The 72,089-nt window shown below is 37.5% G+C and overlaps 3 protein-coding genes, 1 long non-coding RNA gene and 1 other non-coding gene across 11 annotated transcripts; 2 read left to right on the forward strand and 3 right to left on the reverse strand.

The window, feature by feature from the left end:
- The first annotated feature begins 19,728 nt into the window (after positions 1–19,728).
- LOC104246702 (protein WVD2-like 5) lies at positions 19,729–25,688 on the forward strand. 4 transcript variants are annotated; one of them, XM_009802577.2, is made up of 9 exons: positions 19,729–20,138; positions 20,824–21,112; positions 21,194–21,466; positions 21,608–21,672; positions 21,820–21,891; positions 22,007–22,109; positions 22,210–22,281; positions 22,388–22,498; positions 24,732–25,688. In XM_009802577.2, the coding sequence occupies exons 2-9, from the start codon at positions 20,858–20,860 to the stop codon at positions 25,209–25,211; spliced, it is 1,431 nt and encodes a 476-aa protein (XP_009800879.1). In that variant the 5' UTR covers positions 19,729–20,138; positions 20,824–20,857; the 3' UTR covers positions 25,212–25,688. The 4 variants fall into 4 exon arrangements, with proteins under 4 accessions (XP_009800879.1, XP_009800881.1, XP_009800880.1 ...); XM_009802579.2 differs by having other exon boundaries at positions 21,611–21,672; XM_009802578.2 differs by having other exon boundaries at positions 19,922–20,138; positions 20,855–21,112.
- A 1,237-nt stretch (positions 25,689–26,925) lies between these two features.
- Positions 26,926–27,808, reverse strand: LOC104246703 (uncharacterized). Its single transcript, XR_716028.2, has 2 exons — positions 27,566–27,808; positions 26,926–27,258 (listed from the first exon to the last, which is right to left on the reverse strand). It is a non-coding gene; the product is annotated as an uncharacterized lncRNA (long non-coding RNA).
- Positions 27,809–30,178: 2,370 nt separating this feature from the next.
- Positions 30,179–34,453, reverse strand: LOC104246705 (uncharacterized). Of its 4 annotated transcripts, none has more exons than XM_009802581.2 (6): positions 34,222–34,453; positions 33,791–33,943; positions 32,093–32,354; positions 31,088–31,175; positions 30,717–30,783; positions 30,179–30,633 (listed from the first exon to the last, which is right to left on the reverse strand). In XM_009802581.2, exons 3-6 carry the CDS (start codon positions 32,328–32,330, stop codon positions 30,580–30,582), a joined length of 447 nt encoding a protein of 148 aa, XP_009800883.1. In that variant the 5' UTR covers positions 32,331–32,354; positions 33,791–33,943; positions 34,222–34,453; the 3' UTR covers positions 30,179–30,579. The 4 variants fall into 4 exon arrangements, with proteins under 4 accessions (XP_009800883.1, XP_009800882.1, XP_070003731.1 ...); XM_009802580.2 differs by having other exon boundaries at positions 32,093–32,349; positions 34,222–34,403; XM_070147630.1 differs by lacking the exon at positions 33,791–33,943 and having other exon boundaries at positions 32,093–32,349; positions 34,222–34,362.
- A 107-nt stretch (positions 34,454–34,560) lies between these two features.
- On the forward strand, positions 34,561–34,633 carry TRNAR-CCU (transfer RNA arginine (anticodon CCU)). Its single transcript has one exon. It is a non-coding gene; the product is annotated as a tRNA-Arg (tRNA).
- Positions 34,634–67,402: 32,769 nt separating this feature from the next.
- Positions 67,403–67,929, reverse strand: LOC138871669 (uncharacterized). The gene is made up of 2 exons (XM_070149564.1): positions 67,923–67,929; positions 67,403–67,818 (listed from the first exon to the last, which is right to left on the reverse strand). Exons 1-2 carry the CDS (start codon positions 67,927–67,929, stop codon positions 67,403–67,405), a joined length of 423 nt encoding a protein of 140 aa, XP_070005665.1.
- Between the last annotated feature and the right edge of the window lie 4,160 nt (positions 67,930–72,089).

A 72,089-nucleotide genomic window follows, 5' to 3' on the forward strand; every position in this document is an offset into this window, starting at 1 on the left:
TGTGTGATCCTTATGTTGTTTGTTGGAAGATCTCTTTTACCAGTGAAATGTATACGTGTTGCAATTTTAGTTTGGGTCGCTTAAGAGACTGGGCTTGTGGACCGCGTATATCGGTCTTGTATGGTAACTATTGGAGGTTTCGAGACCCGAGTGGATCCTTTATTGCTTGGTATATTAAATTTTTGATGTGATATTGAGTATAGACTGGTTGTCTCAGTGTTGTGTTATTCTAGGTTGTTGCGCTAGGACGTCGACGTTGGCTATGCCGGGAATGCCACGGAGTGATGGCAAGGTTCGACGGATTATGTTCCCAGTAGGGTGGTTTTATTTTTGAAGACCCATCGGATGGCTGGGAAGGGTTGTCTTTCTTATTTGGCTTCGTGATGGATGTCAATGCAGAGACTCCTACCATTGATTCAGTTCCGGTGGTGAGGGATTTTTCGGATGTGTTTCCTGCTGCCGGGTATGTCACCGGACAGGGTTATTGATTACGATATTAATTTGGTGTCGGGCATCGTATTGTATGGCACCGGCAGAGTTAAAGGAGTTGAAGGAGCATCTTCAGGAACTCCTTGGTAAGGGGTTCATTGGTAGGCCAATATGGATGTATGTTCTAACTCGAGTCGGCTTGGTTGACTCCAAGTTGTATTGTTGAGGGATATGTTGATTCGATTGTTATTGAGCTTATTAGTGATCGAGGAAGATCTATGAGTAACCTTTCCGTGTTGTGAGGGGTTAGGATTTGTTACTTATAGGCACATATGGTGCAGTTTTTATTGGGGTCTCTCAGTGGAATTCGAGCGGGAAGAGTATTGGGTATTGCTCGGCGGATGGCGTATCGGTTGTGTCCTTTTGGATTTTTGTAATGTTATATCAATTGCTTCGTCGTGGTTATGATGATTTTCTTTGGTTCTAAACATCAAATTGTGCGTGGTTGTCGATTTTGAGCATAGTGACTAGAGGTGCTTCATGTGGACCAGTATTTGGATAGGGTCGCGCATTGCACTGAAATTATGTGGAGGTATGACCCTTCAGGTTGGATTCGTGTGTAGTATTTCTACGATGTGTGATGGGTTCTCAGCATTGTGTTATGGTGATACTGGTGATCTTGTGCTACAGCTCTTTCATTTGAGTCATTTTTCGGGAATTGAGTACGTTCAGATTGTTGCTTATTGGTGTGCGGATTGCACGAGTTGTGGGTTTATATGGTATGGATGTGTCATGTCACCAGAGCAGTTATGTTAGATTAGATGAGATCGTTGGGATCTAAAATGAATACAAACGGATTCGATTTCAGCATGTTGGAAGGATAATATCGATGTTTGACTCAAAAATTTGCAAGGGACCTTACCAAAGGAGGAGTGACTTCATGAATGGTTGATATGAGGAATGGTTATGACTTACTGCATGTTTCATTTAACATTGGCAGTATACAAAAGTGTTGGAATGCGGCTTTATTTTATAGGAGATTTATTATTGGTATTCGGTTGTTTTGAGCAACTACTGTGATTAGAAGTTATCACTACGAGTGTTTGAGTTATGTGATATATTACGTAATTGCATCTGAGGTTGCAGGGATGGTTTGTTATAGCTTGTTCGGGCTTATTCAGAGTATAGATGTGAGATTCTAATCTTATTGATGATTTCAGAAGTGGAAATGTGGTTCTAAGGTTTATGGGCTAGGTTGGATTATGAAATTAAAGCTACATGGTGTTGTCGGACCTATATGAGATAGGGTGATGTGGGATCACCCTCGGGTAAGTTCATGGTAAAGTTACACAACGATTTGATGGTTTTCGGAACAACTCTAAGCATGTTCGAGGAAAAACCTATGTTTAAGTGGGGGAGGGTGTAACGACCCGACCGGTCGTTTTGAGCTTTTGCACTTCGCTCGCTAGTTCTCGGGCATGGCTAGCCCGTATGATGTATTATAACTTATGTAAATTGTCGGTTTTGATTTTCAGGGTAATCGGAGTGGATTTGGAAGAACAGTTCTCAGTTTGAAGCTTAAAATTTGAAAGTTTTGACTTGTTAGTATATGATCTCGGATTTGAATTTTTATAATTTGGTTAGCTCCGTTAGGTGATTTGGGACTTAGGAGCGTGATCAGAATGTATTTTGGAGGTCCGGAATATATTTAGGCTTGAATTGGCAAAACTGGAATTTTGGCGTTTTCTGGTTGATAGGTGAGATTTTGATATAGGGGTCGGAATGGAATTCTAACTATTGGAGTAGGTCCTTTGTGTCATTTGTAACGTGTGTGCAAAATTTCAGGTCATTCGAACGAGGTTTGATAGACTTTTTGATCGAAAGCGGAATTTGGAAGTTTTTGGAATTCTTAGGCTTGAATCCGATATAATTTTTGTATTTGGATGTTGTCTTGAGCGTTCCGAAGGTTGGAAAAAGTTTGAATGATGTTATGGAATATGTTGGCATGTTTGGTTGAGGTCCTGAGGGCCTCGGGTGAGTTTTGGGTGGTTGAACGGATCAATTTATGTTGGAAAAAGTTGCAGAAAAATCATTGTTGGTGTTGTAGGTTTTTGACCTTCGCGTTCGCGAAGGGTTAGGATGTAAGGCAGTGGAGTTGTCCTTCGCGCTCGCGAAGGGCTGAGGTCAGTGGTCATCGCATTCGCGAGGGTTTTGCTACGTTCGCGTAGAGGAGGTTGGAATAGCTGGGACCCCAAGGCATTTATTCTACGCGTTCGCGTAGTAGAGGTCGCGTTCGCGAAGAGGTGAGTCAGTTGAGCATCGTATTCGTGAGAGGGTCCTCGTGTTCGCGTAGAAGGAACTTTGGTCAGGAAGCTTTGTGCTTCGCGAACGCGAGGGTGTTGCCGCGTTCGCGATGAAGAAAATATCTAGGCAGACAGATTATATTTGGAAATCGAGGGTTTAAATCCAATATCACAAAAACCATTAGAGAGCTCGGGAGAAGGTAAAATTGGAGGAGCTTTTCAGTGGAGCAATTGGGGCAAGTATTCTTCACTCATATTTGGTTTAATTCCATGATTTAGTCTTGAATTTCATCATTTAATTTGAGAAATTAGAGTGGTATTTGGAGGGAAATAGAAGAAAAGTTTGAGAATTCTTTTGGTAATTTGAATGGGCATTTGATGTCGGATTTTGATGATTTTGGTATGTATAGACTCGTGAGAGGATAATGATTCTATTGATATGATTTTATCGGATTCTAAGACGTGGGCCCAGGGGTCGGGTTTGGCTAATTTTGGGATTTTTGATCAAAATTGGTTATTTTCGAGTAGGCTTTGTTCCCTTAGCATATTTTGATGGTATAAATTTGTATTTGGTTAGATTTGGAGCATTTGGAGACCGAGTCAAGAGGCAAGGGCATCGCGGGCTAGAGTTTGGAACGGATTGAGGTAAGTAATGATTGTAAATGTTTGTCCTGAGGGTATGAAACCCCGGATTTCACATCGTTGTGCTACTTTGAGGTGATGCACGCGCTAGATGACGAGCATGTGGTTGTGCACCGTTAGGGATTGTGACTTAGTCCGTCCCGTATGACTGTTAAGTCGCGTATTTGATTGAAAACTATTTGATATCATTATGTTTTGGAAATTATTACCATGTTTTGGGATGAATGCCATATTTGGGCTTCGTGCCAAATGTTCTGGACCCTTAGGGGATTTTTACTACTATTCCTCACTGTTTTGACTTCATATTTGTACTTAATCATACTGTATTCTAATGTTTTCATAACTCAGCCATATTTACTCCGTTTTTGATATTTTAAATGATATTTTGGGTTGAGCATCATGTTTTACTGTTGCCCGAGTGGCTTGTGAGATTTCCGACTAAGTGAGGCCGAGGGCCTGTGTTGTAAGGATACTGTGGGATCGGGCTGCGCGTGCGCAGCAGTGTTATACTGATTCATGATTATGAGGTTGAGGGCCTAATTTATTATGCCACGAGGTGGATTGATATGAGGCTGAGAGCCCATTTGATTATGCCATGAGATGGCTTGTTATTGCGCTTGGGCTGTAAGGAGCCTCTCCTAGAGTCTGTACACCTTCCAGTAAGCGCGAGTACCTAGTGTGAGTGAATGATGTAGCCCGATAGGCTGTTGTTGTTTCATATTGTTGCCCGAGGGGCTGTTCTTGATTCATGTTATGCCCGAGGGGCTGATTACGAGTAATTGTGAGGTAGCCCGATGGGCTGGTTCTATAGATATTATGCCCGAGGGGCGATTTATGGTACATGTTTTGCCCGAGGGGTTGTTTACGTTTCTATCATTTTTACTCACTGTTTCATCACTCGTTTGAAACTATTGAAAGTTGTTTTAAAAAAGGTTTTACTGAAACTGAGCTTGATTTACGAATTAAATGATTTCTGTATTATTTTGGAAATGTACTGCATTTGTTGTAGCATTATGGCGTGGCTTACGTGTTTTCTTACTGCTTAACTTTTATTTACTTTTATTACTTACTGAGTTGGCGCACTCACATTATTCCTTGCACCTTGTGTGCAGATTCAAGTATTTTTAAACTCGGTAGTGGGTGTTAATTGCTTAGTGGAAGAGACATTGGGTTAGCAAGGTAGCTGCCCGATGTTCGCAGCCCTGCTCTTCTCCCTCTTATATCCGTTAGATTGTTTTTAGTATATTTTCAGACCTTAGTAGATGCTCGTGACTTGTGACACTCCGATATCATTTAGACTTACATTATGAGATATCTGATTAATAAAGGCCTAAAATGATTGTTATTAATTAAATGGTTAACTCGGGAGTTATGTCAGCTGGTCTAGTTTCACGATAGGTGCTATCCCGACCGGGTCAGTTTTAGGGTCGTGACAAGTTGGTATCAGAGCCTAGGTGACATAGGTCTCACGAGTCATGAGCAGGTTTAGTAGAGTCTCGCAGATCGGTATGGAGACGTTTGTACTTATCCTTGGGAGGCTGCAGAACCTTTAGGAAATCCCACATTCTTGAATTCTTATTGTGCGTCCTTGATTCAGCTTGAAATGTAACTCTTTGAATTCCTTCCACGTGTTCGTATGCGCGCATGAGTGCTCGGTATCGGCTAATCATAGACGGCTTGTGATCCCCTAATCGAGGGGCGAGATGTGATTTCTCTGTGTTGATGTTGGGCCAGTTTGGAGGACTTGAGGCCGGGTTTTGCCTATAGCTTGAACATTGAGGTGTTGATTATGTGAGCACGTGTTTTTTGAATTTATATGTTTGGTAGTGTTCCTATCAGTGGAAGTGATGGCGGGATGACTATGTGATGAGTATGATGTGACTGTGAGATGTATTCATATGATTTGGATGTGACGAGAAGGGCCTGCTTGAGGATACAAGGAACTATTTGGTGCTTGATTTCCATCTTGATTTGATGTATAGCCCTGAGTTGTGGGTGTGTGAAGAATCTTTTCATGTTTTATAGTTGGGGAGTGAAGTAAATTTCATGTTGCGATATGAGTTCAGACTCAGGAAGATTAAGTGATTGCGTAATGTTTATGACAGCGGAAGGGTATGAAGAGCTATTAGTTTGGGCGAAGGAGGTGGGTTAACTCCTGCAGAGTGTTCTGAAGTTGTGTGATCCTTATGTTATTTGTTGGAAGATCTCTTTTACAAAGTGAAATATATACGTGTTGCAATTTGAATTTGGGTCGCTTAAGAGAGTGGGCTTGACTATTACGAGGGTAAACGCGAGATTTGCAGAAGATTTAAAGTACTATATGGTCTGTGTTGCACGAGCTTATGAAAGATTGAGTTTAATTTCACTATGTTATTATGGCAGTAATAAAGTATATACATTATGAGTTATTGTGTGTTTTGATATATGGCTTTGAGCCAAGTGGGGGAGTTTATTATTGATTAGTTGATTGCACAGTTATGTGCTATGTCGGTTCAAGTTTGAGGTATACTGGTGAATCAGTTATAGCTTACGGAGGTTGAGACCGAGGATGGCTCGAGTAAAGGAAATTTCAATAAAGGTTATGTTATTCTTTATGGGTGTATAAGAATCACGGAATAACTTGAGTTGTTATTGGTAAAGGATGTAAGGTGCATAGAACAGGAAGTTTCTTAGTTGCATTAAGGTGAGGTTACGTTCTGCGGTGTTGGAGTGCTGTTGGAGCACAGGTCATCCGGTCCGTTTGATCGGTCTAATTGCGGTTTGAGTAGAGTGGATGACTCTCGAGAATGGTTCTAATGGGTTCAAGATTTCATATGTAATAATTGGAGATTTTCAAGTTGTATATTTGGCTAGAAACTGAGGTTTGCATTGGAGGGTGTCAAGACTCGTGGTATTTCTATATTATTATGGGATTCTATATATCAGTATTAGGAAGGTGAAGGTAACGACTTCGGATTCGCAGGAAGTCCCTTCAGGGTAGGTATTTTGAATGTGGTGCTCTTGGGAATATTTAAGAGAGTATTCAGCAACTTATGAGCCTTAGACGGTATGGTTTTATGCTTGGGTCTCATGTGGTGTGTCTGGGTTGACGAATTATGGTGTTATAGCGAGAAGAAGTATCAAGTTGAAGGTAAATTAGAAGGAACTTGGATAGATGGGATAACTTGGTAGTAGGCCGGATCGGCAAGGTAAGGATATGATTAGTTCTTTAGGTGCTTACTTGGTAATGAGTTTCTACAGGTGTTTCGCGGCAGTGCTCTTGGGTTTTAGTGGCCTGCGTAGCTTGGTTGAGTTAGAAAGATTCAGTCCTGACGGTTTAGTTTTGTGCAAATGGAATCCGAAGAGTTCTTGACAGTTTCTACCACTGTTAGATATGTATATCCTCTATGAGCGTGTGGAGCATGGGATATGTAGTGATTTTCTTCTAGATGGGATCAATGGAAAGTTCTTGGCTATTTGAGTACGTAGTTGCGTGTGGCTCGAAAGGGATATGAAGTTCTCATATTTATCCTATGATGGTGTGGTATATGCGGTATGTTGTGTAGGATTGAGATTTGCATGTGTAAGGTCACGGTTCAGTTCTGAAAGGAAGGTCATAAAATTCTTAGGCAGTACGGGCAACATCAGATGATTAGGGAAATGATATTACTAATTGGTGTGACTTGATAAGGGTATATGTTTCAGAAAAGGACAATGTGAATGAGTTGATGATACTTCATTAGTATTGTGGCACTCTCTTGTTGGATCGACTGTTGATATTCGAGTTTGCTTGGTGGCACAGAAGAATTATCGGAGTACCTCTCGTGGGATGATTGGGTATTAGAGGTGTGTTGTATATTCGGACGGTGGAGATGGGATCAGATATGGTGATTCACATGCTGTATGGATTTGGAGACTGGGAGTTCTCATAAATTGGTTAGGTCGTGGTTGTGGACCGCGTATATCGGTCTTGTGTGGTAACTATTGGAAGTTTGGAGACCCAAGTGGATCCTTTGTTGCTTGGTATGTTAGATTTTGGATGTGATATTGGGTATAGACTGGTTGTCTCAATTTTGTGTTACTCTGGGTTGTTGCGCTAGGACGGCGACGTTGGCTATGCCAGGAATGCCACGGAGTGAGTGGCGAGGTTCGATAGATTATGTTCCCGGTAGGGTGGTTTTATTTTTGAAGACCCAGCGGATGGCTGGGAAGGGTTGTCCTTCTTATTTAGCCTTCGTGATGGATGTCAGTGCAAAGACTCCTACCATTGATTCAGTTCTGGTGGTGAGGGATTTTCTGGATGTGTTTCTTGTTGCCGGGTATATCGCCGGACAGGGTTGTTGATTTCAGTATTGATTTTGTGCTGGGCACCGTATCTTATGGCACCGGTAGAGTTAAAGGAGTTGAAGGAGCATCTTCAGGAACTCCTTGGTAAGGGGTTCATTGGTAGGCCAATATGGATGTGTGTTCTAACTCGAGTCAGCTTGGTTGACTCTGAGTTGTATTGTTGAGGGATGTATTGATTCGATTGTTATTGAGCTTATTAGTGATCTGCGGAGATCTATGAGTTACCTTTCCGTGTTGCGATGAGTTAGGATTTGTTGGTTATAGGCACATGTGATGCGGTTTTTATTAGGGTCTCTCAGTGGAATTCGAGCGGGAAGAGTATTGGGTATTGCTCGGCGGATGGCGTATCGGTTGTGTCCTTTTGGGTTTATCTAATGTTATGTCAATTGCTTCGCCGTGGTTATGATGATTTGCTTTGGTTCTAAACATCAAATTGTGTGTGGTTGTAGATTTTGAGCATAGTGACTAGAGGTGCTTCATGTGGACCAATATTTGGATAGGGTTGTGCATTGCAGCGAAGTTATGTGGAGGTATGACCCTTCGGGTTGGATTTGTGTGTTTTGTTTCTACGACGTATGATGAGTTCTCAGCATTGTGTTGTGGTGGTACTGGTGAGCTTGCGGTACAGCTCTTCCATTTGAGTCATTTTTCATGAATTGAGAACATTCGGATTGTTGCTTATTGGTGTGCGGATTGCACGAGTTGTGGCTTTAGATGGTATGGATGTGTCATGTCACTAGAGCAGCTGTGTTGGATTAGATGAGATCGTCGGGATCTCTAATGAATACAAATAGATTCAGTTTCAGCATGTTGAAAGGATAATATCGATGTTCGGCTTAGAAATTTGCTAGGGTCATTGCCAAATGAAGAGTGGCTTCATGAATGGTTGATCTGAGGAATGGTTATGACTTACTGCGTGTTTCATTTATCATTGGCAGTATATGAAAGTGTTGGAATGAGGCTTTGTTTGATAAGAGATTTATTATTGGTATTCGGTTGTTTTGAGCAACTGCTGTGATAAGAAGTTATCACTACAAGTGTTTGAGTTATGTGATATATCACGTAATTGCTTCTGAGGTTGCAGGTATGGTTTGTTACAGCTTGTTCGGGCTTATTCAGAGTATAGATGTGATATTCTGATCTTATAGCTGATTTCAGAAGTGGAAATGTGGGTCTAAGGTTTATGGGCTAGGTTGGATTATGAAATTTAAATTACATGGTGTTGTCGGACCTATATGAGATAGGGTAATGTGGGATCACCCCCAAGTAAGTGCATGGTAAGGTTACACAACGATTTGATGGTTTTCGGAACAACTCTGGGCACGTTCGAGGACTAACGTATCTTTAAGTGGGGGAGGATGTAACGACCCGACCGGTCATTTTGAGCTTTTGCACTTCGCTTTCCAGTTATCGAGCATGGCTAGCCTCGTATGATGTATTATGACTTATGTAAATCGTCTGTTTTGGTTTTCAGGGTAATCAGAGTGGATTTGGAAGAACAATTCTCAGTTTGAAGCTTAAAATTTGAAAGGATTGACCAAGTTTTGACTTGTTAGTATACAATCTTCGATTTGAATTTTTATGATTTGGTTAGCTCAGTTAGGTTTGGGACTTAGGAGCATGATCGAAATATGTTTTGGAGGTCCAGAGTAGATTTAGGCTTGAATTGGCGAAATTGGAATTTTGGCGTTTTACAGTTGATAGGTGAGATTTTGATATAGGGGTCGGAATGGAATTCTGACAGTTGGAGTAGGTCCGTTGTGTCATTTGTGATGTGTGTGCAAAATTTCAGGTCATTCGGACGAGGTTTGATAGACTTTTTGATCGAAAGCGGAATTTGGAAGTTTTTGGAATTCTTAGGCTTGAATTTGATGTAATTTTGGTATTTTGATGTTGTCTTGAGCATTCCGAAGGTTGGAACAAGTTTGAATGGTATTATGGGATATGTTGGCATGTTTGGTTGAGGTCCCTAGGGCCTTGGGTGAGTTTCGGGTGGTTGAACGGATTATTTCATGTTGGAAAAAGTTGCAGAAAAATTGTTGTTGGTGTTGCAGGTTTTTGACCTTCGCGTTCGTGATGGATGTCCCGCGTTCGCGAAGGGTTAGGATGTGAGGTAGTGGAGTTGGCCTTCATGTTCGCGAAGGTGGTCCCGCATTCACGAAGGGCTGAGGTCAGTGGTCATCGCGTTCGCGAGGGTTTTGCCACGTTCGCGTAGAGGAAGTGGAATAGCTGGGACCCCAAGGCATTTATTTTATGCGTTCACGTAGTAGAGGTCGCGTTCGCGAAGAGGTGAGTCAGTTGTGCATCGCGTTTGCGAGAGTGTCCTCACGTTCACGTAGAAGGAATTTTGGTCAGTGAAGCTTTGTGTTTCGTGAACGCGAGGGTGCTGTCGCGTTTGCGATGAAGAAAATATCTTGGCAGACAGATTATATTTGGAAATCGAGGGTTTAAGTCCAATATCAAAAAAACCATTGGAGAGTTCGGGAGAAGGTGAAATTGGAGGAGATTTTCAGTGGAGCAATTGGGGTAAGTATTCTCTCCATGATTTAGTCTTGAATTTCATCATTTAATTTGAGAAATTAGAGTGGAAATTGGGGGAAAATGGAAAAAAAGTTTGAGAATTCTTTTGGGAATTTGAATGGTCATTTGATGTTGGATTTTAATGATTTTGGTATGTATAGACTCGTGAGAGGATAAGGATTCTATTAATGTGATTTTTATCGAATTTTGAGACGTGGGCCCGAGGGTCAGGTTTGGCCAATTTCGAGAATTTTTATGTAAATTGGTTATTTTCGAGTGGACTTTGTTCCCTTAGCATATTTTGATGGTATAAATCTATATTTGGTTAGATTTGGAGCATTTGGAGACCGAGTCGAGAGGCAAGGGCATCGCGGGCTAGAGTTTGGACTGGATTGAGGTAAGTAATGATTGTAAATGTTTGTCCTGAGGGTATGAAACCCCGGATTTCACATTGTTGTGCTACTTTGAGGTGACGCACATGCTAGATGATGAGTGTGGGGTCATGCACCATTGGGGATTATGACTTAGTTTGTCCTGTATGACTGTTAAGTCGCGTATTTGATTAAAAACTGTTTGATATCATTGTGTTTTGGGAATTATTACCATGTTTTGGGTTGAATACCATATTTGGGCTTCGTGCCAACTGTTCTGGACCTTTAGGGGATTTTTACTACTATTCCTCACTGTTTTGACTTCATATTTGTACTCAGTCATATTGTATTCTACTGTTTTCGTAACTCAGCCATATTTACTCCGTTTTTTATATTTTAAATGATATTTTGGGCTGAGCATCATGTTTTACTGTTGCTCGAGTGGCTTGAGTGATTTTCAACTGAGTGAGACCGAGGACCTGTGTTGTGAGGATATTGTGGGATCGAGTTGTGCACCGTAATAGTGTTGTACTGATTCATGATTATGAGGCCGAGAGCCTGATTTGTTACGCCATGAGGTGGCTTGATATGAGGACGAGAGCTTGTTTGATTATTCCACGAGATGACCTTTTATTGCTCTTCGGTTGTAAGGAGCCCCTCCCGAAGTCTCTACACCCCCAGTGAGCGCGGGTACCCAGTGTGAGTGATATGATGTAGCTCAACGGGTTGTTGTTGTTTCATATTGTTGCCCGAGGGGCTGTTCTTGATTCATGTTATGCCCGAGGGGCTGATTACGAGCGATTGTGAGGTAGCCCGAATGGCTGGTTCTGTTGATATTATGCCCGAGGGGCGATTTATGGTACATGTTTTGCCCGAGGGATTGTTTACGTTTCTATCCTTTTTACTCACTGTTTCATCACTCGTTTGAAACTATTGAAAGTCGTTTTAAAAAGGTTTTACTGAAACTGAGCTTGATTTACAAAGTAAATGATTTTTGTACTATTTTGGAAATGTATTGCATTTGATGTAGCGTTATGACGTGGCTTATGTGTTTTCTTACTGCTCAGCTTTCATTTATTTTTATTACTTACTGAGTTGGCGTACTCACATTACTCCCTACACCTTGTGTGAAGATTCAGGTATTTCTGAACCTGGTAGCGGGTGTTGATTGCTTAGTGGCACAGATATTAGAGTTAGCAAGGTAGCTGCCCGACGTTCGGAACCCTGCTCTTCTCCCTCTTGTATCCCTTAGATTGTTTTTAGTATATTTTCATACCTTAGTAGATGCTCGTGACTTGTGACACCCCAATATCGTGCTTGTGTATTTATTCCACACTGTTTATTTAGACTTACATTATGAGATATCGGATTACTTAAAGGCCTAAAAATGATTGTTATTGATTAAATGGTTAATTCGGGAGTTGTGTCGGCTGGCCTAGTTTTACGATAGACATCATCACGACCAGGTCGATTTTAGGGTTAGGTCAACTTCGAACTTTTTCGAAGTGTCAGTCCCCAAGTGGGGTGGTCGTGGCTTGTAAATCCGAGGATTTCCTTTTCAAGGTCTTATGATCGAGTTTAATAATTCAAACATGTCGATTTTTTGGGCAGCAGTCCCCGAGTATGGGGTCGTTAGCTCAAGCTTCAGTTGCGATCAACACTTGAGCCGGCTCCCGCAATAGATCACAAGTAAAATAGAAATTGCAAACTACAAATTTTACTAAGGCATGGAACAACTGGTAAGGAAGTGCTAAGGAAAAAATACTTCTTTTTCATAAATCATTCTTGGGTACGTGTTTTGCCATCGGAGCTCGAATAATCTATAAGGACACGGTTCATTTGGCCGTTTGGCCCTTTATAAAAAATTTACCTATCGAGACTTGCCGATATGGAGATCTTCATTGAGAGCATAATATCCGAGAGTGACTACATCCGAGGGTGATGCCCTCCAGTATTCGAGGTTGATTATAAAGAAGCCTCGGATACTATTAAATTGTCTCTAGGTAGCAAAAATAATTGTTGACTCATTAAAAACCTCGTTGGAAAAATCCATTTGGGACAAAAACTGATCTAAGGGAAAAAAAGTGCAACATGTGCTTTAAAATCTGAGGTCTTTGTGTTGAAAAATTTCTTGAAGTCTTCGATCGAACACTTGCAGTAAGTTAGTATCAAATACAAATGAAAAAGGAGAAAACCATACCTTAGCAATAGTATCATTTAAGGAGTGATATGTTCCAATTATTTGGCAATTGTTCGTCGTCCATCGTGCCAAGTTTGTAAGACCCTTTTCCAATGATGTTGAGGACCTGATACGGTCCTTCCCAATTTGGACTGAGCTTTCCCTCGTTTGGGTCTCGAGTGTTTATGGTGACTTTTCTTAGAATTAAGTCCCCTATTTTGAAGTGCCGAAGATTGGCTCTTCGATTGTAATATCTTTAGATTCTCTATTTCTGGGTGTCCATTCGAACTAGGGCGGCTTCCTATTTCTCGTCTAGCAATCCGAGGCTTGTGTTCATAGCCTCGTGATTTGATTTTTCAGTTGTGTATCGAAACCTGACGCTTGGTTCCCCAACTTCGACCGGGATAAGATCTTCGACGCCATATACAAAGGAGAACGGTGTTTCCCTCGTACTGGATTTTATCGTTGTCCGATATGCCCAGAGGACTTCGGGCAAAAGTTCTCTCCATTTCCCCTTAGCGTTGTTCAACCTTTTCTTTAGGTTCTGAATGATGTCTTGTTCGTTGATTCAGCCTGTCCGTTCCCACTAGGATGATACGGAGTAGATAATATCCTTTTTATTTTGTGATCCTCGAGGAACTTCGTTATTTTGTTGCCGATAAATTGTTTTCCATTGTTGCATACTATATCAGCGGGTATCCTGAATCGACATACGATGTGATCCCAGATGAAGTATATAACTTCTTTCTCTCTGACTTTCTCGAAAGCTTGTGCTTCAACCCATTTAGAGAAATAGTCAATCATAAATAAAATGAACTTTGCTTTACCTGGGGCCGATGGCAGAGGGCCGACGATATCCATTCCCTATTTCATGAACGGCTATGGGGATAAGACTGAATGAAGCTGCTCCCCGGGCTGGTGGATCATCGGTGCATGTCTTTGGCATTTGTCACATTTTCGAACGAATTCCTTAGTATCTTTTTCCATACTGTCCCAATAATACCATGCTCTGGTGACGTTGTGAACCGGTGATTCGGCACCTGAATAGTCCCTGCAAGTAACTTCGTAAATTTCTCGTAGGACGTAGTCGGTGTCTCCTGGACCCAAGCATATTTCCAATGGCCCATCGAACATCCTTCTGTACAATGTTCCATCTTCGGCCAATGTGAATCGTGCAACTTTCGTTCGCAAAGTCCTTGATTCCTTAGGGTCCGACGGAAGTTTCCCATTCTTCAGATAATCGATATATTTGTTCCTCCAATACCAAGTTAGGCTTGTGGAGTTTATTTCAGTGTGGCCTTCTTCGACTATCGACTTTGAAAGCTGTACGACAGTCCCCGAGCTAATTTCGTCATCTTCACCTGATGACCCCAAATTTGCAAGGGCATCGGCCTCACCGTTCTGCTCTCGAGGTACATGATGAGGGTCCATTATTTGAACCAGTGTAAGGTTACCTGCAATTTGTCTAAGTACCTCTGCATTCGATCTTCTCGAACCTCGAAGGTTTTGTTGACTTGGTTAACCACGAGTTGGGAATCACACCTGGCCTCGATGACCTCTGCTCCCAAAGTTTTAGCCAGCACGAGACTTGCAATCATGGCCTCATACTCGGCCTCATTGTTAGTCAACTTAAGGGTTTTGATAGATTGTCTAATTGTATTGCCTGTGGGTGGCTTCAAAACGATGCCTAGCCCAGACCCCTTCACATTCAAAGCACCATCTATGAAAAGGGTCCACACCCCCGAGGATGTACTCGATTTTAGCAATAATTCCTTTTCGACCTCGAGTACGAGGGCTGGCGTAATATCGGCCATGAAGTCTACTAAGATTTGAGACTTGATGGTCATTCGGTGTTGATACTCGATATCGTACCCACTCATTTCGACGGCCCATTTGGCCAATCGGCCAGAGAGCTCTAGTTTGTGCAAAATGTTGCGAAGGGGATAAATGGTTACAAAACAAATTGGGTGACATTGAAAATACGACTTTAATTTCCTAGAGGCTCTTATTAGAGCAAACACTAATTTTTCTAAGTATGGTATCAGGTCTCTACTTCACCTAAAGTTTGGCTAACGTAGTAAACAGAAAATTGCATACCTTGCTCTTCTCGAACTAGGACGCCACTTACTGCGACCTCCAAGACTGCCAAATATAAGTAGAGTTGCTCGTCCGCTTTCGGAGTATGAAGAAATGGTGGGATAGAAAGATACAACTTTAATTCTTTCAATGACCGTTGGCATTCTGGAGTCCAAGTGAAGTTCTTCTTCGTTTTGAGCAGTGAGAAGAACATATGACTTCAATCTGAAGACCTCGAGATGAACCGGCCTAAAACAGTTATCCTCCCTGTTAATCTTTGTACGGCCTTAACGCTGTCCGCGACTGTGATGTCTTTGATTGTATTGATTTTATTGGGGTTGATCTCAATTACCCGATTCAACACCACAAAGCCGAGGAACTTGCCTGAACCGACCCCAAATGCACATTTCTTGGGTTGAGTTTCAGGTTGTATTTTCTCAATATGTCGAATGTTTCCTACAAATGTGTCAAATGGTCCTCTGCGCGCAGGGGCTTAACTAGCATGTCATCAATATAAACCTCCATTGATTAACCTATTTGTTCTTTGAACATTCGGTTTACTAGGCGTTGATAAGTAGCACCAGTATTTTTTTAGCCCAAACGACATTACAGTATAGCAAGAAGTAGCGTACTTAGTGATGAATGAAGTCTTTTTCTGATCCTCCGGGTTCATTTGTATTTGATTGTATCCGGAGTAGGCATCGAGAAAGCTGAGGATCTCGTGTCCGGCCGTGGAATCGATCATGCGATCGATATTCGGCAGAGGAAAAGAGTCCTTAGGGCATGCTTTGTTTAAGTCTTTGTAGTCTACGCACATTCTAAGTTTATTCCTTTTCTTGGGGATTATGACTATGTTTGATAACCATTCTGGATATTTTACTTCCCGGGTGGATCCTATTTTGAGAAGTTTGGTTACCTCATCTTTGATGAATGCATGTTTTACCTCGAACTGGAGCCTTCTCTTTTACTTCACCGGTCTGAACTTTGGATCCAAGCTTAATCGATGAGTGGTAATCTCTGGTGGGATCCTTGTCATGTTAAGGTGGGACCAAGCAAAATAATCCATATTTTTAATAAGGAACTTAATGAGTTTTTCCCTGAGCTCGAGAGTTAACTCTGTGCTCAGGTATACCTTTCGATCGGGCAGATGCTCGATCAGTATGACTTGCTCCAGCTCTTCGACCGTCGACTTTGTAGTGTCAGAATCATTGGGGATTACGAAGGTTCGAGGTATCATACAATCATCATCCTCAATAATTTCCTGTCGTTCCGATCTGGTCGAGGCTGGCGACTGTGGTTGCTATTTGACTTCCTGCTTTTCCTTTGATTTGGTCCCTTTATTGATGTTACTGCCGATACTGGTATTACTTCATCAATTGCAAACATCTCTTTGGTTGTTGGTTGTTCACCGTACACCTTCTTGATTCCTTCCGGTGTTGGGAATTTCAAAACTTGATGAAGCGTTGAAGGCACCGCCCTTATATTATGGATCCAAGGTCTCCCGAGCAGCACGATGTATCTCTATCACCTTCGATTACATGGAACTTTGTTTCCTGGACAGTTCCTACCACCTTTACTGGTAACGTGATTTCCCTCTTGGTAGTTTCACTTGCTATGTTAAAATCGTTGAGCACTCGAGCTGCATGTACGATTTGATCCTGAAGGTCGAGCTGCTATACGACCCTCGATCGAATAATGTTTGTCGAGCTACCTGGATCAACCAACAAATGTTTACCTTGAATTTTATTCATAAGGATAGATATTACCAGTGCGTCGTTGTGAGGTTGTTCGATTCCTTCTGCATCCTTATCGTTGAAAGATAAGGTATCCTTTGGTAAGTAATCCCGAGTACATTTCTCCCTTGTGATTGTCACTTTGGTGCGTTTGAATATTGGGCCTTGAGGAACATCGACCCCACCGACGATCATATCAATCACGTGTTGATGTTCTTCTTGTTTGTTTTTTCTGCTTGCGTCCCGATCTTTGAAGTGATTTTTAGCTCGGTAACTTAAGAACTCTCGAAGGTGACCCTCATTGAACAAACGAGCTACTTCCTCCCTTAACTGCTTGCAGTCTTCGGTTCTGTGACCTTGGGTTCCATGGTATTTGCACATTTGATTTGGATTCCTTTGAGCTGGATCGGTCTATAGGGGTCTGGGCCACCTAGTATCCTTGATTCGTCCAATGGCTGACACAATACCTAAAGTATCGATGCTAAAATTGTATTCCGATAACTGTGGTGCTTCTTTAGGCTCGACATGTTTATCGAAGCCACTCTTACTCATGAGCCCTCAGGAATTTTGACCTTGATTATTTCGAACGGGATTACGTCCTGGTCCATTGTTTTTACGATCAGCGTTATAAGGTTGGTACTGATCTCTGTTTGATCGGGGCTCTCTGTTGTTGTTTCTTTGAATCCTGCCTTCAGATCTATTTGGGTAAACGGAACTAGACGGGGTTATCAACTGATCATCCTTGACTTTGATCTTCGACTTGTATCGATTATGCATATCTGCCCATATTCAATCAAATTCTGCTTTAGTTGACGTGATGCTACCAAACTTCGCTCATTCAAACCCTGAGTAAAGGCTTGGATAACCCAATCATGGGTAACCGGGGGGTAGGTCCATGCGCTCTATCTGGAATCGAGATACGAATTCCCTTAGCATCTCATTGTCCTTTTATCTCACTTTGAAGAGGTCTGAATTTCTAGTTGCGACCTTTATTGCTCCAGCATGTGCCTTTATGAACGAATCACAAGCATGGTGGAAGAATCGATGAATTGGGCGGCAAATTGTGGTACCATATCATTGCCCCCTTCGATAAAGTTTCTCCAATTTTTTTCAATAGAACAGATTCAATTTCATTGTCTTCTAAGTCATTTCCTTTTATTGTGCATGTATAAGAAGTGACGTGCTCATTAGGATCAGTGGTTCCATTGTAGTTGGGAATTTCTGACATGCGGAATTTCTTCATAATAGGCTTCGGAGCCGCACTTGTTGGGAAAGGCTTATGTACGAACTTTTTCAAATCCAAACCCTTCAGAATCGGGGGTGCCCCCGGTATTTGATCAACCCGAGAGTTGTACGTTTCTACCTTTTATCATCAGCCTCAATTTTCTTTTCTCCTGATTCAATCCGTTTAGTGAGCTTCTCGAGCATCTTCATGATGGTGGGGTCAGTTCCCGATCCATTATCGTTCAATTTCTCATGTACAAGTTCGACCCTATGAACAAATTCCTGTGATGTAACGAGTTCGATTCTGCTTGGAGCTCGATTCTGATTTTGGAGTTGCGCTATCGCAACTTGCTGGGTTTGTAACATATTGAATATCGTTTGAAGGCTAATACCAAATTCTTCACCATTCTGTGCATTCTGATCAGCTGCCCGGGCATCTCTACGGATGTTATTTTCAGGGTCGGCGCCTAAATCTCCACGAATAGCGACTTGAGAACTGACATCGACTAGATCTACAGCCTGCGGTACATCGAGATTGATTGGAGGTACTCGTACTCCATTTTTCGGGGCAACCACGTGCTCGTTCTCTCCATAAAGACCAAGGCCGGTATCTATGTGAGTGGGTACTGCTTGAGAGTTTGACATGTTGATTTTTAAAATCAAAAACACTTATGAGAACAAGTGTAAAAACAATGTGTGTTATGAAGGTTAATATTAAGCAATCACTATTATCCTTGGCCCCACGGTGGGCACCAAACCGTTTAACCTAAAAATTGGATAACAATTTAACTTATAATGTGGTTTTAAGGATATGCGATTTCACCCAATATCAATTGATAAACGTAAAGACAAATGATGCAAATTGATAATAATATAAAGCAAACCAGCGTTTGAACAGAGCCTTCGAGCTAGGACACCCTCGAGCTAGTTATGCAAGAATAGTTAAGGGCACAATAAGCTGATGAACAAGAACGTAAGTTAAGAAATATTATATTGTTTTGATATTCGTGAATGTAAGGTGTTTACAAATGATGGAGACTCCCCTTTATATACCGGAGAAATCCTAATTATGTTACAATTCCAGTTATGGAAGTAAATCCCATGATTGGTTCAAATAACCGCCCTTGATCTGATCTGTTTCGGAATTTCCGCCGTGATCTTCGACCGATTACGGATATCTCGCATTTCCGTTATTGCACTTCACTCGAAGTCGGTCATACTTAGTCTCAATCGTTGCTGGCCTCGATCTCGATGGACACCTCGATTCTTGAACTTGACACCTCGTCTTCATACTTTGGCCGGATCCATTACGAGGCCGACTCCTGACGCAATGTAAGTACTAATTGGAGAATTAACACGGCACGTGAAAGTTTCATTTTATTTATAGGTATAGGGAAAAGGAGCACCATGACGGTAGCGATAGCTAGGAAGATCACAAGACACAAGTACATAACATTGTAGTGAAATAACAAAGAAATATTTATCTACATTTACACGAAATCATTATTAAAACATTTTTAGGTGATATATTGAAGTTGAAATATAATTAGTAATAGTCATGCTTAAATATTACTATAGATGTATGTGAAAAACGAAAAAAATTGAAGGTCCTCATGAAGTTAAGTGTGTAGTTGAAAAATGGATGAAAATAAAAGGAACGTATGTATTATCCTATATTTTTACTCGTTCAAATTGTGTCTTTAGTTTGCCTAGCTGTCCTAATTAAAATTGTGACTTTGGTTTACCTAGCTGTCCTTCTGGATATAAAATGAATATGCATCCGAAGACAAGGGAAAATGAAGCAAATCAAACTTTTAAAAAAAGAATAATATTTTAATTGTCAGCCTTTGATATAGGCAGGTAAGGCAGACTTATTGAGATGTCCCTATGATTACAGTAACCGCATATGTAAACTGTATCTCCCTATCCTTAAAGTGGGTGTTCTCTCTCTCTCTTATCAGACAATGACCTGGAATATAGGTTTTAATACTTCTGTCACATACATAGAAGAAACTAAATTATATTGAAACCCCCCTCCCCCCCAACACACACCCACACACGCGAGAGCAGAAACCGTCCCCCCTCTCTATTTTTTGAGTTGAAACGAAGTCATAATCTGAAGAAATAGAGCAACCCCTTTTCAAAGTTCACAACTTTTCACTTCCAAAATTCAAGAAAAACAAAATAAAACCATCTTTAGAGCAGTTGCATTTTCATAAATTGTTACTACAAGTTTCAGATTCTTGTTTGTTTAGCAGGTGTTTCACTTTGTTTCCCAAGATTCTATCAGATCCCTTGGATTTAATGGACTTGTGATCCTTTTATGGTTGTTTAGGTAAGTTTATACTAGCATTCAGTAGCAAACCGCATTTGTTGTGCTTTGTATTCAAGTATATGTTTATATATGTTGGTACATTATGAGCATCTTGTGGGGATTAGCACTGTGAAAATGGGTTGTGGGTTTTTGGGGTTTGGATTTGCAGCATTGAATCTTGGAATGACAAAAAGATTGGATCTTTTTATCTGGGTTTTGAGATCTAGTAGAGTTAGTGTGTCGGTCTACTTATTTTGTCGTCTACTGGTACAGTACTTGGATTTGGTTTTTGAGTTCTTTGTAATTTGGGATTGACTCATTGTTGATGAATAGTATTTGTCTTGCTTACTGAGAGAGCCAGTAAGGTATATTATAAAGAAAAGCCTGAGGTTTTATTTGTGTGTTGTTAGTTTGTTTAAAGACCAAAGCGGTTGAAATAATAGAAGGTAGTCTTTGTCATAGATGAGAGTTTGTAGTGTTATGGCACTTGAATTTTCACAGTTGAGTTTTTTTGTAGTTGTAGCATTGCTTTCTTTATCCTTTTATATACAATTGGTTTTCTGCTGGATTGGTTGTTTTTTCGAGCATGAGACTGTATTTGCTTAGATCCTACTACTGGGGTTTGGTTATACTTTAAAAACCTCCGTTTTCTGCTTGTGTAATCTCCATTCACGAGGCATTTTCTGTTTGTGATTTTGACTTGTAGAATTGTGGTTGCAAATTTTGAAACATTATAGAGCATGATGGATGTTGTCAATAACATAGCTGTTTCTGGAAACGGGTTGGGCTTTGGAAATGGAGCTCACCAACTTCCTGAAGTTGTTGCTGGCATACCAAACGGGATGCCTCATGCAAGTTCCAGTACTGAAGAACTAGAGAGGAGTTTCCAGAGTACTGCGGTATTGAATGATAGTGAAACAGTTGACTCTTCTGTCCAAGAGGTCAGTCGTGAAGCTATGACAACTGCAGAAAGCAATTCTGGTGTCAGTTCCGAGGTAAGGGGTTTGTTCCATTCTTTTTAAACTTACTCAGGACATTTTGACACCACAGTTATGTAATCGCTTATTTACTTACAGGAACATGAAGCAAAAGAATCTGATGAGGCGAAGAACAGTAAAGAGCGAAAGGCTCCAGGAAGGGCAAGGAACACTAAGAATTCAAGCCCTAAAAATGGCGCAGCCAAGAAAAGTAAAGATGGAAAAGATGCATCAAATGGTACCCTCGCTTCCAAATCGCGTCCGAAACAGCCATCTTCCACTGATGCAAAGAGTAAATCATTCAGTGACAAGAAAACTACTGAGTACTATTCAAAACCTACATTGGCTCATCTAAATGTTAATCGTGCTAAGGTAACCATTTTAGGTCTAATTTATGGTGTACAGTTATAGACATACAGTCCAGAGTAACCACAATCTGAATTTCAATATTGCAGCTTCATCTGCTTCTGTTTATTGTTATCAATATCATATTCCTTTTTTGCTGTCTTCTAGCAGCAACCAGGCCATGCTGAAGTAGCATCAGCTTCTCCAAGTGCTGCCCACTCTGAAGGCCTTAAGTATGTCCTATTGCTCATTTGCTCTTGTAGTTCCGTACCTGTTGCATGGAGCCGAAACATTTTTGCAAGATGCCAAAGTCCCTTGTTGCTTATTTATGGATAACTTTTTCCCCAGTAAGGTTGTGAACTATAATTTCGTTACTGCAGGGAAACAACAAAACTGAAGCCTTTGAAGAAAGTGCCCCCTAATAAAGCTGATGGAAGTGCGGAGTTATCTTCGTATCCTAAATGAGTTTGTACTTTTTCTTTCTCTTTACTCCTTTGCTATGGAGTTCTTTTTATATTAGCGTCAAAGGATGAAAAATCTTTCAGTTTATCCTTAATTACTTCATAGTAGTCCTACTGGTGCATCAGATGCCAAAACTCGCAAAGTAGGTAGTCTTCCAACCTACGATATCAATTTCAAGTGTGATGAAAGAGCTGAGAAAAGGAAAGAGGTTAGCTCTATGCTTGTGTTGCTGGCGCTTATAATACATGCTTGCTTGCCTTCCACCGTGAAGTCAACTAAAGAAAAATTAATTTGTGGCATTTGGACAGTTTTACTCCAAGCTTGAAGAAAAAATACATGCAAAGGAAGTTGAGAAGAGTAATCTGCAAGCCAAGACTAAGGTGTTGTGACTTTTTCTGCTTTGGAATCTAGTAGGCGTAGAACATTTCTTGTTATAGAGGGTTATCTTGTAGCGTTCCCATTTATTTTCTTTCATTTCTCTAACAGGAAACTCAGGAAGCTGAGATCAAAATGCTAAGGAAGAGCTTAAAATTTAAAGCAACTCCTATGCCAAGCTTTTATCAGGAACCTGCTCCTCCAAAGGTGGAGTTGAAGAAGGTAATTTTGTGCTATATGTCACTATGCCGAGAAATATATATTCTATAGTATGAAACACCTTTTGCTGTTCTTAAACATAGTATGTTGAATATTTAGTGGTTCTTTAGCTCAAAATGACTTTGTTACCGTTCCTTTTAAGCTCCATGTAGTTGATATTTTAGCTTCGTGTAATAATATCTCATTATTTTCATTTTGCTTTATCCTGAAAATGTGTTATGATACGTTAAAAATTAAGTAATATATTTCGTATCAGGTAATGTGGAGCACAACTTAACTTTTGTTCTTGTGAAGCTCTAGAAAGTAGTAAAAGAGTTAGGTTCAAGTTAATCCTTTAGCTGATCTTTTGAACACTTTCAACTTAGACATTTAAACTGCATGCTCTGTCAGAATGCGACGAACTACATAGAAAGAAATTGCACTACTACTGAGATCTGTAAAGAAACCCTTAGCTATCAAATGTTTTAGCTGATATAGCTTGGTTGGGCCGGGAGTTCAGTGTCTTGACTTTTAGACCACTAATGGCGCATTGCCCTTGATACATTTATATATATTTTTTCAACACTACGGAGCTCCTAAAAGAAAGCCTTAGCTATCAACGGATAAGCTGGATATAGCTTGGTGGAGTTGAGAGTTCAGTTACTTGACTTTTAGACCACAAATGGCACATTTCTCTTGATACATTTATGTGATGATTGACTTTATTGGGATAGAGCCAGTGGGACTTCATCACCATTTCTAATGATATCATAAGTGCTTAGTATGATCAAGAAAAAAGAAGTGGTTATTGATGCATGATATTTAGTGAACTGTGAAGAGCACACCCATGGTTGTTGGCATTGCGTCTGATTCAGTAAATCTTAGACTAGATAAATTTTCTTTTTGCGGCCAATTACTTAATTTAAACACTCGCCTTTTGTGCTATAAACTCTACTACGCACATCCTTAATCACCATAACAACTGTAAGTTGGAGTGCCTCCATCTATTTAACTTAAGGTTAGGAAATTTCAAAGAAGAGTCAAGTAGGCAAGCCTATGGTGAAAGCTAGCTTTCTTAAGTTGGTGGCATAAGAAGATTTAGGAGCTCCCTACACTATTCAGTTGGCAAAGAAATGGAGTTGGGCAACTAGATAGTACCACAGAAATGCTTCTATTGGGTGTCAAAGATTTTCTCTTTCTGCAATGTTAAGCAAAAGTTTTGTGGCATTTCTGCAATGTTAGCTGACCTAACTTGTTTGAAATTGAGTAGTTGTTGTCATTGTTCTGTTGTGATGTTAAGCAAAATTTATCTGTACTGAAGGGAAACTCAGGTATATGCATCTGACCCTATTAATTGTGTGCATGTAAATTTGTTATCTATACATATATAAATATACCAAGTTCTGTTCATGCACTTGCTTAGGGTTATGTATCCAGTTGTGTTGTCAGTGCAGTTTTTTGCCAATACTAAGTGTATTTTGATAAACTGTACGAATACCCTTACAAATGTCAGTACTCGAGATAAATGAAGGATTTATGTAACACAGAACAAGGATAATTACATGAAATATTATTCCGGTTAGAATTTGCTGTAATGACATTTATCTGTTTCTTAGTCACTATGCTTTTTAGAAGCTCTATTAGTCTGGATATTCATAAAAGATCAGAAAATCCAACTCATCTTTTTTATAAGGATTCAACTCCAGGGATCTTACTCTGAAGATACTAAAAGATCATTGTTACCTCTGAAAGAAAAGAAAGAAGTTATTCGGTGTAGCTATCAGATTACCCAAGTTGACAAAACTAAAATAAGTGATATCCCAAGCAGGATTTTGGTTTGCACATCACGGAGATGTAGTGTGGCTGTGTGGGTATTCACAAGATTGATTTGGACAACAGAGTGAATGCTAGAACCTCTTTGTTGTGATAATCTCAAGTACCATCAAGTATTCTAGGCTTATCTAGCTTAACCCGAGTTTGCTGCCTTACTTTTGCTAGTCATGCTAGGATGCTGGTTGTTCATGGCTTAATATAATGCAGACTCCAGTCATTCTTATTTATTTTTTTCCTTGAAATATTAACTCTAAAGACATGTCGTGCTTTCAGCTAAAGAAATTTCCTAATATTTGCTTTATTCTTTTCTAACTAGTTTCGTATGTGTACACCTGATGTTTCTCCTGAAGTAATTTATTCCTCCTGTTTATTTTGAAATCTACAAGTTATGTGGTGTTTCTCTAACACCTTCTTATGTTGTTAGATTCCACCAACAAGAGCTAAATCCCCCAAACTTGGGAGGAGAAAGAGCTCTCCCACCAAAGAAGGAAACAACGAGAGTGTCATGCGCCCAAGTAGGTTAAGCTTGGACGAAAATGCATCTCAAAATGATCCCGTCAAAGGGCATTCTCCTCTCAATTTTAAGAAGCCTCAAAGGAAGTCACTTCCAAAGCTGCCATCTGAGAAAACCAACTTATCCAATGAAACAAGAAAGCCTTCTATTCGCAAATCTAGCTTATCCAAGAAATCAACTGAAGCTAAATCTCTGCAGAATGCTTTACCCAAAGAGATGGGTGAAGTTGCTTCTCAACCAAACAACCAACTCGAGCAAATTACTGAACGTGAAGCAGATGTTCAAGAGTGTGAGGTTGTATCAACTGTTGAATCAAGCCAGCCAGAGACTGTAGTTGAAGCTCAAATAGAGCCTAATCAGATGGAGGAACACGTTTCAGTCGAGCACTAAAAGCAACAAGTTGAATATATATATTGATGGAGCAATCTTCATTCCCTCTTTGCTTAAAGTATTGCAAAAGGTATGAATAAGATTTGGTTTACTTGAGAAATGAATGCACTGGATTATTGTACTATGCAGCATCGCCATTTTGTCTATAGTCAGCAGCAAGGTCGAGCTTCTAGTGTTCTGTCTTCTTTCAAGATTGTGGTCATTAGAATTGCAGGTTGCTTGCAGCATTATAAGGTTACAGTTTGAGCAATTCCTTTAAGCTAATTATCATCAGATAAGCTTCTGTTACCTAATGTTGAGTAGCCAGAAATCCTTAAGAATTTTGTCTGTTCTAGTAGTCGATTATCCAAGTACTTCTCAGTTGTATAAACCTTGGCACAGTTTGGTCATGTACTGACTGTTGAAACTGCTCTCCTGAACCAAATGATTGTTGTTGTTTATCGAGGCGTATTTATAAATTACATATACCTTACATGATATTTTAGCTCTGTTTAGGTATTATGAAATTTTACTACATCTACCTTTTTTTCTCCCTTGCTCAGTGTTGTCAATAACATGCTTAAAGCGCGCTTAGGCCCTAAAGCGAGTCTTAAAACATTTTGAGCGCTTCAAATCACTTAGTGGACGCTTTAGCCTTGTCATCAAGGTTCTAAGGCATACTTTTCTTTGCCAATGAACGTAATCCTGAAGAGGCGAACTTAAATAATTGATATTTCACTTTATTGTAAAACAAAATATTCAATTTCTTTATTCATATATTTGTTATTTGTGCTTATAATTATTAGTCTTGGCTACACATATATATTTGTATTTTTTTCTCCATTTGCGTCTTTCTTCATTAAAGTCCATGCTTTATTTCTGCTTTGCGCTTAAAAGTCCCAATGTATTTTAGAGTTTTTTTTGCGCTTTTTGCTTTTGATAACAATGCCCTTGCTAAATTTGGTGGACAGAGTTTGTTTTGGTGGGAGGCAGCATATATTTAGTAAAATCGTCGAGATATGCTTAAGCTGGAACAGACACTGTTTTAATTAAAAGGAAAAATAGTATTCCTTACCGCAGGAACCACAATTGTGGATCTCTTCCCCCTAGAGAATTGGTAAGCTGTCCCTTTTAATCTGTATGGCGGATGTTATCCATAGCATATAGTTGAATGGGATTGGTTGACATAGATAAAAATGATTGGACTTTATTGAATAGCTACAGCCTACAACAAGTTGCTTATTGTTGGAGCTATTACTAAATGGCTGGAAGAGTCAAAATCTAAATTGGAGCTGTATGCCTGTCCACATTCAGGAGTTCAGTATAATCATCTCTATTATTTTGATGCAATCCTGTCAAAGAAAGGGATAAATACTATTCTAAAATTGCTTAGGTTTTCAATAATTGAGCACAATTTATGAAACTTATGTTTAATAAAAGATGTTCGCATAACCTAAGCAAGTACCCACTTGATGAGTACTAAATAGAGAAGAAGAAAAAAAGGAAAAAGAAAATTGTCAAAATCACCTTCCCTCTCTTTTTCTTTTCCCTTGTCATCTGTCTAATTGTATGTTTTCAATTTTACTCCATAAAGGCAGCATCCATTCGGCCATGAAATAACAAGTCTCAACTCGCCTAACCATAGGCTACCACGTTAATATTCTGTAGATTCTACCTATAAACAGTTCATGGTTAGAAATGCAAGGTGATAGTAGGAATATACATAATATTAATATAGGTGAGAAAATGATTTTTTTATTCAAGATTGAACTCATCAAATTTAAATCATAAACCCTCCCAACAGCCATATTACTACATTACACGCGGACTTTTATTGGTTTGTAAAAATAAACAAAAAAAACTAATATTCAAAAAGAGGTTAAATTGATCAAGTAATCAACTCAAGGATGGAAAAGCTTATTTCCACATTTGCATTTCCATGCAAGTAAATAATAGCCGTAGTCTTGTTTGGCTTGATGAATGGGAGCTATTAGGGTAGGGGTGCAAGGTGTGCAATTCAAGCATTTTCCCTCGCACTTTGGTTGCTTTGATCCTACCTTCACTGCATCTGTCACGTTGAATACAGGTGAAAAATAGAAAGAAACTTTAGAAAATTAAACCATATGTCTACATGGAAAAATAGTTTTCATCCTTGATTTTTATTTAAGAGACGTTAAAAGGAAGGTAGCCCGGTGCATAAGGCATCCTGCGTTCACGCAAGGTCCGGAAAGGGCTGCACCACAAGGGATGTGATGTAGACAGCCTAACCTGACGCAAACATTAGTGGCTGCTTCCACGGCTCGAACGCGTGATATATAAAAGAGGGGTAAGTTAATAGAAGGTGTCATTTTGCTACACTAATACTACGTACTGACCTGTAATAGGTAGAAGAAAAAGAAGGGCAAAGATGATCAAGAATCCACCAACAATAAATACAAGGCTCAGCTCATGATCATAACTTGCACGCTTGCTGAATGAAGACATGATCATCTGTATTTTGCAGACTATTGAATCTTTAAATAAAGAAGAAGAAGAAGAAACTGCCTCACCTTTTATTAGCAGCCTCATGCATATAAGGCTATCATTTTAATACATTGGGATAGTAGTACATGGCTGGTCTCGATCTGATGACATTTGTCTGTTAAATATAAAGCTCATTTCTGTGTCGCATATAATATATGCTAGTACTACTGGTTGTTCAGAAATTAAATTCTGTCCCTCTGTCGCACTGTGGGTATTTACGATTTAACCCTTATGGGTTTAACTTTTAAAGTTTTTAGCATTGAGTCCCTTAGAAGTTATGGGTTCATATTTACTGTTTTTTTAATTTTAATGAATTTTTACACATAAATTTTTACTCCGCGTCAAAAGTTATGAGTTCAGTTGAACCCGGTAATACTACACTACATCGACCACTGGTGGGTACGTCTTTAAATTATATACCGTGTAAAAATTCTTTGTAATATCATATTATTTTAAATAAAATTACTCATGAAAAGTGACATTAATTTGAAAAATAAGACATAACCATCCACAATAGACTAAATTGTACCGACAGTATAAAAATTTCAGACACTGACAGTGAACAATATTTAGTACGCTGACAGTGGATATAAATTAAATACGGTGATAATCCACAGTAACTAATCTTTTGTACGATTGACATGTAACCAAATTTAGTAGCTACTATTTTGTACGATGAAAACCAAGTTGATTTAGAGCGAAATGACAAAATTGTCCATGATTTAATGGTATTGAAGAAAAAAAACGTATATCGCTCGGGGCAGCTCAAACAAACTTTAATGTGAGGCCTAAATTTTTAAAAAAAAGTTATCATATGGAGTATAATTTATTTAAGGTCTATTTTTCTAGATTTTGAGATGCAAATATTAATAATTTTAATAATCGGTTTCTTCTAATAATTCTTTCACTTGATAATATTGGGAAATGCCTATAAAAATATTTATTTATTTTTAAAAATGGGGCCGCAAAATTCGGGGCCTAAGGTTAGAGCCGGCCGAATAATAGCGGGCAAATACAAAATGGGGAGAGAGCTAAGCTACTAGATAAGTAGATATACAATTATACATTATGTGCACACTGCCAGAAATTATACATCAGATTACCTTTTTTAATTATTCCATTTACTTTATTATAACAAAAAGACATGAATACATAGGTTGCGTCATGGAAAAGAGAGGCCTGCAAAACTAGAGCTTGGTAAAAATGACACAGCCAAAGTCCACGAACGCAAGACATAAAGCCACACAAGTGCTAGAAGCAACGTTAAAATGATTCTAAGAGCCGGACATAACCAAACCATCACAAACAGAGATATTGAACATCGTGGAGACTCGGTACAACTAAAAGTAAACATGATATTGTGAAAGAAAGCTTCTCTTGTAGCACAATTTGCTAATCGATTTGCTGTGCAGCACTGGCTAAAATTGCAATCCCTGAATTGGTGATTACACACTCCAGCAATCAACAAGGGTTTGAAATTACTACCAAGGTTGCATAAGTAACATGTACGCAACAAGAGAGCAGATTCAGAATTTGAACTTTATGGGTTCAGATTCGCAATTCTACCATATCTCATCTAATTTAATATGTTCAAAATTTATTATTTATAAATATTTAATGATTTTTAGGCAAAAATACAGGGTATGAGCGAAAAGTGAACCCATAGCCTTTCCACTTGATACGCCCCTGTGACCGCAACCATCTATGATCAAAGATTCCAGAGTTTCCCCATGCGGCTCAGCTATGGCCGGAACTGATTTGTCCGTAACATTGACACGGCCGCTTAAATTCACCTCTACCAAACAGCTCAGAACAAGAGGGAGGGAACCCACTCAGCTCCAGATGAGTTAGTTTGGGATACAGTCTACCTACTAGGGAAATGATAGCATTCCCTACTCCAGGGCAGTTTCTAATAGCCAAAGATTGCAGTGAGTTTCAAGAAACCGCCAATGGACATCTATTGGTTGCGTCTTTCACGCCAAAGCAGTTCACCAGGAAAGAGCCTTCAGCTTTTTACCACAGTTCAAAAGTATACCAAAAAACCCAGCCTGGGTAAACCCGAGGCATTCCTCTAACTGAAGGTTCTCAAGTGAGACTGAAGCTTTGGCAAAAACAACCAATCCATTATTCCATTATCTGAAAGGACAGGAATAGAAATGTCGCTGATGTTTAGTACGTGGAGCTATACCTTCGTTAAAACATTGATGTTTGAATCTGTCAGCCAACGGTAGTAGATCGTCCTAAATGCACCTTTTTAAGGTGAAAAAGAAAGCTTAAGTTACTCTGAATTATGGAATCACCTGGACATTCTGTGCTGTCTCAATTTCCCCATATATACATTTCTCAACTTGCATCCTTATTTTCATCAGTTTGGATCATGAACTTGCATGTTTCTATATTAAAGAAGCATATGTTTAATCTTTAATCTTCTCCTAACTGCAAGAAAATGGAAAGCATTTCCAAAATAAGAAAGAAGAAAAAGATATTACATCAGAACTGAGGATGTACTCACAGGCCTCACTAGATGAAACAATAAAGAAATAATGAGGTACAAGCATCTATAAAAACACTTTATATTTATGAATAGAGATTCAATTCTCTACCCTTCAATGTATCTAAATCAGCCAACGCTCATTGTGCTTGACCTTTACCCTGACTAATATCTATAAATTAGCCGAAAAGGGACTTTTTTTTAGATGATAACATGTCGAAATGGGGGCACATTTGGTAACAAAAGTTGCGTTTTTCTTCTCAACACAGATGCTGTAATTACACATGGCTGTTTGAATTTGTTTTTGGATTCTGGCTTCTTCAAAACTTGCAAAACACAAATCCAGCCGGTTGAGAATGATGAATATGCAGCTGTTTAATCATAAAGCCCCTCTTGTTCCCAGACATCGACAAGAAAGTCTACCATTTCCTGATAATTAAAATGCAGAACAGTCAGCAACTAGCTATGAGGAATACGGAAACAAAAACTATTAAGCTAATTTGATTACTAACCGACAGAGGAATTGGTTGAGGGAAACGCTTATTGGTCCCTAGTAAAGTTTCGTAACTTGTATCAAAACTGCAATTTTATGATGGTAGAATAGACTTGTTAAAAATGTATATGTACTGTTAACTAATACAGTATAATGTGCAATAGTTGAAATTAGTAGCAGGATACCACTAATTCAAAACCAAATTGTTTCAGGATGAATAAGAGAACCCCTTGAAAATAGTTACCAGCAGAAACTACTAAACCTAAAGACTTGAAGTTTCAAATAATGGCCTGTAGGGGCCTAATTCATTTTCTTTCTTTCCTTTGTTATTTTTTCCTTTTAGTCAAAGGGTCTTCATGCTTAGACTTCCAAATTTGTGAAAACACATACCCTAATTTGGGTTCTCGAACTGAAGCACGCTTCTGTGATGTTTTACTTCCACACCACTGTTGCCTTGTTTGATTCCAAAGAAGTAGACCTGCTCCAGGCAATGTTTAATTCAGTGATACATAATGAAAATACAGAGAGTATCAGAGTATTAAACTTATTAAGCTGAGCAAAGATTAACGGAACAGCACAAGAACATGCTTTAGAAGCTTAGTTATGCTCTCTCCAGTCTATGCCTCAAATAATGGAATTTCTGCAAAGCCCACAAGTCCTTTTTTTTGGCCCATAAGTAAATTAGTCATTTCTAGAAAAATGAAAGCTAACTAAGATCCCCTCCCCCCTTTTAAAATTTTTAAAAAAAAAAACACACACACATTGAGCTAATTTCACGTGCATCAAGTGTTTATGACATTTTGGGTCAACCAATAGAAAAAAGGTGAAGAAATATGAACATTTGCAAGAAAACCCCAATACGAAGCCATTTTTTGGCCCATTCATTGAGGCAGCTTGAAGGAGCTTTGGAGCAACGATAAAATTGTCTCCGTGTGACCTATAGGTCACAATTCGAGCCGTGGAAGCAATCAATAATGCTTGCATTAGGGTAGGCTGTCCACATCACATCCCTAGGGGTGCGGCCCTTCCCCGGACCCTGTGTGAGTGCGAGATGCTTTGTGCATCGGGCTGCCCTTTCCATTGAGGCAGTTTGGCATGACAAAAAGAAATTGAAGCAGTTGGGGTCGCTAGGTGGGTCAAAGTTCAGGAGTTCCCCTTATTAGCAAGTCAAGTCAAGAAATGTACTATCAGATATTTTTTAACTTTTTCGGTAGCAATCCCATGAAAGTACCCTGCCAAGGGTTATCTACTCTTCCAAATTGTCGTCATGATTTTTGCCTCTGTATTTGCGTATAATAATGAGACGTCACTGATTCCCATGCAGGATTAGTCGCTACTGGTAAACAATTAGGGGAATTCGTATCAAAACAAAAGGAGATAAAAAGATGCACTTGCCATGATTTACAAATTCTGAAGTGTTGTTCGTGGTGCCAGAGTTACTGTGAGGATCAAGGGGTGGATTTGAAGTGCTAATTGATGTGATACTTCTCTGCGAAGGAAATGTGCTATTCTCCATCTCGCCCGCACTACTGCTCCAAAAGTCGTCTCTTAAATTAGCTTTCCTCAACCGTTGGCTTGGAACTTTCAGTCTCTTGGATGGCCTATCCGCTGAAACAACATGGGGAGATTTCATACAGCATCCAAGACAACTTCTGCTCTGTTGCAACCAGGTTTATAACCATTGAAATTGATTAGTGGAGCAAAAAACTTTGATAGCATAGCTCCAACTAAATTCAACATTCTAAGTTTGGAACCCATTTCAGAACTACCAAGTGCTCAGGGAAACATAAACTGTGTCAAAGCATGGCCCATGGCCCATGCATTGTTCTGCAACCTTTTAGAAAGGACACCTGATGTGCCGTGGCGACTACAGAAAGCAACTGACAATAGTTGATTCAGCTATAAATCCATGGACAACCTAGTAAGGCCCTAATAGGGCCATGTTACAGATGTAAGCTGCAGATGGGCATGAACAAACCATCGGCTATCATTAATCAAGTCACCAAAGAGTAGTGGCATACACAAATCAAAATACGGGAATCTATGGTCCCACAAACAGTCACAAACATTGAAACTTCAAAATCCAGGTATCAAGAACAACAAAGGATCTAAGAAAACTGATAACTAAATGCATTTACAAGCTACAAAGTTAATAGGAGTAGTTAATAAATTCTAGGTATTGATCTCAAAAGTGATTACTTATAGTTTCAGCACAAATTACTATCCTGCACCAAATATAAGACATCGGACAAAAGTAAACTCTTACATTACAAGAGCTCTGCATTATTTCTTCAACTTTTCCATCACCAAACCAATAAGGACTCGAAAATATTCTCCAAAATACCAAAACTATGAATCCATGAATAACACCTATTATACATGGCTAGATGAAAGCTTTTCACGCTGTAGCTCAACAAGACAATTTTTTTAATAAGTAGCTAAAAAAAATATTACATGCAGAATGCGTCCTTCAAGCAAGAAACACCTTATCATAACAGGCAAAGCATGAAAATAAAGGAACCAGCTCATTTCTGTTTTATGCACTTGCTTAGCCTCTAAGCAAGTAAAAGATTCCAAATCACCAAATAAAAGCCAAGAGCTGCAATTTACATAAGTTTGCTTAGCCCTGTCTCATTTTCTTTAATTTCAAGAATAACAAAACTTTCCCTTTTTCTTCCCAGAGTAAACAGATCATCCGCGCCTAAAGGCAAATCTAGGATTTTAATTCAATGAGAACATACTATATTCATTACTACCTTATGACTGTAGTTACAATCTTAGCAAAATATTCACATAAACTTTCACACACACCTCATATATATGGTTCAAGCTGAAGGCAATAGTATGGCCACATGTGCCATACTACTACATCCCTATCCGCAGAAGCAAATACAAAATAACAACTACTATTACTCCTCAATCCCAAACTCAAGTTGGGGTCGCACTTTGCTCCAATTAAGTTTATCTCAGGCCAATATTATACAGCAATAAAGATAGAAATAGAAAAAGAAGACAGAAAACATCCCCGAGTGGCGGAGTGTTCAATAAATTATAGTTCAGAAAGACACATAGGGAAAGAATCGAGTTACTCACCCCATGCAAGCCAAGATACGGGATATCCAAGATGCAACTGATCTACAAAGTTGCATTTACAAGCAATAATCCGGCAAAATAAACAAATAGGTTTTTCTCAAAGCTTATATCAACCTTTGGACCTCCAATAAGGAAAGAAAACACATCCCCTACCTGCAGTAGAAGCTCAAAATAAGCGCAAAAATCAAAACTTTCCCTAATCAAATCAGTTAAGGCCGACTATATGAATCCCTTGTATTCATTCTGCTCTATTCAGATATTGGATAAATCCTCTGTATCCTACACAACATATAAGTCTCTCAAACTGCCGACAATGCAGAAAACTAAAAAGCAACAAAAAGTTGTCTTTTTTTTCTTCTTCTTTTTATTACTATTAAGTCATGTTAATTTCTTTTGAAATAAAGAAGGAAGGGAATTTTTGGAATTCAAACCTGTGGAAAATTGCCAAACAGGTTATGGGATGTGATTTTCTTGCCCGTTCTGCAAGTCTTGATCTTTGGGTCAATAAATAAACGCTGAAAAACGAAAGAAAAGTGAAATTCTCGATGGGTTTTTTCTCCTCCCTCTATTTCTCTGTCCCTTGTGTCCTTGATTTGTAGATATATTAATTGTCAGTCAAAAATTGGAGACACGGAAACAGTGAAGAAAAGGAACAGTCGTGCTGAGCTGCTGGTGTGGCCAATGGTGCCGGGTAAAGGTATGGGTTGTGGGCCTGGTGGTCTTTTTCTAATAAATTAGAATATAATTTTCTAGCTTTGTGAGAACACAAAGCGCCTGTAGCTCAGTGGATAGAGCGTCTGTTTCCTAAGCAGAAAGTCGTAGGTTCGACCCCTATCTGGCGCATCCGTTGGTTTTATATCCTTTTTCTCCAATTGCTTTTCGGTTAACCAACTAATTGGACCAAGTGTTACATACAACCCCTAAGACTCCCTTTTACGCCTAGGTATCACATACACCTAGGCACTGACTTTAAAACTCGTCACTAAGGCCTAAGACTTATTTACTTATATATCCAGCATCTCTCTCATTTTTTTCTCGATGTAGAATTAGCCTAAGAATATCACATGCATCCCCCTTACGATTAGAGTGTCACAAAATCATAGCCGAAAAATTAGGGTGTCACAAAATCATAGCCGAAAAATGTCTTATCTTTCTCAAATTGTTTAAGCAAAGACAATGTTGGATACGAATATAGTTTATCAAATTGTTATTCAGGCTAGTCTCAAACATTCAGGCTACTCATCTTTCTCAAATTGTTTAAGCAAAGACAATGTTGGATACGAATATAGTTTATCAGATTGTTATTCACGATAGTTTATTTGAGGTTGTGTTACATACAACCCCTAAGGTGTCAAATACACCTCCCTTTTACGCCTAGGTATCACATACACCTAGGCACGCATGACTTTAAAACTCGTCACTAAGGCCGAAGACTTATTTACTTATATATCCAGCATCTCTCCCATATTTTCTCGATGTAGAATTCGCCTAGGATATCACATACATCTCCCTTACGATTAGGGTGTCACAAAATCATAGCCAAAAAATGCCTCATCTTTCTCAAATTGTTTAAGCAAAGACAATGTTGGATACGAATATAGTTTATCAGATTGTTATTCAGGCTAGTCTCAAACATTCAGGCTACTCATCTTTCTCAAATTGTTTAAGCAAAGACAATGTTGGATACGAATATAGTTTATCAGATTGTTATTCAGGATAGTCTCAAACATTCAGGCTAGGGGTGTTACATACAACCCCTAGGGTGTCACATACACCTCCCTTTTACGCCTAGGTATCACATACACCTAGGCACGCATGACTTTAAAACTCGTCACTAAAGCCTAAGACCTATTTACTTATATATCCAGCATCTCTCCCGTATTTTCTCGATGTAGAATTCGCCTAGGATATCACATATATACCCTTTACGATTATGGTGTCACAAAATCATAGCCGAAAAATGCCTCATCTTTCTCAAATTGTTTAAGCAAAGACAATGTTGGATACGAATATAGTTTATCAGATTGTTATTCAGGCTAGTGTCAAACATTTTTCATGAAGATCTTATATTCGAAGCTTAAGAAAGTTATCTCCTTGAATACTTTGATGTTTATGCTTAATTAATCTTTTATTTTTCACAGCATATGCTGGTTATCCAAAACATATAAGTCCATTTGTCTCCATATCGAGAGTGCTACTCCTAGTAAGCCCATCACCTTTTATTATATGGTGAATGATCGAATCACACCTATATAGTAATATTTTTGTCCATATTGTCCTTTTCCTCCCTTAAATATAATAAAAATCGTTGGAAAAAACAAATGAAACTGCACCGAGTTTTTGGCCTAAAACATCCCTCAACAATACATCAAATTTAAACAAAATCCTTGTGCTACACAATAAACAGAAAAAATATCCCTAAAATATTTCTAAAGATGGCAAGAATCGTCCATTTGTTATTCTTTGTTAAGAAATTAACGACTTAAACCAAAAAATGTGCCACTCACATGACTTCCCCGCTAATTCTCATATTATGTCCTCTCCCTGACCATCTTCATCCTCTAGCGAAAAATATAGCTCCATTAACTAATTCAAAGTGGCACTCACATGATTATGAAAGTCACAAGGACTTAATCTCAAACGTTATGTAATTACATGCATAGTAAAGGAGTATAAATTTATTTTTATAAATCTTTTTAATCCAAAGACACATCTAGCATACAATGAACCTTTTCAAACTCACTGCTCGTTTTCTTCTTCTTGACTTCAAGTTGCTTCACAATCACTGCATCACCAAAAGATGTATAACCCAAAAGGAGGATGTATCGGTGAAGTGTATTAATGTGATCTCAGTACGTGGCATTAAGGAAGCAACTGAAGCTAAGTAGCCTTATATTTAGGAAGTAGTTATTTCTATTTAAGATAGTGGAGTTAGTTGTAGATATCCACTTAGTTTGTTTGTGTTTCTATTATCCCCACATTTATTCACTTCCTAAAGGTTAGGTAGAAGTTATTGAGACTTTGTTTTATTTAAACTATCAGTAATATCATTTGTAGGAAGACTTTTAAGCTCCATAAATTTTATTTTTAGACTTTGTAAGTTTTACTGATTTAATTTTATTAGTGGTATCAGAGCCAGTTGACTACCACGATTTGTTTCCTCATCTCAATTCTAGAAATTCCAAAATGCGTGACCTACCAACAACCATTCCAGTTCTTAAAGGAGACAACTATCCTTTTTGGTTTATCAAGATGAAGACAATGCTTGGATCCTACGACTTGTGGGAGGTAGTTCAGAATGGTTACGCCACTTATGAAGAGGCAGATAGACTAACAGAAACTCAACGTACATAGCTGAAGGAGAAGATAAAAAAAGATGAAAAGCCTTGTCAATGATTCAACAATGCGTAAATGACAGTATGTTCCCTCGAATCATGGGTGCAAAGACATCCAAGGAAGCATGGAACATGTTGCAAAAGGAGTTCCAAGGATCGAACCAAGCCATTGTTGTCAAAGTTCAACCCTTGAGATGAGATTTTGAAAATCTCACAATGAAGAACACAGAGAAGTTTGTTGATTTTCCAGTCATGCCCAGACCATTGTGAACCAACGTAGGGCATATAAGTTGTCGAAAATTTTTTAAGAGATTTACTGGCAAAATTTGACTTAGTTATGACAGCAATTGAAGAGTCAAAAGATCCAAGTGAATATTCAAATCATGACTTAATGGGATCACTTTTATCCCATGAGCATAGATTGAAAAAGTTTGAAGGCCAAAGCAGTATGGAACAAGCATTTCAAATGAGGTTGAATGTTAATGGACGAGAAAAAGGTGTTGCAAGCAACCGAGGAAAGGAAAGAGGATCTCGTGGTAGAGGAAGAGGACATGGACAATCCTATCATAAGCAAAGTGAACAGAAAATAGAGTATCTTGAATGCAATTTCTGCAAAAAGAAGAATCATGCAGAAGAAGACTGGTGGTTCAAAGAAGAGCGCCAATGTTACAAATGTCATAAGTATGGACATTTGACGAAAAATTGTAGAGAGAAGGGAGATGTAGCAAACTTCCAAGAAGAAACAAGTGAAATAAAAGAAAAAAATCTTTTTTACTTGCTTCACAGGAACTATAGAAGCAACACAGGATGTGTGGCATCTTGACAATGGATGCAACAACCACATAACTGGCAACAAGCAGTTGTTTCATGAGCTAGATGAAAGAAAGAAGACGGTGATTACGCTAGGATATAACATCACAATCATTCCCATTGGCATCGACATTATCAAAGTGGAGATTCCTAAAGGACGACAAAATCTACTAAGCTTGGGACAAATGATGCAATCTGGTTATAACATACTTTTTGAAGGAGGAGTTTGTCAAATTTTTAACAAATTTGGCAGCAGAATGTTTAGTTGCTCGATGACATCGAACAAGATATTTCCAATGAGTTTTATGACTTTAAGTTCCTATTTTTATATTTCTGCTACAAAAAAATCAACATTATAACATAAGAGATTTTTTCATTTAAACTATGATGAGTTGAAGCATATGAGTGATATCAAAGCTATTGAAGGATTGCCTAGTTTCACACCAAGAACCAGATTATGTGAAGCCTGCATTGCTGGAAAGCAACGTCGGGAGAAGTTTGAGAAAGGAAAATCACTTAGAGTAACAAGAGCTCTCGCTTTGGTTCACGCAGATTTATGTGGACCAATGTACATAGAGTCTCTTAATGGAAGCATGTATTTTCTTTTACTCATTGATGATTTCTCAATGATGCAATGGGTATATTTTCTTTACAAAAAGTAAAGCGTATGAGATGTTCAGAAAGTTCAAGCTAGAATTAGAAAATCAGATGGGGCTCCAAATACAGGCATTAAGGACAGATCAAGGAGAAGAGTTCCTTTCAATAGAGTTCGGAAATTCTTGCTTGGAGCATAGAATTAAAAGATAGTATGCTGTGAGATACACACTACAACAAAATGGTATGGTGAAACCTAAACATTAAACCTTTGTCGAAGCAGCCAGGAGTTTAGTCAACCAAGCAAAATTGCCAAAAGGGTTTTGGGCTAAAGCTGTAGCAACAACGGTGTACGATTTCAATAGAACGACATCAACAACAAATAGAGAAAAGACGCCATATGAACTCTGGTATGGAAAAGCTCCCAAAATTGATCATCTCAAAGTTTTTGGTTCTATTTCTTATGCTTGTGTTCCCACTGAGCTTCGAAGAAAATTTGATGATAAAAGTATTAAATGCATTTTTGTTGGATATGCAAAAATTGCAAAATCTTACAAGTTATATGATCCCATAAGCAAGAGAACTGTTATTAATAGACGTTAGAATATAAGGGTCCACCAAACTCTATATAGAACCAGATTCTCTATCAGATTTAACAGTACACGCACACACACAACAGTAAATAAATGAGAAGAGGAATTTTACGTGGAAAATTTCCAGCTCAACGGGATTAAAAACCACGACCTACTCTTGTAGGATTTCAACTTCACTACTGAGCAACTTTTAGATTGCAACCTATGCAACCTAGGAATTAACCTCTTAATCCTTATTAACTTGTAATACTCTATTACAAGCCACTTTGTAATAACTCTATTACAAAGACTTTACAACATGGATAACTTTAGCCAAGACTCAAACACTCAGTTTTAAGGTTTACAAAGGGGTTCCTATAGAATATTTCTAAACAAGCTAGATAGGAATTACAATTGAAGAACTATGACAAAGTTACAACTCAACAAAGGACATATAATGACTTGATATAGGAACTGGTCCATAGTTGATTTGTTCTTTGTTCTTGAAGCACTTGAAACTTTCTTGTTGGATAGTCACGTGAATGAGCTTATGAAAAGTTCAAGTAAATATGTTTTACCTTCCTTGATTATATATATATATATATATATATATATATATATATATATATATATATATATATATATATGACACCATTTACAATGATGTGAGCAAGGTAGGTAAAAATTCTTCCCTGAAAAGTTGACTGCAGCACTGTTCATGCACTGTAGTGTGTGCAGGCAGCAACTTTCCAGCTGGAGAATCATAACATAAAGTTGTAGAGTTGAATCATAACCTATGTTGAATCCCAACCTAGAACCTTGAGATCCTAAGGTCTTGTGAATGTGTAACAGGTTCCTTATCTGGTTCTGGATAGTAAGTTTATTAGATCATCAAAATATAAAGCAAAGTACTTATGAACAAAGTACTTGTAACCTATCAATTTCCCTCTTTTTGATGACGACAAACTCATAATTGAAAATCCCAGAAATAACCACATAGAACCAGACTGTAAACCAGAAGGATCTTAAGTTTCTCCTTGAAACTTTGCATTCTCCCTTAATCAGTACCTGAACCTCTATGAGTTCCCCCGAATGAGTTCCCCCTGAATCTGTATTTGTCCCCCTTCAGATTATTATTCGTTTATGCTCTTTATTATTAAATTAATCTTTCCCCTTTTGGAAACATAAAAATCATATAACAAGTAAGTATTATAAAGAAGTCTAGCATAGTTAACTCATGCCACGTGTGTGCACACAACATGATAGAAAACAAAAACAAAAGAGCAGCAATATAAACAACAAAAAGGAAATTACTTCCATTAACCAGATTTGGACTTTTACAGGCGGGAGCAGAATCATTGTTATCATCCATAGTTTAAAACTAACAAAAAATAATTGCCACAAATAAAGAAAAACATCACCAAAAACAACTTAAGAAGATGGACACTGGAAACTAGACACTGAGGGGACATTCTTTAGGGGACACTGGAGGAAGGGGGCTTGGAAGAGGCAGCAAGGGTTTGGAGGACAAGATCCATGCGAGCATTCGCGGATATTTGCTTATTGAGTAGTCTTTCTTTTAGGTCCTCCACTTGTTTCCTGAGTTCAACATTTTCCTTTGTTAGGCGTGCAACTTCTGAGCTATGAGAACTATTAGAACCATGTGCCTCTTGTAACTGACTGAGCTGACTCTCAAGAATTGCGTTCCTAGCCTTCAACTTCCGGATCTCCTTTGTGGTATTGTTCTGAGCATTTATCAGTTGAGAGATAGTGGAAGTGCTTCCAACTCCTCCGACCTTGTCAATGCACTCACACTCCTCAAGAGTAGTTTCTAAAAAGGATTGCTTTTTAGTGCCCCATTTTTCCGTCCCAGAGGTACTTTGAAGAACTCAAAGACCTTTGTGATAAGAAAACCATAAGGTAGTCCAGAATTCCCATCCTTAAGGTTTTTTACCTCCTGCATATACTCAATCATTATGGTAGGCAAATTGATGGAGGTAAAATTACCAAGGCTTCCATAAGGAACATGTCAGCTTTGGATGCAACAGATCTTCTCTCAGTACAGGGAAGCAATACTTTGTTAACCATGCAACTGATATGATGGAAGGAGTGCCTTCTTATGCACTTGTTCCCCATGTTGTATTGCCTTGTCCTTAACAGTGGTATTTCTGAAGTTTGATGTGCAGGAACCCTGAGCAGACGACAGTCCTTCGGTAGGAACACCTAGAATTGACCCCAATAAGGCAGAGTCCATTTATGTCCACCCCATTTATCAACAAACAGATTTGATCACCCTCTATTGTGAAGAGGTTGGTATAGAAACTCCGTACCTCCTCCTCATACACTTTAGGAACCTCATTTATAAACAAATTTGTCCATTGTTGAGAATCACAAATGTCCACTAATTGTCTCATCCTAGCAAGTTCTAGAATGTCAGAGACAAATGTGCGGCCCCACAGTACTTTCTGATTTCTCAACTTCCTTTTCTCAAAACTTAGAGGCTCACTAACTTTTGCTTTCTTGGTGTAACCAGGTTCCTCATCATCATCCATTTTTCTTTTTACTGACTTGCGAACAGACTTTTCCTTCTCCACTGACTTTTTCTGCATAAGTTCGCCAGATTTTTCCACTTCTTCATCATCAGACTTGTCACCACTCTCTTTTAGTGTCTTGTCACCAGAATTTTCACCAACTTTTCACAGGAAGCAGCATTAGCACTCTTGGAAGGACCTTCAGCATTTGTAAAAGTGTGCCTTATAGATTGAGAGTGAGAGTGCTTCTACTTCGAGAACTTGTGGGTTAAGGAACTAGGTTCCTCTTCAGCTTCCTCATCCACATTTACCACAAGGACGACTTTTTCATGCACAACTTTTCCATCCTTTACCAGCCTTCTCTTTCTCTTGCTCCTTTGACTCTTCTTGAGAGTAGACTCCATAGCCTCCTTTTGCTGCAACCGAGTAATGGGTCGCTTAGGGGTTGACTCTGGAGCTGCAACTGGCTTACTCCTAGCCTTGATAAAACTAACATATGCCAAATCATCTATGTATTCTTCACTATTAGAATTTCTCTTAGGCACCACCATATTCAGAGGCTCATCATAGAAGTGGGGAGAAGGAGCAGGATGAACACTACCCTAGGGAGATGACCCTTGACTTGGATCCTCCGTGGAGGGATTAGGTTCATCACTTGGGACCCAGTAGTGTCATCTTGAGTAGATTGTTCAAAAAGAAAACGAGTGCTCCCCAATCTTCTGTGGGCTGAGGCTCTTCCCCCTAAACTCAGACACTCATCCACCTTCCTCTACAACAACCCCTTCTGAAGCAATGGAAATCATATTTTCTATACCTTCTCTTTCTTGTGGTTTCATGGAAATTTCAGCAGAGGGAAGAGTGATACCTGTAGAATCGCGGACCGTCATGGTTGTCTCAATCTCCTCTTGACTAATCACTGGTTCTTCACTCGAGTGCCCAAACATGGTGAGAGTTGATAATTCCTGAACAAGGTTCCCTTATTTACCCTGTCCACCCTTTTTACTCTGTTTGACTGGTGAGACTGGAGGAGGACAAACATTCTCAAACTTGATCAGATAAGAAACAGAATCGGAGTGGGTAGTAGAAGGAGTTGAGTGTGGATGAGACTCTGATTTAAGGTTTGGACTAGTGATTGTGTTGGGTCAGGAGTTCACCGGTAGAATGCTGACTGGTGAGGACTCAATCACAGTATTGTCAGGCACACTGGAGGTTGCTTGATTTTTAGACATGGTAAGCTTGTACTCGAAGGATTGTGGATTTGAGAAGAGAGAAGACAAAGAAGAGATTTTGAATTTGGAAGAGAATGGTTGTGATGTTGATTTATTTATGATGAGAGATCGGTTCTGAAATAGCGACAACCTTTGGCTTGTGGAGTTGTATCGTTCAGAAAAAGGTGTGACACTTTGGATGAAAAGACATAACTTAAAGAGACTGTCACGTTGATGATGAACCCTTTTTTCAACATATACTGCAGCATCCGCTTCTGTAGTCATCATGCGTGTCTACCTGTAATGGTATAGAGGTGAGTTAGACTTAGCCAGAAAATACTTTAGCTACTTTTACCTGACTATGACTTTCATAACCAATCACGAGGAACTAGGTTTTTAGTTGGTTTTTATCATCTCTAGTGCAAGATGATTTTTCTCGGAATATTTTCTTTCCAGGGCTTTGGTGAAGATGTCTGCAACTTGATATTCAGCAATCAATGTATTTGACCTTCTTGAGTTGGACTTAACTTCTTTCAATTTGCTTCTTGGTCCACAGCATTTGAGCACAATAGGAGGTTGATGATACATATTGTGTTTCAGCTGTTGAGAGTGCCATTGAACTTTGCTTCCTTGAGCCTCATGAGACAAGATAGGAACCCGGAGAATGTCCCATTTCAGGCGAGCTTTTCCTATCCATTACTTGAAGGATAGTAGAGAACCAGGTCCTGTGTTCCTCTAAGATATCTCAAAATTGTTACACCAGCCTTCAGATGAGACTCTTTTGGATTTGGTTAAAACCTTGCACAGAACCCAACTCTGAGCACGATGTTTGGTCTACTTGTAGTGAGATACAGGAGTGATTCAGTAATGTCTCTATGTATGGTTTGATTTAGAGGAGAATCAGGCTCGTTCATGTCTAGGCGTGTAGTTGTGACAATGAGAGTGTTGATGACTTGTGATGCTTCTATGTCAAACCCTTTTTGACAACTCAATTTTCAGTTTCAGTTGTTGTAGTTATGGAACCAGGTTCCTTACTGGAATCAATGAGTGTTCTCTATTTTGATTAGTATTTCTGTTCTCTCTTGAGATGAGTACATTAGGAGGATTTCTCCATCTCTTTTAGCATCGAATTTTCAAAGCCAATACTTCCTATTATTGAGAGCATAACAATTGTACCAGAATTTCCTCAAATGAGTCAGCAACTTTGGTCAATATGTTTGCGATCCCTCTATCAAATAATATTGATTGTGCCCAATCTTCAAGATTCATGTTCTTCTTTTCACAACTCCATTTTCTATGGTGTTCTTGGAGCTAAGAGGTTGAATAATTCTTCTTTAAATACATAATTCTTCCATTCTGGCATTATCCAAACTTATTTCATGATTTGATCTGATGTAAACCACATTTGTTTCTATCTATACTTAGATCTTCTTGACAAAAGCTACAATTACTTAAAAGATCTCATTCTTGGTTCTGATGAACAAAGTCCAAGTGAACTTGGAGTAGTCATTCACTGTCAATAGATATTTTTTCTTTTTTTCCTGTTAGGCTCTCTCATTGCTCCACACAAATTCATATGAGGAAGATCAAGCGGCCTTGAGGTGTTGATTGCCCCTTTTTGGTCTTAAATGGAGATCTGACATACTTTCTGTTTGCACAGGCATTGCACACTTTGTGTTCCTTGATACTCAGCTTGGTCAGATCACGAACCAGGTCCTTCAGGGCCAGTTTATTCAGTGATGAAACACTTGCATATCCCGACCTTCTGTCCCATAGTTCAACATTGTTTTCAATAGCTCTCAACCAACTTACATCACCGCTCTGCAGAGGCTCAAAGCCATCAACATAAGTATTCGTATATCTTTTGGCTACAACATCACCTCACCAGTCATAGGATTTGAGATTGCGCATATCCTGGACAAAAATTTTACTTTATTTCCCTTGACACATATCTTCAAATTCCTAAAGTGTACCCCTTTTAGCTATTTTCAAAAGGGTACACTCTCTCCTTGCATGGCTTTTAGTGAAGGAAAATTGATTGATTGTTTTCAGTCATGTACTTTGAGCAGCTGTTGTCCATATGTTATTGTTGGCTGCTCATCTTCACTGCTCCCTGCTCAAGAAAATCATGGGTTAGATTTAGGAACCCAAACGAGTTTGGGTCCCTTGTTAAGAGAGAAGGGATGAATGAGTGCTTTCATAGTCCAAGCAGGCAAAATGCGTTTCATATTTGAAGGACCAGGTCCTCGAGCAGTAGTTACTCTCTCATCAATGTGAACAACTAATTTTTGACCACACCCAAATTATATACTATTTTAGTATAAATATTTTCTTTAGGTCTAATCTTAATATATATATATATACTTATAGAACATATTTTATTTCTATTTGTAAAAAAAATTACAATCTATATATATATGATTTCTTTTAATTAGAATTTGAATAATTAAGTTATGTATTTTTCTTAGTATTATTTAAATTGTATGTAAATAGTTAGACTTCTTTTGTTTTTCTTAGTCTAAAGTTAGTTAGTTAATATTCTTGTCTTAATATTTTAACTAGTATTAGTACTCGCGTGGATGCGCGGACACTAATCATGTCAAATATTTAAGTTATTTGGATTGTATGTAAATAATCTTAAAATTTACACTTTCTCAGTAAATATAGATAATCATTGGATATTACCTACATGAAAAAAATTAACCATTTCTTCTATTATTTTTTTTATACCATTCTCACTGGTGTCATTGAATCCTAAAAATAGCCAGGAAACAAAATAATAACTCATATTGGCAAAACAATCAAATGTTGAGACAATGAATGACTCTTTGGATAAGACTTAATTCTTTTACCACTACTTGAACTCTTATTTGGTGTGTTGATATCTCTTAAAAATATTTCTTTCTTAAAATTTCAGTTTCTAAAACATTATTTTTCAGTAATAATTATTTTTATAATAATGTAATTGAAATATTATTCTTAATTCAAAACTCATTTTAGTTGGCTATCTAAAAATATAAAAAAATTCTTTAGCTAGTGAATTCTTTTTACTCCATTTTGATATTTGACATTAACCATATTAAATATCTGAGTTATTTGAATTATATGTAAATAATCTTAACATTTGAACCTTCTAAATAATTATAGATAATCGTTAAATATTAATTAAGAAACTCTGCATGAAAAAAGACTAACATTTTCTCAATTCTCGCAGTGATAATTTTATTTTTGTACTATTCTCATAGGTGTTATTGGAACCTAAAAATAGCCACAAAGTAGAATAATAACTCATATTTATGGCAAAGCACAAAGATTGACACGATATAAATAATTCTTTGATTACGATATGACTCTTATACTACAACTTGAACTCTTATTTGGTATGATTTTATCTTTCAAAAAATATTTCTATTTTGAAATTTCAATTTCTAAAACTTTATTATAATAATGATTATCTTTATAATGATGCAAGTGAAGATATTATCCTTAATTTAAAATTCACTTTAATCGGCTATCTAAAAATTTAAATGATTCTTTGGCCGGATTTATTTTAGTATGACTCCACTTTAAGTTTATCGATATCTCTAGCCCCAAAATTTGAATTTTTAATACCCTATATATACACAAATTTTGTTCTTTGAATCATTAAATGTTAAATTAGTTTATTATTATTATAAAACATTGCATATATTATCTTAAAATTGTCAAGTAGTTTATTTTTCGACACCACACTTGGCTTAACTTCAATGCAAACTACTCAAATTGTATTCCAATTCAAATTCGAATACCATATTAGTTTATTAGTAATAGTGATTTTTTTAAAAACGACACATAATGTAAATTAAACAAAAATATTCGAAGATATCCTTATCTTATAATCTATGTATTTGATTTGAAAAAAAATATATTTGAAATCGATGAGATTAACTTTCAAATTTTTTATACTCAACAAAGATGAAACATAAGAAGAAATTTGTTTTCATCTTTTATTTCTCGTTTTTAGATCTTTCTAATATTTTTTCAATATTTATTTTCTTTTATCTTATTTTTTATGTCATTATTTCTTTTGTTACAAAAAATTAATTTATTTCACTATAAAAGGATGAGTTTTAATAAAAGTTGTCTACATATGAACTTTAATTATATTTTTAGTCTTTGATTGAAATTATTTCATATTTTTCTTTTGGCTTTATCTAATCAACCTAAATAGGTGCTCAGACCGCTTAAATTAAAAAATTAAATGATGTGTAATTTATATATAATCCATATATAATATGTTTATAATCGTGTGTTATCGGTATGTCATCTATTTATATTATAAAAAGTAAATAATAAATATGGCTAGATATTATATATATATTCCATAAGATTTCGGTTTTTTGAGTTTATCCATGATATAACTTCTATTATAATAATTTTAAAACTCTTTACTAATATTCAAAAATATCTTATCTTTTTATTATCTTTGAATAAAAAAAGTAAAGAGTTTTTTCGAAATAATTTGTTTATATTTAAAAAAAAAAATCACGCCATACCAATTTTTTCTTTATATATACTCTTTGTTACACTTAAAAGTCGCTATAGAAACTATTAATTAGAAACCAATTAATCTCTTGTTGAGTTTGAAAAAAAAAATATTTCACATAATCTAATGATTCAAAACTAATATTATTCAACGAAAAAAATATTATACCCTTGCAATATTGGCTTGACTACAACTAAATGAAGGGGTTTCAGCTTATGCCCTTCAAGTCCTTGAATGTGCTAAATTTAAATTAATGATAGCAATTGTATAGCCAAAGTTTGTTATTTGTTTGATGTCCATTTATGCAAATTGATATCAAACAAATTGGCTATACAAAAACTTTGTTATTTCTTTTTTCTTCTTGAAGAAACAACTTTTAAGTGACATTATTCGAAATGGGATTATTTATTTGATTTCAGAGCCGCCACTTGGGATAATTTAATTGGTGTTCCAAGTCACCGGTTTATTTTAAATCCCAAATCAAGGAAATTTCGACTTTCCTTTTGAAGTCTGCGAATCAGAAATTCTAAGTAAGGAATTCTGTTAACCCGGGAGAAGGTGTTAGGCATTTTCGGATTCCGTGGTTCTAGCACGGTCGCTTAGTGATTATTACTTGGCTTAAATTGTTTAACTATCCATTTTTAGGACCTATGTGCATTTACCTTTTTACCGCTTTTAATTGCTTGATTAATTTGTAATTAAAGAATTGAGTTACGCGTACGTATACTCTTTTCTTTTGACGCGTCAAAAATCATGTCATGCGAACGTGTCCACAATTAATGACGCTTTGTTAATTTATTTAAGAAAAATTGATTGAAGTTGAGTGAACGCATCCCTCGAGTCTTTTTAGAGTTAAATTTGCAATTACATTACGCGAACGGACATATAATCGCTAAATCGGGCCTAAAGCAAACTACGAGTATTATGATTCTTTAAAAGCAACATTTATGAGGGCCATGGATGATTTAATTTATTTATGGCACACCTCAAACCTAATTTTAGAGGATGTTGGAACTAATCTTTTGAGGGCCATAAATTATAGGTCTTGTTTGACAGGGCACACCTCAATTACTAATCAAAAACAAAGTTCATTATATCAAGAAGACAAGGTCACGCTGAGAAAATTCAGAAGCTACATCTAAACAAGTGGTCATGGTCATTGTCTAGTCTGACACAAGAATATCTTGAGAGATCTCCAGCACCAAATGTAATATCTGAGTAACGAATATTTGTAAAACTTCTCTTAAGCATGTCATCTATCAAAACCTTATTGAGGTGGCTGCTATGATTGTTCCTCAAGTAAATTTGTAGCTAGTCACTGTTTTAGGTGAAAGAAAAGGAACTAGAATGGCTTCTATAGAACACAATTCCACATTACGCCATTTTAATAATATTCCCTTCTCCTGGCCAACTCGATTTGCAATGTCAAGAAAAGGAAAACTCATGGGATTATAAAAGACCCGCAGAATCTCAAACCTAAAGGAACAAACTTAAATCATTTAAGCACAATTGTTCAAGCCTTTTAATTACACAATTAAGTTGGGGATACCAAAATGGGACAGAAATTACCAAGACTTGAATCAAGCCGTCAAAACAGAGCAAGACGAAATGCGAAATACAAAAGCAAGAAATAGACCTTTATAGATATGGAAGCTATTTCTTTGAAACCATGAGTTGTAGAAAATTACTTGAGAACTTTTCCAACCAAATATCATATCAAACTATGACATATATTTCCAAACAAAATACAATGAATTCACTGTACCTAATTCAAAGTATACCAACAGAAACCAATTCTCATAAAATAAAAAATAAAAAAAAAATCGGATAGGAGTGGAATTGACCAAATGCTCAGTTCTGAAACTTATGCAATATTAAAAGAAGATGGTTTATGCAAACTTATTGGTTTGAGCTTAATTAACAATTACACGTGAGAATAACAAAAATAAAAAATCGAGCGAATCTTCAAAGCTAAGCAGGGACCCAATTGTTTAATCATTTACTAGAAGCATAATACAATGAAGTTTCAAACTAACCTGGGTAAACAAAGAAAAACTTGAATGAATCGATTAAAGGCAGAAGCCGACACCACACGGAGCTCAACAATTTCAGAAGCAGTAAAACTAGCGGAATCGAATAGCGAATGAAAATTAAATCCACCTCTCAGCTTTGGAACGATCCTTACGGCTCCATTAAGCTTCGAAATCCCCAGAAAAATATGGAAAATAGAATAAAAATTCGAGACTGAAATTCAGCTTCGTCACTTTCGAAATCTAGCTCTAAATTCTGTAATTTACACCTGTTGCAAGAGGAGTGTAGATCGGATGAGGGAGTGAGAATGCTCAAACTATGGATAGGACCACCAAAAATTAAAGTCTTACTAGATATAAAATTAAATTTTAAAAAATATAAAATAAATATCTAATATAAGTAATTTTTTAACGAAAACAAAAAATCAAATTTTATATCTTGAAACTAAAAGGAAAAAAAATTTATTGCATGTAATACAAAAAATAAATATAAGAAAAACTCAATAGATTTGGAATATAATAATCAAAGAACTTGTATATTACTATTTTAGACTAATCAAAGTTATAATTTAAAGTAAAATATGATATTATTTTGATTACAGGTAAAATATTAATATGAAACATTAATTAAAAATTTCTTAGTAGGGAATAAACTGTATAAAGAAAATAATAGAGATAGTGTGAGGATATTTATACTTTAAATTATTTTAAAATAAAAAAGTAAATAATTGAATAATAATCAAAAATAATACTGATAGATTTAAATAGTAAAATATTTTCGAGAAAGAGGATAAAAGAGTAAAATATATTAAATTTCAAGAATAATAAAATAATGTTTATCTATAATTATTAAAAGGATAATAAGTAAGATAGTAAGTCAATTAGTAACCCGAAAAAAATTATATGAAAATATAATAATTATAAGCAAAGAACAAAAAAAATGTGTAAATTTTAAAAGAATAAGACTTATTGGAGCTTGAGATAAAAAATAAAATGATACTAAGAATTTTATTAAAATAATATGATCTAATATAATCAAATGAGACAAATCGTCACATGACATATTTAGTATTTTTTTTTAAATATTGATAACCAAACGAAATTCACGTACTAAAATTAACCGGTTGGATTATATAAATATAGAAAAAGAAAACAGGTTATCAACTAAGAGATTTGCAAAATGGTTTCACGTCTTACTTCTTAATTAATATCTAATGATTATCTATAAATTTTATCTGGAAGGTTTATATTTTAAAGTTATTTATACATAATTCAAATAATCCACATCACAATCCGACATAGGCTGTGTCCGCGCAACGCGCGGGTACTAATACTAGTTAAGTAGTTTAATAATCAAGTGTTGCACTCCAAAACAACTAATTAGTGTCACGACCCGATCCCCGAGCCCGGTCGTGATGGCGCTTCTCGTGAAAACAAGGCCAGCCAGACCAAAACGGAACACCTCTTTTAAACAGTTAATCATCATAAACAGTAATAACATATGATATAATGCTCATAAATTGCGGAATTTAACGATAATAACAGCAGGAACCATCCCAACACATCCCAAACCGGGGTGTCACAAGTCATGAGCTACTACAGAATCTGCTATAGGTCTACAAAGTACGGAATCTGATACAACGGTTTGAAGAAAACATAAATGATAGAGGATAAGAGAGACAAGGGGCTGCAGACGTCAACAGCTACCTCGTAACTCCAAATCACTGCCTAGCCTAGAAGGAATCAGCGCTCAGGTGCGGACTCTGCTATACCTGAATCTGCACACATGGTGCAGGGAGTAATGTGAGTACTCCGACTCAGTGAGTAATAACAATAAATAATAGCTGACAGTATGAAATCACGTAAAGGCACTAAGCAGTTCTATATCAAAACAGTAAAATCATTTAAACATTTGTGGATAAGGAAATCATGTGAAATTCTTTAAACCAGGTAAAACAGATATAATCAGTATAAATCAGCTCCTCAAGTATTTCAGTTCATTTATTCGTTCTTATCCTCAGTTGTCAATTCATATACTTCTCACGATAACCGAATCAAAATATATATATATATATATATATACCGCTGCGGCGTGCATCTATATATATATATATATACGCTGCGGCGTGCAGCCCGATCCGCATATCGTTGTGGCGTACAACCCGATCTATAATAATAATAGTCGACTGCTCTCACTGGGAGTGTGTAGACTCCGGAGGGGCTCCTTCATCCCAAGCGCTATATAATTGCTGCGGCGTGCAGCCCGATCCATATAAGTAATTGCTGCGGCGTGCAGCCCGATCCATAATATGTATAATATATATATCTGCTGCGGCGCGCAGCCCGATCCATATCATATAAAATATCCTCACTAGTGGGTCCTCGACCCCTCCCAGTCATTTAAAATCACAGCCTCTCGGGCATAATGTACGGTCGGGATCTCCGCCCTCATATCTCTTTCTATTTATGTTTAACATTTCAAAAATCTAGTTCATATCATTCTTAAGCAGTTGGAAACATGACTAAGGATATAAATTCTTTAGCAAAGTAAGTGAGGAAAATCAGTCAAAAATCCCCTAAGGTATCTACAGGTCGGCACAAGGCCCCAAGCATGGCAACAAGCCCAATTCACAACAATAAAGTATATGTCTCAATCAAAAAGGTAGTAAAATATCATTCGGGATGGACCAAGTCCCAATCCCCATAGCATTGAACCTCACGCTCGTCACACAGTGTGTATCTCAACTTAGTATAGCACTACGTTGTGCAAATCCGGGGTTTCAAACCCTCAGAACATCATTTAAAATCATTACTCACCTCAAACTGGCTAATTCTCTAGCTCGCGACGCCTTTGCTCCTCGAATTGGCCTCCACGTGCGTCGAATCTATCCAAAATCAGAACGAATACGTCATAAGATGCTAAGGGAACAAAGCCCAAGCGAAAACATTCGAAAAATATCAAAAATCTCGAAATTAGCAAAACCCGAGCCCCGGGCCCACGTCTCGAAATCGGGTAAAATTTACATTTTCAGAACCCTCATACCCTCAGAAGTCTAACCATACCAAAATTATCCAATTCCAATACCATTTGGTCCTTCAAATCATCATTTTACATTTTTGAAAGGTTCCACAATTTTCTTCCCAAATTCCATCTCAAATCACGAATTAAATGATGAATTTAGTGATAGATTCATGTACTCTAACCAAATCTTGAGTTAGAATCACTTACCCCGATCAATTTCTTGAAAAACCTTCGAAAAATCGCTAAAATCCGAGCTCTCTAGGTCAAAATATCAAATAAAACCCAAAACCTCGTATTTATAGAGTACCCCTCAGATTCCGACACCGCTGACCGCACAAAAATGACCGCGGTCCGCGCAAAACCAGCGGGGTCCGTGCAAAAACGACCGCGGCCGCGCAGGTCTTGCTCTGCAGGGATAGGCTTTAGTATTTTGGCCATAACTCTCGCTACTGATGTCCAAATTGCGATATCTTTACCTTTCTGGAAACTAGACACGAAGGGATACAACTTTCGTTTTTAAATCACCTAAAAATTCCTTGTAGATCAAAAGATATGAGCTTCCGAAGTTGGACCGACGACCTGCAGGTCTTCATTTCGCGCGGACCGCGCACTTGACCGTGCCCCCGCGCTAGGCCACCGCGCCCAGCGCAAAAAGGGCCGCGCCCCGCGCACCAATGATTGCCCCATCCATTTTCTAAGTTCCGGGATGTCCGTACTCGCTCAAAACTCTCCCGAAACACACCCGAGGCCCCCGGGACCTCAACCAAAAGCACCAACGCATCCTAAAACATTTTCAACCTCGTTCCAATCATCAAAACACTTCAACAACACCAAAAACCATCAAATTACCTCAAGTTCGAGCCTAAGTTCTTCTAAAACTTCCAAAACACGCATTCGATCAAAAACCCAACCAAATCACATCCGAATGACATGAAATTTTGCACACATATCCCAAATCACTTAACGGAGCTACAACAACTCTCGGAATTCCATTCCGACCCTCGGATCAAAATCTCACCTATCAACCGGAAGTCGCCAAAATACTAACTTCGCCAATTCAAGCCTAATTCTACACCGAACCTTCAAAATTACTTCTGGTCACACTTCTAAGTCACAAATCATCCCCCGAAGCTAACCGAATCACCGGAAATCACATCCGAGCCCTCTAACTCAATAGTCAACATCCGGTTGACTTTTCCAAAATAAGCCTTCCTTAAAGAGACTAAGTGTCTCATTTCCTATCAAAACCAATCCGATTTAACTCTAACACACCGAATACCGATAACGAAACATGAAGAAGCATAAAATGGGAAAAACTAAGCGGTTCTCATGAGACGACGGGTTGGGTCGTCACATCCTCCCCAACTTAAACAGACGCTCGTCCTCGAGCGTACCCAGAGTTATCCTATAAGCCAACCAATAGCTGAATGACCTTACCAAGAATATACCCGGGGGTGATCCCACGTCACCCTACCTTGCATAGGTCCGATAACACAACATAGCTGAAATTTCACAATCCATCTAGTCCATAAACCATAGAACCACATTGCACTTTCCGAAATCATACACAAGATCCGATCCTCACATCTATACTCAGAATAGGCCCGAACCAGCTGTAATAACCCTCAATCATATGATATACTATATAACCCAATCACTCAAAACAATAACTTCTATTCACAGCAGTTGCCCACAGTGCCTGAATACCGATAGGAAACCTCTTATCAACTAAGGTCTTATTCCAACACTTTCATATACTGCCAACGATACATGAAACACGCAACAAACCATAACCATTTCTCAGATCAACCACTCATGAAGCCACTTCCCTTTTGACTAATACCACAACAGGTTTCTGAGCCGAACCTCGATATTATCCTTCTAACAAGCTGAAATCAAATTTGTTCGTATTAATTAATGACCCCAACGATCACCTCGAATCCAACACACCACTCTGGTGATATGACACCTCAATACATGTATAAGCCACAACTTGCATAATACACGCACCAATAAGAAACGGTCTGAACATACTTAAATCATAAAAATAAATGACTCAAACGAAAGAGTTGTACCTCAAGCTCATCAATACCATCATAACACAAGTCTGAGACCCCATCTCACATCATATAAATAGGACACTAAATCCACCCCAAAAGGTTATATCTCCACGTGGCCTCGCTATAACGCGCGATCCTATTCAATCACTGTTATACATGAAACACCTAGAGTCACTATGCTCAAAATCGGCCGCCACACACAATTTGATGCTTGAAACCAAAGTAGATCATTACACCCACGGTGAAACAAGTAGCATATACTATGCAAACCAGATAGGACGTAACCGCTATGCCATCCACTAAGCAACACCCCATTATTCTTCCGCTCGACTTCCACTATGAACCCCAACAGAATCGCACCATATGTGCCCATAACCAACAAATCATAACGTCTCGTAACACAGAAGGCAACTCACGGACCTCCCGATCACTAATAAGCTCAATAACGGTCGAGTCAACCTAACCCTCAACGATACAATTCGGAGCAAACCGAGCCGACTCAAACTAGAACATGCATCCACATTAGCCTGCCAACAAACTCCTTACCGAGGAAGCCTGAAGTTGCTTCTTCCACTACCATAACTCCTGCCGGAGTCATACGATACGATGCCTGGCACCAAATCATTACCGAAATCTACAACTCCGTCCGGCGACATGCCCGGCCACAAGAAACACATTCGAAAAGTCCCTCAACATCAGAACTGAATCAATGATGGCAACCTCAGCACTGACATCCATCACGAGGCCCAAATAAGAAAAGCAACCCTTCCCAGCCGTCCGCTGGTTCTTCGAAACATAAACCACTCTACTAAAGCATATTCCGACGCACCTCGCCACTCACCTTGTGGCATTCCCGGCATAGACCATAACACAATAATCCATAATAACCCAACACTGAGAAATCCAGTCTAAACCCCGATATCATATCCAAAATCTGATATACCAGACAAGGAAAGGTCTACTCGGGCCCCCAAATCCCGATAGCCGTTACACACGATCCACAATCACAACATAGCCTGAATATGAGAACTTCCGTCTTCAAATCCACGCGACACATGAATCACCACATCATATCCCAATTTCGCCGTTCGAAAGCATACCACACCTTAATACCCAATAATTCCATGATAGACTCTAAAATTTCCTTGTACTACCAAGCCAACCCGAATATCACCAGTCGATCTAACAAGAAAGTGCCGCAATACCACCGAAGTTCCATCCATTTAATCACATTGCCCTTTTTCTGAAACATATACTCTCGTCAAATCACTTTCAAATAGCAGTACCATTTTCCTTTATTATCTGAGGCTACCCACTGCCTAAGTGTTTTATGAGCTTCCTTTCTGAACTGAACTGTAACCTAACACACGCAAGTCTCGGTCCTCCACAACATACCGCATATAACATACCATCCGAGGATACATGAAAACCTTACCTCCCTTCCGGGCCACAGACATCTATGCACTCCACTAGTCAAGAACTTCCATCGATCCCATCTAGAAGAAAAATCATTACACATCCCATGTCTCTCATATTCGTAGAAAATGTACCTCTTCAACCACGGTAGAAATCAACAATAACTCTCTCAATTCCGTTTGCATAAATTAAACTGCCAGGACGGAATCCTTCTAACTCGACCAAGCTAAGCAAGACAACAAAACCCAAGAGCATTGCTGCAAAATACTTGTACGAACTCATTACCTCGAACACATACCAAGAATTAATCATACATTTACCATGCCGATCCGGTCTACTATCAAGTTTCTCCATCTATCTAAATTTCCTTCTGATTCATATTCAACTTGATATTTCTCCTTGCTGTAGCACCACAATTTCTCAACCCAGGCTTACCACACGAGACCCAAGCACAAGACCACACCGTCTAAGACCCATAAGCCACTGAGTTCTCTCTTAATTATTTCCAGATACACCACATTCCAACATACTTCACTCCGAAGAACTTCCTGCGAATCTAAATCCGTTACCTTTACTTTCTAGATACTAATACATAGAATCCCATAATTAACATAAAAATACCCCAAGTCTTGACCTCTTCCAATGGAGACTCGGTTCCTAATCACATATGCTACTTTAAGATACCCCATTGTTACATGTAGAATCTTGAACACATTAGGACCATTTTCGAGAGTCATTCACTCTATTCAACTTGCATTTAGCCTGCTCAACTAACAAAACCACCTGTGCCTCATTAGCACTCTGACACCGCAGAATACGACCTTATCCCAATACAATCAAGCATCTTCCTTCTCTATATGCTGAGCATCCTTTACAACAGCTCAAGACATCCTATTATTTTCACACATCTACGAAGCACCATATAACCTTTATTAAAATTTTCCTTCACTCGTGCCGTCTTCGGCTCAATTTCCACACGCCAGCATGCCTCAATTCAAAACCAACATAGAAACACCACCGTACAATCAGCTGACCAATAACAAGCTCCCCAACTTGGCTCGAAGTCTTAGATCAGAACACACAATACTCATAACGCATATACTCCACTTCTACCTTAATACTGTAGTGAGATTAAACTCAAATCGTTTGTAAGCTTGTGAAAACACAAATCATCTAGTACCTTTAACTCTTCGGCCGATCTCGCAACAGTTAAACTCACTCTCTTATGCGATCCCAAAATTTCAAACTTCAACACTTACAATTCACTGGCACATGAGGTCTTCTATCATTCACATAAGGATCACACCGCCTCAGCACACTTCGCGGGAGATAACCCACCTGCTTCGCCTCAATATAACCTTTTCGTATACCTTCCACCGCTATAAGTATTACGCAGTCACTTGATCTTCTTGAGTCTGTACTCATACCACACATGAAATTTACTTCACTCTCAACTAGGAGACTTGAAAAAATTCTTCACACGCCTATAATCTCGGAACTACACTTCCACTCACAATGGAAATCATATACTTAGTAGTCCATTTATCATCCAGCAAATCTTCCTCGACACTTCCAAGTCATATAGAAACATCACGCAGTACTAGCATATTCATCACATAGCTATCCAGCTGTCATTCCCACTATTAGGGACAATACTGATCATATAAGTTCAAAACACTTGCTCACACAATCAGCACCTCGGTGCTCAAGCCATAGGCAAAAATACGGCCTCAAGCCCTCCAAACTAACCCAACATAAACTCACAGGGATAACATCTCGCCCCTCGATCGAGGATTCACAAGCCATCAAGGCACATCTGATATTGAACGCTCATGCGTGCGTACGAACATGTGGAAGGAATTTCAAGAGTTTTTTCAAGCTGACTCAGGGACGCACGATAAGAATCCAAGAATGTGAAGTTTTCCTAAATGTTCTGCAGCCTCTCAAGGATAAATACAGACGTCTCCGTACCAATCCGCGAGACTCTACTAAACCTGCTCATGACTCGTGAGACCTAAGTAACCTAGGCTCTGATACCAACTTGTCACGACCCGATCCCCGAACCCGGTCGTGATGGCGTCTCTCGTGAAGACAAGGCCAGCCAGACCAAAACGGAACACCTCTTTTAAACAGTTAATCATCATAAACAGTAATAACATATGATATAATGCTCATAAATTGTGGAATTTAACGATAATAACAGCAGGAACCATCCTGACACAGCCCAAACTGGGGTGTCACAAGTCATGAGCTACTACAGAATCTGCTATAGGTCTACAAAGTACGGAATCCGATACAACAGTTTGAAGAAAAAACATAAATGATAGAGGATAAGAGAGACAAGGGGCTGCAGACGTCAACAGCTACCTCGTAACTCCAAATCACTGCCTAGCCTGGAAGGAATCAACGCTCAGGTGCGGACTCTGCTATACCTGAATCTGCACACATGGTGCAGGGAGTAATGTGAGTACTCCGACTCAGTGAGTAATAATAATAAATAATTGCTGACAGTATGAAATCACGTAAAGGCACTAAGCAGTTCTATATCAAAACAGTAAAATCATTTAAACATTTGTGGATAAGGAAATCATGTGAAATTCTTTAAACCAGGTAAAACAGATATAATCAGTATAAATCAGCTCCTCAAGTATTTTAGTTCATTTATTCGTTTCAATTCATATACTTCTCACGATAACCGAATAAAAATATATATATATATACCGCTGCGACGTACAGCCCGATCCGCATATCGCTGTGGCGTACAACCCTATCCATAATAATAATAGTCGACTGTGCTCACTGGGGGTGTGCAGACTTCGGAGAGGCTTCTTCAGCCCAAACGCTATATAATTGCTGCGGCGTGCAGCCCGATCCATATAAGTAATTGATGCGGCGTGCAGCCCGATCCATAATATGTATAATATTTATATCTGTTGCGGCGCGCAGCCCGATCCATATCATATAAAATATCCTTACTAGTGGGTCCTCAACCCCTCTCAGTCATTTAAAATCACAGCCTCTCGGGCATAATGTACGGTCGGGATCTCAGCCCTCATATCTCTTTCTATTTATGTTTAACATTTCAAAAATCTGGTTCATATCATTCTTAAGCAGTTGGAAACATGACTGAGGATATAAATTCTTTAGCAAAGTAAGTGAGCAAAACCAGTCAAAAATCCCCTAAGGTATCTACAGGTCGGCACAAGGCCCCAAGCATGGCAACAAGCCCAATTCACAACAATAAAGTATATGTCTCAATCAAAAAGGTAGTAAAATATCATTCGGGATGGACCAAGTGCCAATCCCCATAGCATTGAACCTCACGCTCGTCACACAGCGTGTATCTCAACTTAGTATAGCATTACGTTGTGCAAATCCGGGGTTTCAAACCCTCATGATATCATTTAAAATCATTACTCACCTCAAACTGGCTAATTCTCTAGCTCGCGATGCCTTTGCCCCTCGAATTGGCCTCCACGCGCGTCGAATCTATCCAAAATCAGAACGAATACGTCATAAGATGCTAAGGGAACAAAGCCCAAGCGAAAACATTCGAAAAATATCAAAAATCTCGAAATTAGCAAAACTCGAGCCACGATCCCACGTCTCGGAATCGGTAAATTTACATTTTTTTCAGAATCCTCATACCCTCACGAGTCTAACCATACCAAAATTATCCAATTCCGATACCATTTGGTCCTTCAAATCATCATTTTACATTTTTGAAAGGTTCCACAATTTTCTTCCCAAATTCCATCTCAAATCACGAATTAAATGATGAATTCAGTGATAGATTCATGTACTCTAACCAAATCTGAGTTAGAATCACTTACCCCGACCAATTTCTTGAAAAACCTTCGAAAAATCGCCAAAATCCGAGCTCTCTAGGTCAAAATATCAAATAAAACCCAAAACCTCGTATTTATAGAGTACCCCTCGGATTCTGACACCGCTGACTGCACAAAAATGACCGCGGTCCGCGTAAAACCAGCGGAGCCCGCGCAAAAACGACCGCGACCGCACAGGTCTTGCTCTGCAGGGACAAGCTTTAGTATGTTGGCCATAACTTTTGCTAAAGATGTCCAAATTGCGATATCCTTACCTTTCTGAAAACTAGACACGAAGGGCTACAACTTTTGTTTTTGAATCACCTCAAAATTCCTTGTAGATCAAAAAATATGAGCTTCTGAAGTTGGACCGACGACCTGCAGGTCTTCATTTCGCGCGGACCGCGCACTTGACTGCGCCCCCGCGCTAGGCCACCGCGCCCAGCGCACCAATGATTGCCCCATCCATTTTCTAAGTTTCGGGATGTCCGTAGTTGCTCAAAACTCACCCGAAACACACCCGAGGCCCCCGGGACCTCTACCAAAAGTACCAACACATCCTAAAACTTTTTTCGACCTCGTTCCAATCATCAAAACACTTCAACAACACCAAAAACCATCAAATTACCTCAAGTTCGAGCCTAAGTTCTTCTAAAACTTCTAAAACACGCATTCGATCAAAAATCCGACCAAATCACGTCCGAATGACATGAAATTTTGCACACATATCCCAAATCACTTAACGGAGCTACAACAACTCTCGGAATTCCATTCCGGCCCTCGGTTCAAAATCTCACTTATCAACCGGAAGTCGCCAAAATACTAACTTCGCCAATTCAAGCCTAATTCTACACCAGACCTCCAAAATTACTTCTGGTCACACTCCTAAGTCACAAATCATCTCCCGAAGCTAACCGCACCGAAAATCACATTCAAGCCCTCTAACTCAATAGTCAACATCCGGTTGACTTTTCCAAAATAAGCCTTCCTTAAAGAGACTAAGTGTCTCATTTCCTATCAAAACCAATCCGATTTAACTCTAACACACCGAATACCGATAACGAAACATGAAGAAGCATAAAATGGGAAAAATGAAGCGGTTCTCATGAGACGACGGGTTGGGTCATCACAATTAGCTAACTAACTCAAACTCTTTTAATAGCCAACTAGTATTAGTACACGTGCGATGCGCGGAGAATTAAAAAGAACGATCTACAATGTATATTTTAATTTGTTAGTGTTGATATCATCTTTACAATCAAACATTAAATATATTTTGAGACTCCAGTAAAAAATTTATTCCGCCGTCCTAATAGATATTCTATGAAAAATAATGATACTATACAATTTGTTTGATAGAAATGTTCCATAATAAATAATGGTGTTATAAATTTTGCTTCATATGAAGCCTGTGAGCAACATCAGTTTAATGATCTCTTTAATTTTTCATCTTCTACATGTCCTTGATCAATTTTCTTAAATATGTTTATATATTTTTTTAGCAGATCTTGGACTTTAAGTTTATTACTTAATATACTATACTTTAACTTTGATTCATCATTGTATGCTCATTATCTAGAATACACACGTATAGGAGAAAAAAAGTGAGAAAAGATTAAAAACGTACGAAATACTGCAAAAAAATCTCAGTTCTCATAAGCATTCGAGATATATGAGTAATTAACTAAATACCAGTATGTTACTATTCTCGTGGAGTTATTGAGATAAATTTCAGCTTCCTTCAATTATCCACATTTAAAATACATATCAATGAGTGCAAATTCACTTTGCAATTATGGATCAACCTTCCCTATTTTATAGTCGCTATGTTGTCAATGCAGTTGTATTAACTAACATGTTTGAGCTTATCACATTTTTTTGTATCCTTATTTCATTGACACCAATACTTAAAAGACGCCCTCTTCTATCTCGATTGGAAAATTGTATATGAACAATAATCAATTTAGGTAAGTTATATATGCACAATTATAGTGAAAAATGATTACCTGTTTAGAACTGACCATTCGTTATATCACGCAAAAGTAGGATTGATTTTCTTCTTTTTCGATTCTGCTCCATCTGCCATTTGTGTGATCAACACCTTGTAGACGAAATAGTGAAAGATAAAACAACTATCGAATAGTTCATTCTTATCAACATCAAGTTGATTTATCAAATGCTCACAAAGGTTTAAAATTGATGATATTCAAACTAAACTGCAGAACATTAATTTCAACCACACCCGTCTTATGAGAAAACGCCAGTTTCAATTTATGCTTGTTGATCTTAAATTTCATATCGTTTGGTCCAACTACAAAACTCTTCATAACATACAATCTCATTTCATGTATTTTTCTTTTAAAGATACGTATAACGAACCATCCAACAGTTTCAACTTAAAATAAGATACAAAACAAAAATTTAATTGATTTTTTCTCAAAAAGGGATACCGACCATAACTGAATTATACACAAATATTTATTTAAACATACCTACAGTAATGTATATTGTACCCAAATAAGATTAGATACAAAGCTTATTTAGTTATACACAAAACATTCTCTAAATACAAAATTATAAAGAATCTAAAAACAAAAAAGAAAAAGATATTTAGTACTACTTAGTTATACAATTCGGTGATACTTTATGCAATTTAAAAAAATCCAATTATTAATTAGATACCAAAAAAATACCAATTAATAACTTTTAGTAATGTTATACGAATAGAATCCAACAAATTAAAGCTCAGATTAGTAGTGGATTTCCATTAATTATAAAGCTTGATCAATTAGCGGTGGATTTTCATTAGTTATAAATATGTATATATAAATATAGATATATAGATCAGATTTGTCTAATATCTATTTAGATTATGTATAAAATTTATTAAAATACTTCCATTAATTATGTTTCCATTTATAATTTCTAATTATTAATGTTGTCTTAAAATTGCCAAGTGGCTTCTTTTTAGATTGCCACTTGGCTTAACCACATGCTTCACTACTCTCCTTTTAATATAACTAGTATTAGTACCCACGCGATACGCGAATACAAATCATGTCGGGTTGTGATTTGGAATATTTGAATTATGTATAAATAACTTTAAAATATAAACCTTCTAGATAAAATTTATTGATAATCATTAGATATTAATTTAAAAGCTAGACATGAAACCATTTCGCAAATCTCATAGTTGATAACCTGTTTTCTTTTTCTATATTTATATAATCCAATAGGCTAATTTGAGTCGAGGGTCTCCTGGAAACAGCCTCTCTGCCCCTCGGGTAGAGGTAAGGTCTGCGTACATATTACCCTCCCCAGACCCCACTTGTGGGATTACACTGGGTTGTTGTTGTTGTTGTAATTTCGTTTCATTATCAATATTGAAAATTACTAACTATGTCATGTGGTGATTTGTCTCCTTCGAACATATTAAATTATATTATTTTAATAAAATTCTCAGTATTAGTTTATTTTTTATCTTAAGCTTAAATAAGTCTTATTCTTTTAAATTTTACACAATTTTTTTATTCTTTGCTTATAATTATTATATTATTTATTATTTAATATTATTATACTTTCAAGTGATTTTTTCGGCTTACTAATTGACTTAATATTTTACTTATTATCCTTTTAATAATTATAATATTATTTTTTACTCTTGCAATTTAATATATTTTACGCTTTTATCCTCTTACTCAAAACTATTTTACTATTTAAATCTATCAATAATATTTTTGAATATAATTCAATTATTTTCTTTATTTTATTTTAAATTAATTTAAAGTATAAATATTCTCACATTATATCTATTTTTTCCTTTATACCGTCTCTTCCCTACTAAAAAAATTTTAATTAATATTTTACCAGTAATCAAAATAATATCATATTTGACTTTAAGTTGTAACTTTGATTAGTATAAAATATTAATATATAAGTTCTTTGATTATTATATTCCAAATTTATTAAGTTTTCTTATATTTATTTTTTGTATTACATGCAATAAAAAAATTCTCTTTTAGTTTCAAGATACAAAATATGACTTTTAATTAATTAATAAAATTACTTATGTTAGATATTTATTTTATATTTTTTAACTTTTAATTATATATCTAGTAAGACTTTAATTTTTGGTGCCACTTTATTTAGTATAATTATCCATTACTATCCTTTAATATAATATAGATAATCTAGAAATTTTGTAATCTTAAAATAAATATCTATTTTATTTCTAAAAAAATTCTTGAATTCTTAAGTTATTTAAATTTATCAATAGTATTTTTAAGTATTTTATTTTACTTTCTAAACTAATTCTTAGCATAAATATTCTCACCCTATTTCTAATTTATTTTAAATATTTTTAAATTCTTATTTTATCTATTAGACATAAGTTGCATGGTATTATCCACAATATGATCTTTCTTATCATAATAGATAAATAATAACTTTCTCATCTCAAATTTAAATAAGTTTTATCATTTTCTTTATGATGAAAGTTTTGTTAATTTCTCTCTATTTATTTCTTATTTTTGCTATTCTATTATTCAATACATAATGTTATTATATTGTTATGTGGCTTTCATTAGGTTGTTTAATTTAATATCTATTTCTATCACACTCATTTTAGTATTAATCATAAAAGTTAATTTCTTATTTATTTGAAAACATTATATCTAATGATAATATTTTCATCATCATTTTATTTCTCTATGTACTATTTCTAAAAATAATAAAATTACGAAATGAAAGAAAACAGATCAAGTGGTTAGTGAATAATTATATTTGGAAAGCTATCAAAATTTATTTACTATAAGAATATGAGTCAATTTTAATTGATTTCTACCATAAATTAAATTTGATCAAATCTAAGTTGTTTTAATCCTTATTAAATTTGTCTAAAAATCTATTTAGATTATGTATTAAAAATGCTAAGTGATATTTTCTAAATATGCCACTTGGCTTAATGTCATGCCTCACTACCTTCCTTTTAATATAATATATATATATATATATATATATATATATATATATATATATAGATAGATAGATAGAGAGAGAGAGAGAGAAGATATAAATATGTAAGTTTTTTCTTATCTTATAAATAACTGTATACTTTATATAAGATCTTATTTTACTGCTTGAATTTTTTAATTTTTGAAGTGAATAAATCTTTAATATCATAAGTAAATTTTAGTTTTATTTTATATTTTAACTTACTTCAAAGTATAAATAGTCATCGGTTATCTCAATTTACGTTTTTCAATATTTTTATTTTTTTTCAGTTATAGTTTTTTAATTAATTTTTTACCTCCATATTTCTAGCTAATTTAGAATAAAATCTATGAGTGAATCAATATATATATATATATATATATATATATCGAGAGAGAGAGAGAGAGAGATTAGATTTGTCTAAGATATATTTAGATTATGTATAAGATTCACTAAACTACTTCTCTTAATTATGTTTCTATTTATAATTTTTAATAACTAATGTTGTCCTATAATTGCCAAATGACTTCATTTTAACTTGCCACTTGGCTTAACCATAATGCATACTACTCTCCTTTTAATATAATATAGATATAGATAATTCAAAAGTGGTAAAAATAATAATGAGAAAGCGAGATGAGTTACGAATTAACTCAAGACTCATAGCGATAAGTAAAAGAAAAAAACACATAAATAAATGTCTCGGATCTAAAAGAGATAAAATAATTAAATATTTTAAATACACTATTATCCCATGTGTTTATACCCGAACCTTGGATTGATATGCTTAAGTAATAAAAGGGTCATGTGCGCATTCTCGCGTCTCGATGCCTTTAAATTTTAAAATAATTATATTTTAACCATGTGTACATTCTGTACCTTGATTTAACATCTACCTTCAAAGGAATACATTGTGTGCATACCTCATCTAGATAAGAATAATTAATAAAATATAATAAATTAAGAGAAGTGGTAATAGACAAGTCATAATTAATAAAATACAGGAATAACCAAAATTGATTTAAGCCGGACATGAGTCAATAAAGCGACCGTGCTAGAACCACGAGACTCGATGGGTGCCTCACACCTTCCTCTCGGTCAACAGAATTCCTAACTCAGTATTCTGTTTTCGTAGACCATAAATTAGAAGTCACACATTCCTTTTGTTAAGGGATTCAAATAAAAGGTGACTTGGAACACCAAAATTCAATTCCAAGTGGCGACTCTAAATAATAAATAATCCCTTTTCAAAACGTCATTTCAATTGAAAAAACTCTTCTAACTCAACCTCATAATAGGATTGCGTGAGGAAAAAAAGAGGTGTGACAATCAAAGACTTTATTTTTCTGATTTGGCTGAACCCTGGCCATGCATTTTTCCTTGAGGTGCCTATTGTTACCACAGTGGGTACATAACCAATTGTTGGTTACAGTAGCATACTTGCCATGAGGGTTGTAGGGAATCTTTTCCCTTTGAAACCCAATCCCCTGCCTATTTCTCACACTGTTGGTGTACATGGTAGTGATAGCATCAAAGAACCAGGTCCACTTAAGCGATTTTTCAAGGTCACTCTTTACCCTCCCTAGTTCTTCCTAAAATTGTTTGTTTTTCTCAAGCTCAGCACACAAACTAGTCTTCACCGAATTTAACTCATTTTCAAGCTTAATGTATGCCTCACTTGCAACTTCCTTCCCCTTTTCAAAGTTTATATGCCTATTTACTATTTTAAATTCCTCAGTTGTTTCTTTCAAGTCTACTATCACCACTACTAGGTCATCTCTTTCTTGCTCAATGATAGCAACTCTCTCAGTCAAGGTTTCTTTTTCTTTACTTGCACACTCAATGGTTTCTTTTAAGTCCACCACAACAACCATTAGATCATCTATTTCATGTTCTATACCAACAATTTTCTCTTCTAAGGCATTTTTTTTTTTCAGGTTCTCTATTGTTTCTTTCAAATCGACTACAACGACTACTAAATCATCTCTGGTTTGTTCAACTTCTCCTAGTTCCATAGGCAATGCATCTTTATCATTGATAAGACTATGGTATGCATCAATTAGCACATTTGCTAATAACATGAGCTTTTTAGGAGAGTAAGATTTCATATTTCTCTGAACATCCAGAAAGTTTACCTCATTGCTGTCGTCATCTTCATCGTCATCAGATTGAGCCATTAAAGCAGAGATTGAATCATACTCAGTTGTTTCATTTTCCACTACCATCATTGAACTACCACCATGGTTGTTTTCTTCTTCAGATTCGCCGGAGGAGTCTCCCCATGCAGCAAGAGCTTGCTTCACAACATTGTCATCATCATTTTTCCTCTTGTAGCGTTTGTCAGGAACCTGGTTCCTCTTTACTGCTTTATCAAAGTTGTTATTGTACTGATCTTGCTTTAGGAGGGAGCAATCCTTGATGAAGTGTCCTGGCTTGCCACATTTATGACAGAGGTCATAATTTCTTGGCTTGCTAGAACTTTCCTTTTTTTGGAATGCCTCCATTCCTGCGAACTGTCTTCTAGAATCTTCTTGTCAAGTAGCCATGTCCTTGTTTTTACCACTTGATTCATTGTTGTCCGTCTTGAGGACCATGTTCTTTTCCCTCTTGGGCTTTCTTCTTTCATTGTCCTTCTTCTTCTTTATTTCATAAGTTTTCAGGTTTCCAACAAGTTCATCTATGGTCAGTGTCTATAAGTCCTTAGCCTCTGCAATGGCGTTAACTTTGCTTTCCCAAGAATTGGGCAGTATACTAAGGATATTTCTAACAAGCATATTTCTAGGAATACTTTCACCAAGAGAGTGAAGCTCATTGATGATGGAAGTGAATCGAGTATGCATATCTTGGATGAATTCATCACCTTTCATTCTGAAGAGCTCATATTCAGTTGTGAGCATATCAATCTTGGATTGCTTCACCTGTGTTGTTCCCTTGCGATCTGTCTGAAGAGCCTCCCAGGTCTTTTTTACTGATTGACATGCTGATATCCTGTTATATTCATCAGGACCAATGCCACAAACAAGAATTTTCTTGGCACAAAAGTTCTTTTTTATGGCCTTTCTGTCAGCGTCATTGAATTCCTTCTTGGTCTTGGGGATGACTACACCTGATTCACCAAGGTTCTTGGTAGGGACAAAGGCCCCATCACATATAACATCTCATAGCTCAGAATCTTCAGCCATGATGAAGTCGTGCATCCTCGTTTTCTACCATCCATAATATTACTCGTTGAACCTTGGAGGCCTATAAGTAAACTGGCCTTCTTCGAAGTTTGGAGGAGCAACCATGAGGATCCTTTTTAGGTGTTAACCTGATAGAAAAAACCTGCTCTGATACCAATTGATAGAATATAAGGGTCCACCAAATTCTATAGAGAACCAGGTTCTCTATCAGATTCAACAATACACATACATACGGGGCAGTAAATAAATGACAAGAGGAGTTTTACATGGAAAATTCTCAGCTTAACGGGATTAAAAACCACGACCTACCCTTGTAGGATTTCAACTTCACTACTGAGCAACTTTTAGATTACAACCTATGCAACCTAGGAATTAACCTCTTAGTCCCTCACTAACTTGTAATACTCTATTACAAGCCACTTTGTAATAACTCTATTACAAAGACTTTACAACATGACTAACTCTAGCCAAGACTCAAACACTCAGGTTTAAGGTTTACAAAGGGGTTCCTATAGAATGCTTCTAAACAAGCTAGATAGGAATTACAATTGAAGAACTATTACAAAGTTACAACTCTACTAAGGACATATAATGACTTGATGTGGGAACTGGTCCGCAGTTGATTTGTTCTTTGTTCTTGAAGCACTTGAAACTTTCTTGCTGGATAGTCACGTAAATGAGCTTCTAAAAAGTTCAAGTGAATATGTTTACCTTCCTTGATTATATATATACATGTGTGACATCACTTATAATGATGTAAGCAAGGTAGGTAAAAAGTCTTCCCTGAAAAGTTGACTGCAGCATTGTTCCTGCATTGTAGCATGTGCATGCAACAACTTTCCAATTAGAGAGTTGACTTCGCATAGTCTTCTCGGGAATTGGTAGGGACTTGTTCCCTCAGCTGTTCCTTCCACTCTAAAGAGTTGAATCATTACCCACGCTGAATCCCAACCTAGAACCTTGTGATCCTAAGGTCTTGTGAATGTGTAACATGTTCCTTATCTGATTCTGGATAGTAAGTTTGCTAGATCATCAAAACATAAAGCAAAATATTTATGACCAAAGTACTTGTAACCTATCAATAGAGATATTATTTTTGAAAAAAAAATAATACTTGGGATTGGAGTATAAGCATTGTAGAGACAGGTGAAACAAGAAAAAATGGCCTTCTTGAACAAGAAAAAAAAATAAGGATGAGAAGTTTGGTAGATATTTATGCATCAACCCAAGTTTTGTTTGCTGGAGAACCTGTAACATATGAAGAAGCGAAACAAGAAGAAAAGTGGGTGCAAGCCATGGAAGCCGAAATTGAAGCCATAGAGAGAAAACTAACTTAGGAGCTAACTGAGTTGCCACTAGGAAAAAAAAATTGGCTGAAGTGGATTTTCAAGACAAAGATGAATCTAGATGGGAGTATCCACAAGCACAAAACATGTTTGCTGGATAAAGGGCATGCTCAATTTCAAGGTATTGATATTTTTGAAACTTTTGCTCCAGTTGCACGATTTGAAACAGTAGTAACTCTCATCAATATAACTGCAACAAAAGGATGGAAGTTGTATAAACTTGGTGTGAAAACTACATTTTTAAATGGAATACTTGAAGAGGATATCTATGTGGAGCAACCTGTTGGCTTTGAGAATGAAGGTAGTGAACGTATGGTTTATAAATTGAAAACGACACAGTTTTGGTGGAAGCAAGCTACAAGAGCTTGGTATAAACGAATTGTTGAGCATTGTATGAACAAAATGGTTATGTCAAAAGCATGCATGAGCCTACTTTATATACAAAGAAGATAGGAAATTAGTTTTATATACATTTGCTTATATGTGGATGATATAATCTATACAGGGAACTCAATTAGTCTTCTTGAGGAGTTTAAAGTTTCAATGAAAGAAGAATTTGAGATGACATATTTGAGGCTAATGAAGTATTTCCTTGGAATTGAAGAGAGAAACTTGAAGAAGGAATTTTTATCAATCGGCAGAAGTATAGAGTTATTAAAGAGGTTCAACATGGCTGATTGCAAGCCAATTGCAACTCCAATGTTGTCACGACCCTAAACCCATACCCGATCGTGATGATGCTTCTCGTGAAGACAAGATCAGCCGACACAACATCCAATTAAATTAACAGATAATAATTCGTAATTAAGTCATTAATAATGATAAATCCCATAATAAAGTGAAATACATCAACTGCGGAAAACAAACACAGCCCGACATCGGGGTGTCACCAGTCATGAGCATCTAACATAAGTCTAGAAATACAGAAAAGAGACTACACAGTCTATTACAAAATCTAGTACACGAGAAAGAAATAATGATAAGAGGGAGAAACACTGGGTTGCGAACGCCGAGCAACTACCTAGTGGACTCCAAAAATCTGCTGGAAGCTATCAACCCTTGCTAGCAGGACCTGAAGCACCTGAATCTGCACACAAGGTGCAAGGAGTAAAGTGAGTACTCCAATTCAGTGAGTAATACTAATAAATGAAGACTGAGCGATAATAAATCACGTAAAAACACAACAACATGCTATAAAGAGGCAGAGTAAAACCAATAAAGTGCAATAAAACAGTGAAAGCTCATGAAAACACCATAGTTCAGTTTAAGCTTCTTTAATATACCTTTTTAACAGTTAAACAAGTAAATGACAGGCAACTAGAAAAGATAAACACATAAAAACCTCCCGTCGGGCACAATACCAACAGAACCAGCCCCTCGGGCAATAACATAGAACAACACCAGTCCCTCGGGCTATATCTCATACCACAATAGGTACCCACGCTCACTGAGGGTGTACAGACTCCGGGAGGGGCCCCTTATGGCCCAAGCACAATATCAAGTCATCTCGTGGCATAATCATTAGGCTCTCGGCCTCATATTAAGCCACCTCGTGGTGTGCAATTCAGGCCCTCGGCCTCATAATCATAATCACTATATCACTGTTGCGGCATGCAGCCCGACCCAAAGTATCCTCACAACACAAGCCCTCGGCCTTATTCAATCAGAATCTCATAAGCCACTCGGACAACAGTAAAACATGATGCTCAGCCCAAAATATCATTTAAAGTGTTAAAATAGAGTAAACATGGCTGAGTTATGAAAACAGTATAATGTAGCATGACTGATTACAGATATAAAATCAAAACAGTGAGGAAATATCAGTAAAAATCCCCTAAGGGTCCAAATAGTTTGCACGAGGCCCAAATATGGCATTCACCCCAAAACATGATGATAACAAACAATTTTCAATCAAATATGCAATAAAATAGTCATTCGGGATGGACTAAGTCTCGATCCCCAACAGTGCAGGACTCCACGCTCGTCATCTAGCGTGTGCGTCACTTTAACATAGCACAACGATGTGTAATCCGTGGTTTCACACCCTCAGGACAATATTTAAAATTATTACTCACCTCAATCCGATCAAAACTCTAGCCTGCTACGCCTTTGCCCCTCGAATCAGCCTTAATTCGCGTCGAATCTATCCAAAATCAGAATCACAACATCAAAATATGCTAAGGGAACGAAGCCCCTGCAAAAATAATTAATTTACAACATAAATTCCAAAATTAACCAAAACCTGACCCCCGGGACCACATCTCGGGATTCGATAAAATTTACATCAATAGATTCCTTATCTCCCCACGAGTTCATACATATCAAAAGTTCCAAAATCCGACCACAAATGGCCCCTCAAAGCCCTAATCCCCAATTTTTAACCCTTAATTTCCATTAATCTTAGGCCAAATCAGTGAAATAATGCCTTAGGATTGATTATTAGGTTCAAAAATCTTACCTCCAGACGTTATCCCTTGAATACCTCTTCAAAATCTCCCAAAAAGCTCCAAAACCGACTTGAAATGGTAAAGAACAACTCAAAAATCGCGAAGGAATTCTTTTATACCTTCTGGCCAGGCATTTCGCACCTGCAATCCATATCTCGCTCCTGTACAACCGCTTCTGCGGTCACCACTTAAATCCCAAGCGTCGTATCTGCAAAGCAATTCCCGCACCTGCGATATCGCAGGTGTGCCACCTCAACCGCTTCTGCGGTTCCCGCTAATGCCTTCCTTTGCCGCATCTGTGGCTCCAAACTCGTTTCTGTGAGACCGCACCTACGGTCCCCTAGCCGCAGGTGCGGTTATGACAACAATGGGAAAAACTTCAGTTGTTACAACCCAATTCAA

This window comes from Nicotiana sylvestris, chromosome 6 (assembly GCF_000393655.2).
Source record: "Nicotiana sylvestris chromosome 6, ASM39365v2, whole genome shotgun sequence".
Lineage (NCBI taxonomy): Eukaryota > Viridiplantae > Streptophyta > Magnoliopsida > Solanales > Solanaceae > Nicotiana > Nicotiana sylvestris.

What these genes read in the sequence shown, in the direction of transcription:
- LOC104246705 (XM_009802580.2), bottom strand. Translation starts at nt 33,846, where the DNA reads ATGCAACTTTGTAGATCAGTTGCATCTTGGATATCCCGTATCTTGGCT. An exon ending in GTTCGAGAACCCAAATTAGG is followed by an intron (nt 30,784 to 31,087) that starts GTATGTGTTTTC and finishes ATAAAATTGCAG; the next exon opens with TTTTGATACAAGTTACGAAA. An exon ending in CTCAACCAATTCCTCTGTCG is followed by an intron (nt 30,634 to 30,716) that starts GTTAGTAATCAA and finishes TTTAATTATCAG; the next exon opens with GAAATGGTAGACTTTCTTGT.
- LOC104246702 (XM_009802577.2), top strand. Translation starts at nt 20,858, where the DNA reads ATGATGGATGTTGTCAATAACATAGCTGTTTCTGGAAACGGGTTGGGC. An exon ending in GCCCACTCTGAAGGCCTTAA is followed by an intron (nt 21,673 to 21,819) that starts GTATGTCCTATT and finishes TCGTTACTGCAG; the next exon opens with GGAAACAACAAAACTGAAGC. An exon ending in GAGCTGAGAAAAGGAAAGAG is followed by an intron (nt 22,110 to 22,209) that starts GTTAGCTCTATG and finishes GCATTTGGACAG; the next exon opens with TTTTACTCCAAGCTTGAAGA.